Source organism: Rhipicephalus sanguineus, chromosome 7 (assembly GCF_013339695.2).
Source record: "Rhipicephalus sanguineus isolate Rsan-2018 chromosome 7, BIME_Rsan_1.4, whole genome shotgun sequence".
Classification (NCBI taxonomy): Eukaryota; Metazoa; Arthropoda; class Arachnida; order Ixodida; family Ixodidae; genus Rhipicephalus; species Rhipicephalus sanguineus.
Window position 1 is genome coordinate 99,288,245 of NC_051182.1, and position 51,387 is coordinate 99,339,631.

A 51,387-nucleotide genomic window follows, 5' to 3' on the forward strand; every position below is an offset into this window, starting at 1 on the left:
AGACAGAAACGCCCAAAGTGTCTGAGGTTCGCTAAGAAATGCTTCGCATTTAAAACATAAAGCTATTTTGTAAAGCTCTTTTATGTAAGATCACAATGCTCACACTACGCAAAAACGTAAACTTGAAAGAATGCGGGAAGTGATAGATTCTTAACGACTTTTTCCGCACCTGGTTTTTCACAATTTAGCGAAATTAAAATGGCCCTCATGTCTCCAAAATTTTGGCACCTCGACAAATTTGAGGAAAATGCTTTGAAACTAATTTTCGCATTCGTGCGTTCTTTTTTATTTTTTTGAGAGAAATTTATTTTTGTCGAAGGCCGCGATTGGGATAGTTGGTGTGCAATGACTCCCGCATTGTTGCAAAATAAAGAGCACGACGGGATGATTGACACATACTCCAATGCACATGCACAGTACAGAAAGACGGAGTTGGTCACTTTTTGCCGCCCGAACAATGACAACCCCCAGCTTTACCTTCAATAGATGTCAGCGATACAAAGTTTAATGCTTGGATAACACATCTAGCAAAACAGACTGCGTTCAAAACGCCCCAGTGACGATTCCCCGAGCATAAGAGAAATAGACCTTGAAGACCATGCTACTGTACGCTGAATGGCTTCGAAAGCACTGCATGGGGCAGAAACCGGGTCAAAGATGCGGTGTTTCGCATGCCTTTAATGCCTCTTTCTTCCAGCTCCTTGAAAGCACACGCGTTTGACGTTTCTATTGGCGGTACACGTACACGTGCCATCGCATTTACGTGCACACATATTTCATATACGCAAACATTTGCACGTGCCGAACGTATTCGTGAGGGCATTCTTTGTTTTTCAAAGCCTCTTTCCTGACCTAATCACAATGTGTAGATCTTGAGCCACGGTCCGTTCGCTGGGACTGTATTCATGGCGCAGCCACGCATTTTCATTTCTCCCTGCGAAATGAAGCGCAATAAAGAGATATTTAAGCGGTGGCATAGATGCATAGCAAGTCATTGCACATAACAGAAATCAACGTTACCTGAATCAAAGACACATACAACATGGACCCTGTTGTCCATCTATTTGCTCAGCACAAAAGTTTATGTGAAATTCAGCTGCGAGTATTTTTCTTCGGGCGTGTGTTCTTTGGCAGACATTTTATGTCTTCATTGAACATGGACAACATCGATATTTCTGCTATACTTCTTTTGTACTATGTCGAGTGCCATCTGATTGTTCTAAAATATATTATTTCCAAGGTCTTGTGATGTTCATGGGCACCGACATGGGTAAATAGAAGAAATTAAACATGATCGGGGACAAAAGAACTAGATGTTCACATATGAACGCTTTGTGCGAAGATACCTTGGCGCTTTCAGTAATGGTGTCTTTAAACCAGGCGACACAACGTAATTTTGAATGTTTTAAATAGGGTAAGAAAAAGAAGCACCATTTAATGTAAACGTAACCTTGCGCTTAGTAAGAACATTGTGTTGCGGGTAATGCAACACAATGTAAATAAGGTGTGTACCGGATCGATGGTTTGACCAGGACCTCTGCGACTTGCAATACGTGAGTGCAGCTTGCTTGTATTTTTCGTCGCGCCAAAAGCCTGTCAAGTGAACAAAAACCACTGCATATTTGTGCATTAAATACTTAGCTCATAAACGAATTGAGCCTTGGGCGAGTTTGTAAGCTTCTGTCACGGTACGCCAAGTGCAAAAAATACGACAACAACAGGAAAAATGACGCACACGACGAGTGCTATTCCGCTCTCGGTGCTCATCCGCTCTACTATACCTTCTTATGATCTTGTGTCATTATATATGCGTCATTCACGTCATTCACGCATACGTCATTCACGACAAAATTTTTTGCAATGATAAAAGATTGGCCAGAAATGACGCAGTCATTTACAAGACAGGCATCAAATTGTTTTCTGAAGTTCTTACACCATGTTTTAGAAAAATGTAAATTTGCGGGCTTGAGATAACTTTAATAGAAGTCAGCTGTTTTGACTGGCATGGTTGTTCTGTCAACATTATTCTTGTCAAGTATGAATGAATAATAGTTAAAAACGGGCAACTGCTTCATGCTTATTGTAAATGTATTGTCAGGTTTGATTCTGAAAGGTGCGATATCCCCTCAGGAAATCTGAAAAAAAAAAAATTCCAGACAATATTGTGCCTAAAGGCAGCTTTCCAAAACGAAAAAAAAATCCCTATTAGTATTCTAAGTAAATCACTGCATACAATTAAAGTAGTCTTTAACTTTCTGAGCAAGCATATATTTATTCTCATAAAAAGTAAAAAAAAATAAAAATGTCTGGTAGCACATTTAATTGCCCTGCTTCCCGAGCAGATATAGCCAATGCTATTTAAAAATTTTAAGGTGGGGGACAGGAGTTCAATATTTCATAATATGCCGAAGAACTTATTTTCGTAATTAACACATGAAAACATCAAATACCTTGAAAAACCGGCGGAAATAAATATTTGTAATCTCTAAACAATTTCACTAAAATATTGTAAGGTCTCTATAAACAAATTCATTTCTAGCCTTTTTACTTCAGGAATGCCTGAACTAGGTAGGGCAGTAGTCATGATATCGAAATTTTTGTTCATACGACTCGCCCATGGCAGCACAACAATGAGCGTGTAATATCAGCAAGATTTACTAAAATACACATTTGTGCGATCGTAGTTTATTATATACCTTTTGAGATTCTCCTAGTTCGATGCGATACCTTTGCACAAGCCTGGCGAGCGTATAGCGAATCCATAAGCGGGCCATCTGGAAACCCACGCAGTGCCGCGGCCCCACGCCGAAAGGCTGGAAAGTTAACTTGTGGATAGACGATGCATTTTCTGAGCTAAACCTGCAGCGAATGTTAAGAAATGCAAATTTATTTATTTACTCACTTACAAATTACCTACGTCGCCGTAGAGACATCACGTAGGGGGAGGGGGGAACAGAAACATAATGATTAAAAAAAAGAACACCTTGTACATATATTTACGCACGTATGCAAAGGTCATTATAACAGTATCAAAAGGAAACATAAGTATGGTTCAACAACTACATTTTCAGGACACTTAATACATACGTTTGTTAATCCAGGAGAGGTTTCAAAACATAGAAAAAATCAATCAGTATCTGTTATATTTACTAAGTGATGTGCTAAACTATTCCAATCTCTTATAGAAATAACGAGTAGAAAAAAGTGCCGATTCTGCAATAAAAAGTAGAAATGTTTTTGCTGTCATCACAGCCAGAGAATGTGTAGTGTGGCTCGACAGGGTAGTTATGACAATTTATACCTGTGTTACAATTATATATTTGGTGCCATCATCATCATCATCATCATCATCAGCCTGTCTACGCCCACTGCAGGGCAAAGGCCTCTCCCATGTTCCGCCAATCCACCCGGTCCTGTGCTTTCTGTTGCCACGTTATACCTGCAAACTTCTTAATCTCATCTACCCACCTAATTTTCTGTCTTCCCCTCACGCGTTTGCCCTCTCTTGGAATCCAGTCAGTTACCCTTAATGACCACCGGTTATCCTGCCGACGTGCTACGTGGCCGGCCCATATCCATTTCTTCCTCTTAATTTCAACTATGATATCCTTAACCCCCGTTTGTTCCCTGACCCACTCTGCTCTCTTCCTGTCTCTTAAGGTTACACCTATCATTTTCCTTTCCATCGCTCTCTGCGTCGTCCTCAATTTAAGTTGAACCCTCTTTGTAAGTCTCCAGGTTTCTGCTCCGTAGGTAAGTACCGGTAAGATGCAGCTGTTATATACCTTCCTCTTGAGAGATAGTGGTAGACTACTATTCATGATTTGATAATGCTTGCCGAATGAGCCCCATCCCATCCTTATTCTTCTAGTTATTTCACTCTCATGGTTCGGCTCCGCGGTTACTAGCTGTCCTAAGTAGACGTACTCCTTTACAACTTCCAGCGTCTCGCCACCTATCGCGAAGCGCTGTTCTCTGCCAAGATTGTTCCACATTACTTTAGTTTTATGCATATTAATTTTCAGACCTACTCTTCTACTTTCCGTATCCAGTTCAGTAATCATGAGCTGTAATTCGTCTCCCGCGTTACTCATCAATGCAATGTCATCAGCGAAGCGCAGGTTACTGAGATACTCTCCATTAACTCTTATCCCTAATTCTTCCCAAAATTTGGTGCCATAGTTAAGCCTTAGTTTCTGCCTGCGTACACGGAGCAGATCCCATCCCAATGTGGCCTCCATTTTATAAACGTTGGAATATGGGCTGTAAATATTGAAAACAAACTTTGCCGCTTGATTCTGACGTTTTTCTAGCCTATTTATAAGATATTTTTGGTGGGGATCCCACATTACGCACGCATAATCAAGTATTGATCTGACTACTAAGTGTTTCATTGCGAAATGAAACCATGATATTACAACTGCGTAGTAACTGATGGCAACAAACATTGCTGGTCTTTTCTCCTCCAACAACGCTTCTGTATTCAAGAAAGGTATACATTGATTAGGCGCTCAAGATTCATCAGCAGTATCTGGAATTATGCTGGGATAGTCAAGATTGAAGATGCCAGAGCGTAAGCATAACTCAAGACTTTAAATATAAGGAGTCGCCTGTGACATACCAATATAAAGTTAAAGGTAAACATTCGGCAGAAGTCTGCCTGGTTGGGTGAAAGACTAAAGACAAAGAGAGAAATCTCCAACCAGAAGGTTTATTTTAAGAAATGGATGGATGGAAACAACTTTATTGAAAGTCCGGCGATGTTTAATAACCCGGGCTCAGGTCTCCCATGAGGGGACTTCGAGGCCTTGCCTGAACGCCGCCTCGCGGGCCCGCTGGACTGCCCATTCTTGTGTCTTGAAGTTGGAGCTGCGCAGTGCGGCTGCCCACTTCGACGCGAGAGCATCCGGAGCTACTGCCATCTGAGCTGCTGTGACAGGGCACTCCCATAACATGTGTGAGAGCGTCGCTCTGGTTGTCTGGCATAATTTACAAGTAGCATTCGGGTACTGGGCAGGGAAAATGTGCCGCAATCGCACCGGACTGGGGAAGGTGTGTGTTTGCAGTTGTCGCCAGACGACTGCCTGGCGTCGTTTTAGCTTGGGGTGAGGTGGGGGCAATATCCGCCTGCCTAACTGGTAGTGCTTGGTGATGTCGTTGTACCTGACCAAGCGTTCTCGCGTGTTTTGAAGCAGGAGGTCCGAACTCGACGGGGCGGTATCCGACTCTGCGCGGCGGGTCATTTCTCGCGCATAGCGGTGTGCCACCTCGTTCGAATTAGGGGGGCCCTCGTCGGTGGGGATGGTGACGTGTGCTGGGAACCATAGGATAGCGGTGCTGTTGAACTGCTGTCGACCAGCCTTCCTTAGGATCTGGAGAGCTTCTGGGGAAATGCGCCCTCGCGCGTAGTTACGGACTGCGGTTTGTGAGTCGCTAAGAACAGCTTCGCAGATGGGGTCGGTAAGCGCAAGCGCAATCGCAACCTCTTCCGCTGTGTCTGGGTATTTCGTGCTGACACTACACGCGTGCGTAAGCCGGGAATTAACGTCTACGACTACCGCCGTGAACCGGTGTTTGTTTGCGTATTCTGCCGCATCCACGAATCGCGCAGTCCTCTCCCCACCGAAGGAGCGCAGCAGTGTCTTTGCACGAGCCTGGCGTCGGCCCCCGTTATGTTCGGGGTGCATATTTCGAGGAAGAGGGGCAACTATTAGCGTATCGCCGATGTCGTGTGGAATGGCTTGTTTCTGACCGTGTTGGACGTGGTAATTCAGGCCGAGCTTCTGCAGGATGTACCGACCCGTTAGAAATCCGACGTTTCAAAGCCTGACCGGCTTCTTCTTCAGGGGTGAGATGGCCCGAGGTGGACGGCGCTTATATGCGCTTTCTTGCCGTCAGTTGCCGCAAGCCTTGACAATAGAGGGGGGGGGGGGCAAGGTCCCCGTGGTGCGGTTGATGTTTTCCGCAGTATTCTGTATGTGCCACGACTCGAGGAGAAGGCGCCGGCGCCAACAGCTTTCCTGTTCCAGGATCACCGCATCGTCAGGACTAATGCGGTGGTCACATTTTTCGCAGTGTTCCGCTACTGCACTCCTTTCGCTGTTCAGCTGACGCAGATCGTTCTTATGCTGCCGCATCCTTTCGCGGAAGTTCTTTGTTTCCCCGACGTACGCGGCGGGGCAGTCTGAACACGAGATCCTGTACACGACGCCCTGCGCTTTTTCCGCAGGCGCGCGATATTTGGGAAGGGGGAAAGAACGGCCGATGGTGGTGGTTGGCTTGTGTGCCACGCCGACCCCCGCCTTTCCCAGAATGCACGCTTTGAAACATGAGTGCCACAGAAATTCGGCAAATCACGCTACTCGCCACTGATTAACTAAAAATGAAGATGTGAACACACGGGCGGCAAACGTCCATTAAGATCGTGCAAGAAACGCCAAGAGATGCTGCAAGGCGGACAAGACGACGCATGTCGCTACAAAAAGACGCATGCTACTCAACTGAAAAGCTTTGAAGGACCATGCGCTAAATTCAACAGGGGCTTTCCGGACAAATATTCTGGATTCAGTCGCGGGGAGTGTGATCAGTTATGGTTCGAAATTGTGGCACAGTCTATGCCCTGTTCTTAACAGCTTCGCTGTTCACAGATTAGAATGGCTCCTCAATTATGTTTTTTTCTCGCTTTCTTCCCGGAAAGCACAAATGATGCTGCCATGCAGAAAATTATAAACATTGGTGTTTCTCAACGTCCTTCTTGCGCAGCATTTCTCACGAGCGCTTACCTTTCAGGGTCGAACACTTCAGGATTAGTCCAGTAGCGAGGGTTTCTATGCATATGATACGTTGGGTACATAATGCAAGTGCCCGCCTTGAATTTCACGCCATTCCACTCGAAGTCTGCCTCCGCTTGCCGCGAGGTGGCGCTGGATGGAACGATGTACCATAGAGTTACCATGAGCGAATGCATTACCTCTATGCCAAGTACACTAAAAAATGGGAAAGCGCAATGCGATTATAATGAACATGGATAAAACGTGCAGTTCTTTGGTGCTACGTTCAATATGATGACATAATACGAAAAATTGAGGAATATATAACGGTGGCAATGCTAAATTTTGGAAATATTCTGTGTCTATTATAACCTATTTTAGTGCGGTTGAAAATGCAGCAGTGGTCACTGTGTTGACGTTGACAGGGAATGGGGGCCCATGAACCAAACAGCGCTTGTTGAGATGTGTTGAGCATTCCTTGGGGTCAAAGAAATGCATAGGTAATGGTTCTCAAGAAACACTTCGGTAAATCTCTAGGGACGAAAGGAAACTGGTCGCTAATGTACAGAAGCATCTCTACCTCAGAAACGTGGACATGGCACATGGAGAACGGGTCGAGGAATTCAGCAATTAAGTACACGTTAAGTACAATTAAGTACAGAGTGCTCGTAAACAATTTTAAGGCGGACAAGCAGGAGCCCCAAGAACTAAAGGAGGTGAGAGCAATGGGGCAGGTAAATCTGATGGGAGAAGACATAAAAACAAATCACAGACATTTACGAATTAAATCGGAAAGAATGATTTTATAACACACAGCAGGACCATGCCTTCATTTCTGAGGCCCGTCCTAGACGCCTGAGGAGAAAAACATAATAGAGGAAATACTCGCTATCGGATGATGAAGCGAAAGTTAGAAAAAGAACTTTCGGTAGCACTAAGGTTCAAAAAGGATGGAGCAATGGCCTGTTCAGCGGTCTATACAAGAAGGAGACAGTTGGACTATTAGTGGCCCCAGAAAAATACGGAATAGATAAAAGCGAATTAGGACAAAGGTTGAAAAATGAAGATGAAGTGCTAGATTGCTTTGCATTAACTAATAAATAATTCGCTCATGCAAAGTCAATGTCAGTCTGTTATGAGCACGTACAAAAGTGTGTATTAGTACAAATATTCATCACTGTCATAATTAAAATTATGGTTTTGAGCTGTGCTAACCCCTTCCATTGCTAGCACTATAAAAATAAGTAGTAAAGCTTACATTATACGAAATTAAAGAAAGATTAACTAGAACAATTCCCTACTCTATGTAATCAACAAGGATGTCAGGTAATCTGACAAGATTGGCACATAAGTAAAACGTCAGGTTATTTTTCAGGTTATTAACATTTCAGGTCAGGTTATTAATATTTATTTCGATGTTTTTTTATTATTGTGGTTTATTGAATTTGTACACATCACATCTTGCATGAGCATGCTGGTACGTATGAAGGGATTATTGGCGTTCTGTTATAGACTTCTTTACGTTGTGTGTGTAATTATCAAAGAAAAAAATCCCGTAATGCAGAACTAAACCTTAACGTCAGCTTGCACAACAGTAGGACAACAGCTCGTGCATTACACTCACACCACTGCTGGAGGGTGCAGCCTGAGCCCTTCTTCGACGACTTGCACGAGATATTTCAGCGTCTTCGTAAGCATCTTGTAGCTCAGTTTGCCCTTTAAAAGCATAAAAGAGCAGATTGTCATCGAGCCTCCCGATACCGTAACAAAACAGAATAACGAAAGCCCTAGACATAAGACAATACGCCTTTATTCCAGCTCCTTTAAGTTACCTTTAGGCATATTTATACTACAATCAATTAGAAGTGTTTGATTTTGATAATACGAAATGCTTACTGGTGATATAAACATCAAAGAAAACTCAAAGCGTGACATGGGATAGCAAGTTTAGGCAGAAATATGGGCAGGAAAGCAATTCAAATGATGTTCAGAAGCCACGCCGGCAGGATCTGCATTGTGCGATACCTAACCGATAAGAAGTTAGTTTTCTGAGGATATGGCATGAACTTAGGTGTATGTAGTAGTTCACTCAATCCCCTCTCCCCCCCCCCCCCCCCGCCTTGTCATTTATTGTGCCTTCTTTCTTGTACGTACATAAGGCTGTGCGTTATCGAAATAAAGTAGTTCTGAGTTTGCGCATCAACTTGTGTTGTTTTTCCTTGTTTCTTGGTCCGTGTCCACCGGAAGCGCACTACAAGTATGAATTAGGTGTATGTGTCGTCAGGGAGATGACGACAGCGCTCGTAGATCATAAAGGACACAACGTTGTCGATTTCGTATTGTAATGTGCGCTGAATAGCATCAGAAACGGAGTCCTTCACCGGAGCTAAAGGTCGAGATTTCAGCAAAAAATGACAGACTGCACATTTAGTTGATACCGCATATCCAGAGATTTACCTTTTAAAAAAAGCAGAAGAGGAGATAAGAAACGCAGTGTCATGTGGTTTTCGTTTTTAGCGCCAAACCTCGCGAAATGATATTGTAACGGTAATGCAAGAAGGAAAGAACAATGAGGTATTTGCAATGGGCGAACTTGTACCCGCAAACTAGGTGTCGGAGCAATCCACTAGAACGTCCCACACCAAGACACCGTCTATTCGCCTAAAAGGCTTTCTTCGAAGCCTTGAAGGTCGGCACCCCTATCTCGCGCACGTGCAGTAGTGGCAAGCGTCGAGCTACCGTAGGAAGCGCATCCGTTATTGCCGAGGTTCTTACACGGCCGCTCGCTGACTACCGCAGTACAAATAATTATTGAAAGCAGCCTCTGCGTCAACGAAAAGCACTGCTTACCACGATTTCACAGACATAACCCAGAAAATAAAAGCAGCTGAGTGCGAATATTTATGCATTTCTATCTCGTGGAGGTTGTAAGATAGGCGTCTATACAAACAGTGACATCGCTATGATTAGCAAATAGTAAAGGTCAAAGCATAAAAAACTGAGGCAGCCTTTCACTAGTGGTGCTAATCTTGAAGAAACAGCCGCTCTGGGCGGTCTTCCTTGTTTCTCTTTACTTGTTTCTTTCTTGCTTCCTCTCTTTCTTTCTCTTTCTCTCTGTTTTTTCAATCTCTTTATTGTCTGTTTCTCTCTCTTTCTTTCTATCTCTTTCTCACTTTTTTGTCTTTTTTTCACTTTTTTTCCTTTTTCTTCTCGCTCTCCCTCTCTCTATCGCTTTCTTTCTCTATCTTGCTCTCTGCTTTTCTCCATCTCTTTTTTGCGTCTGTTTCTTTCTATCTCTTTCTCCCTGTGTATTTCAACAGTTGTCTTCCTATCTTTCTTTCTCTCTTTCTTCTATCTCCTTCTCTCTACTACTATCTTTCTTTTTATCTCTTTGTTTATTTCTCTCTCTTTCTTTCTCTATGTATTCGTTCTCTCGCCCATCCTATATATTGCATCTCACGCCGAACAAATCGGCGCAGCGGGAAAGCGCGCGCCGGACGCACACGTTCTGGGAGCGAAGGAGAATATGAAGAAGAGGATGAAGAGAGAGCGCACCGGCCGAGTTATTGCATTGCACGCGCTAGAAGAGTAGAGGCCGTTCATGATGACGATAGCTTTTATGAACGTGTAACGTCCCGCCGAAAAACATATATCCACTGTAAAATTAGCAAGAAATCTTAGCATAGAAAGGAGCGCGATTTCTGAAGTCCGAGATTCAGTTCTCTTGTCAAAGATTGAATGCTAAGGAAGATGGAAAGCAAATATGAAATTCCCAGGGCAGGCTCTATGCATCGACTGGTTTTATTGCAAAAGTGAGTGCAAGGTGGAAAAAAAATCACACCATCTCCCGCTAAAAGGGACCATGAGGCGTTGCGAAGCAGCGTTTCGGCATGTCGAGCCCGTGTTTCAGAGGGGGGAGGTCAGAGGGAAAGGGGAGAGGGAAAGGGGAGAGAGGGAGTGGAGAAAGAATGTCGAGCATGTCGAGCCCGTGTTTCAGAGGGGGGAGGTGAGAGGGAAAGGGGAGAGGGAAATGGGAGAGAGGGAGTGGAGAAAGAATGTCGAGAGGGGAGGGGAGAGGGAAAGTGGAGATGGGGAAAGAGGGAGTGGTGAGGGCAAGTGGAGAGGGGAGGGGAGAAGGGGAGTGGAGAGGGTACGGGAGATGAGGAGTGGAGAGAGAGAAGAAGAAGGGGGAGTGCAGAGGGGAAGGGGAGGAGGAGGTGTGGGGAGAGGGTTTGTGCATGCGCAGTAAGGGTGGTCACGCCGCACACCACCACCACCAACTGGATTGAACTCCGCCATAAGATGCTTCGCATCTAATTGTGCAAAACTTGATTTGGAATCCCAATCCCATTTGTGCTGACGCCGTTGCTGATTTATTGCGTGCAACACTCAGTGTACAGTACAGGCGTGCACATTTTCGGCTTATGTGTACCCATTGCATATATACAGTAGAAACTCCCGAGATTGTCTCCATCAGATTTTCATGTGGAGATCTCAAAACCCCAGTGCTTGGGTTTTGAGCGTATACATGGTGGAATATCTGCCATAACTGATGAACATAAATGAATAACGCAAACGGTTAGACTGATGAAGGCGATTTTCTTGCGCTGCTTGTGATGTACAGATACCACGTACGAGTTCGTACATATCAAGCCCATATCAAGTGCTTCCCGCCCTGTGAATTAGAAACGCGTTACGGTCACGAAGAAGCGATAGCATAACGATTAGGAGTGAGAATATGTAAAACAATTAGTACAAAAGCTGCTGGAGAACAGTGCTCTTCGTAAATGCAGGGTGCAGTAGTTCCGTTCTGAATAAAGTATGCATACTTATAAAGAAAAATATATTCGCAGGCGATTTTTCAGCGACAAAATGTTGTATTGTGCACTATAGATTTAATGCAGTGAGGTAGATGTATATTAGTAACGATGAATCATTTCATTACATTATTACATGGGTGGATGGCCAACAGTTAGCCAACCGAAGAGTTGCATAGTAGGGAGGCCTTGGTGGTATCATGCTAACAATAGGAGTAAGCTTCACTCATTTCTATATATGTATGATCAATCAATTCCTATGCTTAATAAATTTGCTTTGTCTGACTCGGAAAGGAAGCTCTGTCACAGTTCCTACATTTGGGCCTCCTCCTGAAAATGTTGCACCTTCGTATATGCATTGTATTCTGCGATTCTGATAATAAACTTGGAGCTTCAAACTTGAAACCTCTTTACAGATCAGATAATGTCCTAGGACACGTTTGTTCTTGATTATAAGTTTGTCCGATAATTTGTGTGCCCTACTTGCACGATCACTGGATAGTATTTCCCAATTTTAGCCTCAAAACGTTTTCTTTTTATTCTGACTTAGTAACGTTTCCTGAAACGGCATTTTACTTCATGAATTGTCCGCTTTAAAGGGGCGCTAAAGAGAAACAATGAATCGGCTTAGATCAATAAATTGTGCTCTGAGAGCTCCAATGTCGTTAATTTCGCCATCATAGGTTTATTAATAGTGGATAAAATCAAGTTCAAAGTTTCATTTTTAAATTTCGCGCTAAAATCTCCCCGCGTGACGTCACAGGTTTCAAAGTGTATTTATCGTATTCTGGCGCCATTGTCTCAACAAGATTACCCCAAACTTGGTATGTTAAGTCTAAGGTCCCCTCAGAGGACAATGTACTTCATTTTTACCGATAAAGGGACACTAAAGAGGAAAACGATTTTTCTCATATTCGTAAAGTGCTCTTTCACGATACGACAAACACCACGCTTGCTGCGAGAAGACGCTTAGTAAGCGAGAGAACGCGCAAAAAAAAATGTGGGTGGTGACACCATCATGAAGTTCCCGCACCATTAGCCGTGACGTCACATGTTTTGACGGCGCCTACTAGGGACTACTTATTTCTTAAAAACGAGTGCAGCATCGTGTAATTTGATGACGTACTGTTTCGGTGACACCTTTCTTCACTTCTTCTCTGAGCCTGTCTTGGACGTCCTGGTGTTTGGCGAGCAGGAAAGTAAGGTAGCACAAGGCAGTCGACGTCGTCTCGAACCTGCTGATAAGAGTGACGTCACTGTTTATACAGGGTGCCCCAGCTATCTCTAACCAGAGTTTAAAAATATGCCGACGCACTCTATAACGACGCGGCCAATTGGATGTTGCTGACTATTGCACAGAGTGAGTCGCACTTTTTCATGTTCTTAATTACTCACTCAGGCAACATTAAGTTATTAAGTTTTGAAGCAGCAAAGCTAGGCGAAAATTCCAATGAGAAAGTTGCGGATAAGTTTGCAAAACATCCTATCAGACAGTTTCTAAGTTCCCATCTGTTAAGTATTACTGTTTTTTTCGCTTCAGAGGTAACATGTGAAACTGCAATACTTCACTAACAACTTTAAGAAAGCTAAATTTTGCATGGGTGGAAATATGGTTACTAGACAAAAACGTGTGACAATAAAAAGCGCAGTGAACATTTCCTGTTCTGGAACAGCTCAAATAACATTTAAAATCCTCATAAACGTATTTTAAGGATGAGTGATAACTCCACTGGGATGATTTGATGCTACGTCGTGAATTTTTCTTGCTTGAACTGGTATAGCGCATTACGGGGAAGAAGAAACGGCCGAGCAGACCGACACAAGAGGACAGAGCGCTATGTAATGCGCTATACCAGTTCAAGTACGACGAACCAACTCGCCCAATCTTCAACACTTCTGGAATTTTTCTTGCGTTTTTCGAGTGTTACCTTACTGTTGTTTCACTTCGTGTACCAAACAAGTAAATGTAAAGTATTGAAATTAACTACTTTAAGGAAAAAAAATTCTGGATTGTTGTGTCGCATGAAATCAAACAATTCAATGGGGCGTTCATGCGATCTCAAATCGCATTTTGTTACCCTAAATGCATAATTTGTTGTAAAATACATGTTGTGCTCTATAATACAGCATTGCAAGTCCAAATTTTTTGGCCACGACGAATTCATTGTAACGGAGCAATTACAGCTTGAGTTATATGCTGGCATAGAGCGTCTATACATAACCAATTAGTTTCACACGCGTGGGCCAGGCATTATGATAACTCCGCAAACCCCTCTGGTGTTCTTATTGTGCAAAAGGAAAAAATGAGTTCAGGAGTCCTTCATGCAGAAAAAAAACGTATGTTTACGTGCAAATTCAGAAGAAAAAACAAAAGCACGTATTCTAACATGGCGGACGAGAACAATCAAGGTGAGGAGTGCAGTTGTACATCCACCTGGTGGAGCCAATGACGATGCGCGCATCCTGCAAGAAATTTAGTCTCACGAAGGACATTGAGAAGGCATTAAGGTCGAAGCCATTTTGTGTCCTGCGATTAATATTGAGTAATTTTCGGTGTTATGCCGCAAGTAAAAAGTGGTAAAATGTAACTTCAGCGGAAAATTGCACCAAGAGAAAAATATATTGTTTGCGAAAAGAAGTAACAGTGGAACAGTGCCACGTGTGGTTTTCAGTAAAAGCATTTTTCTACTGATAGTGCGAAGTTTGTTTTTCTCAAAAGCACGGTGTATTCCAACACTACAGTACATCCAATCCTTTTGTGGACAATAAGGTGGCATTCCTGACCCCGTCTCTTAAAGCGCCTCTGCATCTCACGCCCTTATGAACAAGGCGGAATTCACTTGTAAAAAAAAAAGACAGTGCGTCTCACCCCCGGCTAACAGCAACTGGCCGGCCGAGGGGTGAGATTTATAAAATTTATGATCACGTATCTCAAAACACCAGTGTACCTCACTTTCCCATGAGCAACAAAATGAAATACATAACTTCTTCCAAGGCACCACGTTCCCATGAACAGAAATCGGCATCCATGATCACTTATCTTAACCCCTTAACTGCTTATGACAAGCTGAGCTCGTCATGAGAAGTCGTCGCTTTTTTTGCTTATGACGAGCTGTGCTCGTCATGGCACTTTGCAAAGTTTCAAGAAGCTTTTGACGAGCCCAGCTCGTCAAATGGTGTTTTCCTATTTAAAACACAGACGGCAGCACGGGTACTGTGATTAGCGCTTTTATTGAATGAGAGTCTGCACTCTAAACGGCGAAATAAGCTCCTTGGGTTGGCACAGTGCCGTGCTTTGCACGCTACTACAAGGATGGTAGCCTCATCTTAAAACAGCCGTACATGTCACCTTCCCATGAGCAGCAAGACGGCATTTGCGATCCGTCCTTCAGACACGTATGCGTATTGCTCTCTCATGAACAATAATCGGGGTTCACGATCATTTATCACAAAATAGTGCACCTCACCTTCCCTGAACATCAAGGTATAAATATTTCAATATGAACATTTGACAGTAATTTGTCTGTTTGGAAAGGAACTAATGGTAGAAAACAAAACTTTTCGACTTGAGAAAAACCAGACGCACGTTCCGGGACCAAATCAGAGCTATTGTCAGTCAACTCCGGACCCCAGTCACCATTGAGGCACCCTGCTTCCTTCAGTAACACCTGCCACCCCTCCCCCTTCTTCACCCCTGCGGAAAGGTTCGAGTTGGCCACGAAACGTCGGCTGCTTTTTTTTTTTTTTTCAGTACAGCAGCTTTTACTAGACCCTTTTCATAATCCACAAGTGCGCTTCCCTGCACTGCATATTTGCCCAACTAATGGCGGCACCTGTCTTTCTTAGAGTGGAGACGAGGTCCTAGTTGAGCTTGCTGAACTTGTTTATTATGCGTGTTTATGTCAAGAGAGCCGAGTCTATATTTTCCACATCATAGCGTAAGCAAAATTCCCTTGAACACGCTGTTTGCAGTGAGTGACTAGCCGCCATTAGTTGGGCAAACTGCATAGCAAGAAAGCTAGCTTACCAATTGTGAAAAGGGTCCCTTACAACCTTGTTTGGCGTCAGATTATTTCAACCACAACATAGTTGCATTCATGATCACTGCTCTTCGAACACCAGCACATCTCACCTGAAAAAAGCGGTATTCATGAAAATTATCTGAAAGCAGCAGAGCATCTCACCCTCCCATGAAGAGCAAGGTAGCATTCATGATAACTTCTTTCGGCGAAAGGGCTCGGACCTTCTTCTTCAGGCCGTTAGCTGTGAGAGCGAAGAAAATTAAAATTGACAACCATCTATCGTCTTTCAACTAAACTGAGCTCTCCTTGCTCTAAACTAACTTTCAAGGGTCGCTCGTCACAGTAAGTGAGCAGATGTACATTTCATACCAGTTTGTCGCGTTCCACCCTTGGTAACCGCTTCACTCAGCGTTTCTTCCTCTAGCTCCGCGTCCAACAAGCTTTGAAGGATGTCCGGCTTCCTAAGCTGCCAAATATAACAACGACGGAACTTTCTGTGCACTTTTTACTTAGGACTGTCCAAAATGAACAAAAGCCTTCCTGTTTACGGGGACAGATGTAAAAGGTATTTTTATAGCGGCATTATGAACAGCACGTACAACGCCTTTCATATACATACTTTTGCTCGCACATTTTAAAATCTGTAATTAAATTTTATAGCCGCACGTACCTACCTTTGTCACCTTTACAGTGCTGTCAATCGCCTCAAACCGCTTTTGTGATATTCGAAAGTTATATGGAAGGTTTTGGACGATTTCACTTCAGAAAATCGCAAACTGCTGTGAAATTATATTCGTCGTTCGAGAGCATGTTCATGATTATCGTGAAAAGGTGCTATTATACGGCTTATCTTCAGTCGCACATGATGCTTCACATGTTGAGCATTCATCATTGGTGGGTACTTCAACACGAATTCATTCTTGTTTACTTTTCTGCTATAGCTGTAGCACAACACGCCTCATCTCGACGTCAGATGCGCTATGTGTGTATGTGTGTGTGTGAGTGTTCGTACGAGTGTGTGTGTGTGAGTGTGTGTGTGTGTGTGTGCCTGCGCGCGCCCGTGCGTGGATGTGTGTGTGAGTGAGTGTGCGTATGCCTTCGCCCGCGCGCATACGTGTGTGTGTGTGTGTGCGTGTGAATGCGTGCGTGAGTGTGTGCGTGAGTGTATGCGTGTGTGTGAGTGCATGAGCTTGTGTGCCTGTGTGTGTGCTTTCGGAAGCCAAAGTCCATCAGAGCAAGAAGACAGCTTTAGATGGTCCTATTCTGCCCTATTCTTATTTCGTTTAGTTTGTTGGTTTGTTGGCTGGTTTTGGGACGTTAAACCCCAGATATTATTATTATTGGTTTGTTGGCTTTGTCGGCACACAAGCAACTAATACTATCATGCGCCAAACACAAGTCTTTCGCTTTAATATTTTTAAATCCTCATCCTCAGCTCAAAGAAATAAACCAGGCACGCATTTGCTTTGGTTTCTTTGTTTTTCCTTTCCTATGGTTGTTGTGCGTTGGTTCTGCAGCTGTTTCTATCGAGTCAATTCAGGCGCAAGAAACGCACCTCTGGGTGAGCCTTGCGCAGTTCGATCATCTTGGTGGTCTCCTTCGAAAATAGTTCGAAGGTGTGCAAGCCGAAATGACCGAGGAACCAATAGAATGGCTTCATAGCTTTTCCCAGTGTAGTCGTGCTCTCTGCAAGAACGCCAATGGAAATATTTCACAAAAAACAAGAAAGATATTACCTTCATCTTGCTGGAACCTTATCAATAATTAATATTATAGTGCGTGTAAAGTTCCGCACTCCTTTTTCAAATGTACAATAATTTTTTTCTACGCGTTCTTGACTGCAAGATTCCATGGGCTGCATAAAGATATTCGTTTTATTCACCGCATTGCTGCCGGAGAAAATATTCCAGGATTTATGAAAACGATATAAAATGATACAAACGTTATAGGTAAAGCTGTTCGCTATGTGGCTGCCTTACTTTAACCATTACAGCATTTCATAACTAGAATATCAGCCGCATTAGTAGCCAGGTGATTACTTTCTGAAATGTCTAAGAAATGTTCCGGGATTATTTTTTGTACAAGGAAAAATCCTTCAATAAGTCGAAACTACGTGCTCATACATGCATGGACGTTCTCAAAATAGACTCCAGGAAAACCATGCTGAAGCGGGTCATAATTGTTGTGACAAGCCTGCGGTGACCGTAACCTCCCGCCACGTTCTTTGTACGCTGGTGTTTTGTCTTGGGGACAGTGAGCGGGCCGAACCGGCCATTTTTTCAGCCTTGTGCAATGCTCGCTCTCAATTGGCATACGCGTGACAGGAAAACGTTCAATTCAATTCAGTAGCCTTACTTTCAATTACATCAGAGGAAATCTTGTTATTTTAGTGTCTCCATAACGGCAGCATAATGATGACTACGCTGGGAGTTAATGTGATTGAACAGGTACGAAAAAGATTTAACAGGCACGTTTTCAGGTGTCTAATGTGACCCGCCCTTGTAGCTTGGCACGTAAAGTGTCGTCGCAATAAGTTCTAGGGTGCGGGTTCTATTCCTGGCCACGGTGGCCGTCATTTCGACGGGGGCGAAATGCAAGGAACACCCATGTGCTGAGATTTAGGTGCACGTTACAGAACCACAGCTGGTCGAAATGAATCTGGAGTCGCCCACGATGGCGTACCTCATAATCATATTGCGGTTTTAATTGGCACGTAAAACTGCATCAAAAGGACGAGGTGCAAAAAAAAAAGAACGCTCGTGTAGTTATATTTAGGTGTACAGTATGGAAGCCAGGGTGGCCGAAATCAACCAGAAGCACTCCACAACGCCGTTTCTCAGAATTTCAGTATTGTATCTAACGTTAAGCGCCTCGAATCAAGCAACTACTGAGAGCTATGTTTTGTGGAAGAGAAACGGAACACGCAGTCCAACTACGTTGGTCAAGAAGTACGGTACTGGTTTGGACGAGATGGTGAGATTTCTTATTTGTAACGCTTTGTAGGTAAGTTGGAGAGCGTAAAATAGTTTGTCTATCATCTGCGCTTAGTTGTGCTGCTTTTGAGCGAAAAAAGTTTAGTTATTGTTTAGGAAATCTAAAGCCTCGCGAAGGTCACCTGCCATGTGCGCGTTGCGCTTTGAGCACCGGTGCCCCGGATGTTAATATCTGCATGGTTAACCTCCCGGCATTCTTCTTCATCTCTTTCTTTCAAAGCACGGTGTTATACAAGTGAACGCAGTTGTACTGACGACAAGGGAGGGAGTTTCACCTTCACTGGTACGCTTTGCTGCTTTGATGCTACTACATCACTGTACTGTAACAGACTTATCGACAACTGAGGCCGGACGACGCCTTTAGTTTTGATAAGCATCCGCGTGAAATGAGTGTTCTGAAAGGAGTAACAGCAAGCCCTGTCCACTCGTTTCCAACGTCCGTTGATGTGGCTAAGCGGGAACGTGATCGTACTGCTGCGTAAACTGTGTATATGACCTAAGAATGTACGCACGTGCAATCATGTGGGCAGGTCCCGTCATCACTCCTGGCAGCACTCGGCGAGCCGTGGCGAAAAAGATGTCGTCTACATCATGCTGAAAACACTTCTCAATGCCGAAGGCACCCCGAGCGATGTAGTCCATGGAAAGTGCTTGAAATTTAGGACGAAGGTTGACCTCTTGGTCCGTGTTGGCGAGTGGCTTGAGTATGTCCATGAACACCTCGGCTGACTCGGCGACGTGTGGGACCATCTACGCGTGCCGCAAGGAAGACGAACAAGGGCACGATGGACTTCAAAAATTGATAGATAAGTCAGTTACTGTATTAAGATCGAATGAAGAAAATGTGGCGATTATAACCGCCTCCATAGCCAACATTACCCTAAACAGTATAGCCAGCACTCGAAAACATTAGCTTTCCTGTAGCTAACACTACCCAACAGTGGCAATAGTGTGTCAAGATTTGGCAGTGCTTGAAGTGCGCGAGTAAATACGGTAGGCAAATTTCGTCAGATACGATCATCATCATCATCATTTTCCTTTATAAACAAATGTGGAAGTGGTCCAGGAATGCGGTCATCACTACGAGTGAAAGACCAGGTTACCTCGTTTTGATTCTGAGTGCAGAAAAATTCAATCAGCTCCGGATAAGAGCCATCTTCAAAAGGAGGCCGACAATTTGCTGCAGATTCACCTTGTGCTACTACAGTGCAACAGGTATCAAGCAAGAAGGTGGGAATGGGGACAACACTGTATCCATTTTCCTGCCTGGATATGTCATAGTGCTGAGGTGCTGAGGTGCCTATAGCCGTGTGACAAAACACAATTAAGTCACATCGTTTCCGCAATGGGTGCGTTATGCGCACCTTCGTTCGCGTTGTTGACGCCTGTTTTCGATGTTTTTATGCATAATTTCACGTAATGGGCAAATCGTCCATAAACAAAGCAAGAAAAGGTATTTCGGCACTTGCATATCATTTCATCATTTGCTTTTTAATAAAATGAATATGATGCGAAGCTAGGCAAGTTGATGTTCGTTCATTAGAAATAACATCAAATCCAAACAGAAGATCAAATGAATGGGCAGGCGCAATGCAAATATTTTCAACTGAGAAGTTCATTGTGAAAATAAGTTCGATATACTTGAATACGTGAAGCATTCGTGAACTTGCAGGGGTTCGGAGGACCATGACGAGAGATCGCGGTTGAATTAGTTGACGCAGGAAGGCAAGATCAAACAGATGATTTTACCAATATTGCTTGTTACGTTCTCCAAAAGAAAAAGAAGCATTTGTGTATATTAACTAGTTTTCGCAATAAACGTCCCAGCTATGAAGCTTGTGTTCTACCTGCGCCTTCCTTCGCCTTCCTTTCGAGTGTGCTGTTGGTATTCATCGTGAACCAGAAATTGGGGACAAAAAAAAAAGCACTGCATCATGTGCGCAAAGCTTGGGAAGTTAGGTGCGCCGCATCAACACGTCTCAGAACTCCCAATCGCTACCAAGAAGCGTAATCTAAAACGAAATACGGAGGGCCTTTTGGTGAGCTTCTCATAGTCTGATTTACCTTCTTCAATTTGCTGCTCGTGATGCAGGACGTGACGCAGCAGCGCACTCTTCTCCATTTGTCACCTCGCAGGTGAATCACCATCTGGCCAAGAACCGGATGCATTTGGTCCGTTCGCATAGTTATCTGCCATATCGAATAAAGAAAGGAGAGCCCCATTTGAATGGTCGCCGTGTGGCTGCAGTGCAACCGTTCGCTTAACGGGCAATGTACAACACACAGGTTCACACACACAAACACACACAGACACAACGGACCTTGGCGGACGGATGATTTTTAAGTTGCTGTCCTCGAAAGGAGATAGAAGTGCAACCCTTTTGTATGTTGCCACATTAGAACATATTAGGCGCACATTATCCGTAAGGGTCTGCGACGTAGCACCGAATACGTCGTTTTTGCAAGGAAGGAATATTGATGCGCACACACATAAAAACACGGACTCAGGAGACAAGGACGAGTCCGTGTTTTACAGCGAAAGCTGTTATGAGATCATTTCACCGGCCGTTTTTGGCGCCGTAGTTGTCCGCCGCCGCCGCCGGTGTCCGTAACCACTATCGCTCGAAATAAGAAAAAAAACGAAATAAGAAAAAAATTCCAGGATGGAACGAGGTTCGAACCTGGGCCCTCTGCGTGGGAGCCCAGTATTCAACCTCTGAGCCATGCCGGTGCTTGAAACTGCTTTGCAAAAAGGTCCTATACAGGCTTCATGTCGGGAAGGAACCACATTAACATATGCAATATAGCGTGGTAGAAGAGTAAAATAAGTACCAAGAGTCACACAACGCGAATTCTGTAACCAGGCGTCACACAATGCGAATTGCGCAACGAGAAGGTTGTTGAACGCTTCCAACCCATTACAAAGGGCTCCGCCATAATTCTTCATCGTCATCAGGCACAGCATCAACAAAGTGCGCATAATGCCTTACATGCGTTTAGCAGGTACCACGGCTCTCCGTAGAATGACGAAAAATGGCATAATGCCTGCTTTCCTACTTCTCAAAAATTACAATGATTTATAGCATAGTGGGTTCCTCGCAAGTGCACTTGTACTGGTTGCCAAAGAAGCCCATAAGCGCATGATCCATTTCCTCGGGGTCTCAGTAAAGTTCTTTGCGCCCCCCCCCCCCCCCATCTCTTTCTCCCACGTCACACCGTATGTTATACAGCATGGCGCGAGAAGGACATAGCGACCAGGTGTCACCTATTGCAAATTACATAACTGGTGGGCCGTTTAAAGCTTCCAACCCATTACAAAGGGTTGAGCCATAATTCTTCATCGTCATCAGTCGTCGCGTCAGCAAAGTGCACATAATGGTTACAGACGTGTAGCTGGTGCCTCGCTTCTACGCAGAATGACGGATAATGGCTTAGTAGGTGCTTCCCAACTTCTCAAAAATTGTGATTTATGGCGTAGTGGGTACCTTGCTAGTGTTAGTATTAGTAGCCCCAAGAGAGCTTACAACGGTGCTTTAGAAACGCCGCTCTTCCAGCTTTCGCTGTGACTGTGCTGCGGTTTCACCGCAGGCCTGGCGTTTTTTACTCAGGACTCGGACGAGTCCGAGTCCTGAGTCCGTGTTTTTATGTGTGTGCGCATCAATATTCTTTCCTTGCAAGTATGAACCAACTGGCCACAGGAGCGTTTTCAACGCTGTCTCTAATTTTTTACGAGAATCCAAAAGAATTGAATGTTGAGTGTAGCCTCAGTTGTCTTATATGCAACTGTATATATTTTTTTATTGTTCTTGTTGTTGTTTCCATATAGGCGTTTTTTTTTCTTTCTTTTTTTCTCTTCTTTAAATCTTGCGAGTTTATATGTAAAGGCTAAACATTTCATTTCAGCTTTTTCCTTCACTAAGTGAATTAGTTTCCTAAGCAAAGCACCGTCCGCTTCATGGCCTATCCCCCGCAGTGGGTTGAGCCAAAGTACTGAGGAACCAACCAACCAACCAACCAACTGGCCCAGCAGTTAGTTTTATTGAATACGTCGTCTCTCTGTCTAACAGTAAAAGAGCGCGAATGTAACACCACTGTACGAAGAAGCAATACCCACGACGACACGACCGCTGACTATCGGCTATTTATTTCATGCTTTTGTAACGTATAATTGTGTGCACGAAACATCAGCAAGAAAAAGGAAACACGACTGAGATTAGGCGATATTCATTGATACAACTCAGCCTTTTTGCTCGCAGAGGCTACATGCTAGAGGCCCGTGTGCTTAAATTTAGGTGCACGTTAAAGAACTCCCGTGGTCGAAATTTCCGGAGCCCTCCACTCTCTAATAATCATATCGTGGTTTTGGTAGGTAAAACACCAGCAATTATTATGTTAGACTTTTGCTGATTGCCAACGATCTAAAACGCAAGAGAGAGAACAAAACCTTTTTAATGAAAACCAATGGTTTCCTCGATTGTGGGAGGCTGTTTTTACCGTCATGAATCACCAACTTGCCCAACAAGCTGCATAGCTGTTTATCTACCATAGCAATGTGTTCAACAAACTTGGCCTCACTTACACTATGTAAAAAAATACAAATTGCGTCTAATACGTCGACTGACGTCAAATGTTTACGGTATAACTGCATCTGGAATGTATTATCCGGATGCATTTATCTTCAGCAAGAAATTCGTCCAGCGGAACGGGCACTGGCCTCTATTGGCCTCTTTTTCGTCGTATTTGGCCACTTCGATCTGTCATGACTTTTGCAGTTAACCTTGTTACACTTGCCCAAATTCTCTACCTGGCAAGATACTAGCCAACAAATACTTAGTGGTCCACGAAGTTGTCTATATATACGTCTACAAATAAAACTGGTCAACAATGCTTGTAACTACGTGCAACAGTCGGACAGTAAGCCGACAGTCTGTAACAGATGAATATGCAGCAGCAAAGGTGCCATTCAATAGCTTGCGATAAGAACAACTTTTTGGCTGTCAGCCTCAAAAATCTCTGCAAGAGAAGGTGTATCAGGCTCAATGCGATCCTGACGCATAGGAAGACATTTGTGGAATGCAATGGGCCTTAACCATCCTGAACATGAAATTCTCATGTGGAGTTGATGCTCACGTGTCGTGTTCCTTTTTTTTTTGCGAAGTACAATGGTGCAACTTTTGCCTGAACCCCAGCACATTCATGACTAAGCGCAATGTCCCTACCCCTTGTACAATGTCGACGCCAACAAAAGCCGTATACCGCGTGGATACCTCTCCCTCCTTCTTTTCTTTATTTTTTATTTCTTGTCCCACTTACTGCAAGTTTCGCATAGATGAAGGCACGTGTTGCACCCACATGCAAATTTGTAATATTTGTTGCGCGGAGCTAAATGGTTGACCGGAAGGTCAGATAAACGTCACTTGTCTTTTTTTTTTTTTTGCATAGAACCTCCGCAGTTGACACAAGGTGCGCGTCTTGTATATGTACGAAATAATACAAATGAGCACTTAGTTGTCCACAAAATATTATGAAAACTGCTTCAGTTTTCATTTTAGCACCTGATAATTTTGGCCTTGCGTTCAGTATCCGAAAATTGTTTTTCTCAAGATATTCCTGTTTTACTCAGTGTGAATATCTTGTTATTCTAGCACCTCCAACTATTGCAAAATAACTATGTTTTAATATATCATTCCAGCATTTTACTTAGGAGAGCTGTAAACCTTGTCTAAGCGAACTTTCAGACGTGCTAAAGCATTCCAAAAAAGCAAGCACTTCTTCTGAAACCACGCTAAGCTATGTTTTTTTCTTTCGATACTATATTTGAGAGGAATATTCACGTTTTTGTTCCTGTACCTTGTACGATTAATCGAGGGTCTTAGGAAAGGTCCCACAGCTACCCAAGTTAAGACAGATGTTTTAATGTAAAATAACACCGCGGACACTGATATTCGTTTTACGACTAACTCGTTAACGGAAACAATTTACAAATCTCACGCGCACTTACTCCACGTGCCGTGAAATTCTTGAAGTTCTTGATGTAAGCGTACTCCAGAAAATCCAAGTCCTTGACGAGGAGAAATGGGACGTCACCATTGTAGTACCTGTTGAGATCACAACTGATGGTAGCGCAGGCTAAGGACAAGGACAAAAGAAAGACACATTCGACAATACACAGCATGTTGGCATGCTATACCAACACGCCCAAATTGCCACCCTCAATGTTCAGGTCAAGCACAAGAAAAAGAATTACCACATGCATCGAGCACATGCTGATCAGCATTTCAAAATGCAAATTATATATGTTGTGTTATATTGTATTTTATTTATTTATTTATTTATTTATTTATTTATTTATTTATTTATTTATTTACACTCAGGGTTTGCACATTACAGAGGGGAGGGGCATGTTACATATCGAAAATGGAAAACAACACTTGATACAAAAATAAGGGAGCGAAACTTGAACAACTCACAGAATTATACAAAATAGATTACATATGAAATGTGTAAAAAAATGAATGCAAAAAAAAGAGAATGTAGCGGTAGCGATAATACAGGTAGTACATATTCAAGAACCAAAACGAAGAACAACAACAAGAAGAAGCCAAACTACAAAAAAAGGAAGAAGAAAACATGACATATATAACTCGAAGCAGAATCAAACAGCGCCAAACATATTTTGCAAAAAAACCTTAAAACGTGATGTATCGGTAATAGCGGTAGCTGATTGTGGTAGTAGATTCCATTGGGATGTGGTCTTGGGATGAAGGCATGCGAATAGGTTACGGTTCTGCAGCGAGGAACATGAACTTTTTGTAGGTGGTCAATTCTGGGTGATATGAATGAGGGGTGTTAACAAACTGTTCGCGAAGGTTATTGTTATGATAATAAAGTTTGTGAAAGAGACTGAGCCGGGCTGTTTTACGCCGAATGGCGAGTTCTGGAAGGTTGAGCTGGGACTTCATTAGGGTAACACTGGCCGTACGGTTATAATTGGATAAAATGAAGCGAAGGGAACGATTCTGGACTGCTTCCAATTCATGTGTTAGTGTAGTGCTACCAGGATCCCAGATGGAAGATGCGTATTCAAGTGATGGACGGATATAAGTAGTGAAAAAAAGCTTCTTAAGGGACGAGGGTGCCATGTAGAAGTTCCTGCGAAAATACCCGAGTGAACGGTTAGCTTTGGCGATGATGTACTCCACATGATGGTTCCATGACAGGTTACTGGAAATATGAACACCTAGATATTTCTAGGATGAAACAGACTCGAGATGGGTATCGTTAAGATGATATTCTGGGCATACAAGTGAGGTGCGGCACACACGCATTGCTTTGCATTTTGAAATGTTTAGTTCCATGTTCCATGATTGACACCAGGTAAATATTTTATTTAAATCCGTCTGGAGCTAGGTAGCCTCGTCTTGGTTAGTTATTTTCCGATAAATTACACAGTCATCTGCGAATAGGCATACCTTTGATGAGACGTTAGTTGGCAGGTCGTTCATGAAAATTAAGAACAGTAAGGGTCCCAACACAGAGCCTTGGGGAACACCCGAGAGCACCGGCTGGACGGGGGAATCAACATTGTTAGCAGAAACAAACTGTGTTCGGTTAGAAAGAAAGGCTCGGATCCAGTTAAACACGTTAGGATCTAGATTTAAACGTTTCATCTTAAGAAGTAGTAACTGATGACTGACCTTATCGAGTGCCTTAGAATAATCTAAAAAAATACAGTCAATGGTGAATCCACAATCGAGGAGGACATGCAAGTCGTTAGTAAAAACTAAGAGCTGCGTTTCGCAAGAAAAATTCTTGCGGAAACCATGTTGTGAGGGTGTGAAAAACTGGTTAGACTCGAGAAAGTTAACAAGGTGAGTGAAAATGATATGCTCAAGTATTTTGCACGAGACAGATGTTAGTGAAATCGGACGGAAGTTTGATGGATTGTGTGTTACCCCTGACTTGTGAACTGGCACTATCTTACCGACCAGCCAGTCTTCCGGAAGGCTAGAATGCTGCAGAGACTGTGAAAAAATGCATGACAGGATAATAGAGGAGTATTCAACAGTGTTTTTTAAGAATTTAGTATTGATACCGTCAACTCCACATGATGATGAGTTTTTAAGTTTTTTAATGACCGCACGAGCACCTTCCGAGGTAACGAAAATAGCGTCCATAGGTAGGTAGTGGTGTGACGGCAAGGTGATTTGGTTATTAATGGTCACCTGGTGAGAGAAAGCTTTTATGAATGTGTCACTTAGTACAGATGCGCATTCTACGTCAGCACGGGATGCCCTTCAGCCGTCAGCAAGGCAGTAGTGCGGTGCTCGCTGCCACGCACGAAATTCCAAAACTGTCTAGGGTAATTTTTAGCATAACCGGTAGAGTGTGACTAAAAAAGGAAAACTTAGCTCGTTTCATTTCAGATAAATAGGTTGCCGCAGCACATTTGTAAGTTGACCAGCGTTTATCAGACGGGGATTTGACAGCCGCACGATAAAACCTTTCCTTGCGGTTTGAAAGACGGTTTACGTATCTGTTGCACCATGGAGCACTTGTATTGGAAAAAACTTTTTTTATCGGGATATGTTTAACGGTTAGCTCTGAAACTTTAGCTTTAAATAAGTCCCAGTTGCTCTGCACCGATCTTTCAAGGTAGTTGGGTAAGAACTCATCTAAAAAGGTGCCCAAATCATTGTTAATTGAGTCAAAGTCAGCAATTTTGTAATCGCGTATTGTTTTAAGGTGCTTACGCATGCACGAGAATGGCAGTAATATATTTGCTTGGATAATATCGTGATCGCTGATACCAGCTACATTGGACACAGAAGATATAATATCTGGTTCTGATGTCAATATAAGGTCAAGAATGGATGATGTAGTATCGGTAACACGTGTAGGAAAATTAACAAGCTGCGTCAGACCAAAATCAGAACAGATGCGAATAAAATGCTCCGCTTCAGCTGAATTAGGCAAAGAATATGGATAGGAATTTGACCACACAATGTTAGGGAAATTGAAATCGCCTAGTAGAATCACAGCTGCGCGAGGAAACAAAAGTCTTACATGACTCAGACAATCATGTAGGTCATCGCAAAAGTTTGCACATATTATATTATATTATATTATATTATATTATATTATATATATTATATTATATTATATTATATTATATTATATTATATTATATTATATATATTATATTATATTATATTATATTATATTATATAATAATATATTATATCATGCTATATTCCGCATGAGTTCTATCTGCTCATGCGTTTTGGGCAAACTGCAAATACACGCTCCCTGTTTTTTTGTTTTTTTTTCGTTCATAATGAGCACCCACTTTTCCTGCGACAATAAATGATTGAAATAAACTTCGCAGCGTGAGTTGGGGCTTCTAATTCATGTCACCAACACGGAATTAAACGTTATCCAGAGAAGGGATACCGACTGCACTCACGTTAGGCGGTAATGAAATTAGAAACACACTTACCCGTCTAGCAGCCACACCAGAAGTTACTTATATCTTTCTACTGCCTTTGCACTTGGCTACAGACCTAGTTATCGGCTTTCAAACGAATTCAGCTGTAAAAAGCACGCCAGAAAAACGTCCTTATGCTGCGATATCGAATTCCCGGTTGTTTCACCCAGGTTCACTTGTTCATGTCCTGAAAAATTTTCTGATTAGCTATCACAGCACAAACGTCACACCAGAGCAAATGCGACGTCACTATGGCAAGGTGCACGTGCTTCTTTAATGCGCAGGATAGTCAGAAGAATGTTCTCGAATTCTGGAAAAAAGGGCAATACAAAATATTTACGTGATTACTTCGGGACTTTTCACTGCCCTTTTTTATCGGCCATTAATTTCAACATGAGTCTAAGCAGCGCTTCACTATTAGCTGTTGCAGAGATTACACTGAGTAATAACGCAATGGCAACACCGGCTTTAGAAAGATGTCTGTCGCGTTCGCCAAAAACCTGCTGCCTTTGATTTCCCTTTTTCTTTATTTCCACTAGAGGCGTTAGCCAGCGATCTTACGGTGGTCGCTTGCAACGCACACGGACGCGCCGCGGTGGCCTAGTGCTTATTGTGTTCGACAAGTGACCCGCAGGTCGCGGGATCGAATCCCGGCCGCGGCGGCCGCATTTTCGATGGAGGCGAAAACGATTGAGGCCCGTGTGCTTAGATTTAGGCGCGTGTTAAAGAACCCCCGGTAGTCGACATTTCCGGAGCTCTCCCCTACGGCGTCTCGCATAATCATATCGTGGTTTTCGGACGTTAAACCCCAACAATTATTATTGGAACGCACACGCGCCCATGCGCGCACTATCGCCGCGACACCGCACCACGCAAACAGCCTTAGCGGCGATAAGGTAGCGGCTGGCGCCATCTCTTGACAACCGACCACAACTCTAGGCACTACGCATGGCCCTTCGATATTGCGCGCGCAATCTCGGAGGCCATGCACTGCGGCTACAATGGGTGCGAGAGTGAGGCCGCAGGGATCATTCTAGAGTAGGTGTTGGCAGTGGTCACGAAACTCCAAAATTCATCTTAAGACTTCAAAACCGCTTCCATGTTTGCAGGTCTACAAAAGGCGGGCATTGCTTCCGTTTTGTAAAACAAAAACTCTGGGCTTATTCGACATCGTGTGGAAACTCTAATGCCAACGAGCGCGAATTCTAATCCCGATGCGGTCGCCCACGAGTTACGTGACTGCTTCCTCCTCATTTTTGAGAGAGCGTGAACGACAACCTCTACAGAGCCATGATCCTAGAGGTCAAAAATGAATTTCTGCTTCTTCTGCAGCTTCTAACAAGGAAGAAATTCAGTGGAATTTAATGGCTTCAACTGATGAGATGTTGTCGAACAAGAAATGGAACTCTCGTAGTGCGAATCATTCGTTGAAAGAAAACCAGACGATTTCAGAATGAATGTGTGGGGATGATATAAGACGTCAAGTTAAACAAGCGATAAAGAAAATTGATGTAGTGTCATAAATCCAGAAGCACGGTGTTGTTTTTTATAGCAGTAAAATTGACCTTGATGTTGTCCGTTCGGCAAACGCTTTTACACACCTCCTTTTCGCTCTTTCGAGTTCATAGACTCCACCAAATGCTCTTTACATTTTATACCTAACCTTTCACTCATATTCTCTGTAGCATGTACCCAAATGCATATTATTACGCCGCTTATGTGCCAAACAATATTCACCCCCCTATCTTGTCACACACTCTGCCTTAATCTGGGGCACCTGCTGTTACCTGCTGTTGCCTGCTCCACGTATTATATTAAGCGAAGCAAGGTGAAGTCTTACCCGCATATGTCACCGTATTCCTTGCACCATTTATCGTGTGCCTTGTGCAGCCCCTGTTAGAGAGAAATACCGGCGTAAATAAATTTTTTGACGTCTAAACTCTGACCATTATAAATAAATGTTCTGACCTGCAGAATCTTCAGTTCCACATATTCGACGTGTATTTTTTTAAGCCTTAAGTTTCGAGCCTCATAATTTTAGCTCACATAAAAAAAAACGATTTCCCGAGAATTACCATAGTAGCGTGCTCAACACGCTGAAGCCAGTTTTCAGTTGGGAAAACACAGTTCAGTAAATAATCACTCAATTTAGCAATTTACCTTTAATATTCTGCTCTGTTCATTAAATAATAGATATCAAGACATCAGTAGTATGAATTGCGTCTTCCTAGCCTATCCGCACTCTGCCACCGTCACCCTACCTCGCACTCACTTTACGAGGTTCGAGCTGTCTCATGCTCGTCTTCACCAATTTCAAGACTTCGATTCGCACCTGACCACGTCAAGGTGAGAGTATATGTGTTTGACGACACCGCCGCGAGGATGCCCATCTGTAGTCGCATCAGGGAGCTTTGCAGTTCTATTGATCATGGAAAGTTCTGTGACATGAAGCCGTATAGCACGGTATACGAGCGTCTTTTCCTTGCCTGAAATTGGCAATGTCAGCCAGCAATGGCAGCCGTTGACGTACTGCCTAGGAGCAGAATGCCACGTGATCTTATCTTGCGCTATGATGGCCGCAATGTATTTCATGTGGTTAGCAAAGAATGAAATCATCCTGTGGCGGCCACGACGATTGGAGAAACGAGAACACTTGTGTAGCGGGTAATGGCGATCTGCTGATTGTAGCCAACGCCCCATTAAAGATATTCTCAGCACACGGTTACCAATTTAAAGATTGAAACATCCATTGTTTTCCACATTTCCATCACTCAGCTATGCAGACAAAGAACGTGAAGCATAGACATCCCACATAGCACTCCGTGCCAGAAGCCAACAAGAGAATCAACCGTTAATGTGGTTTTAATAAGCCTATCTTAGTGAGTACTGACAACGTACGCATACTTGTATAGGGCTTACCAAGGAATGATACTCCCAAAGATTACCCCACAGCAGATTGGGCTCCGGCCCGGGAATGCCTAGCTCCTTGAAGTAAGAGAACGTCTTCTTCCGCCACCTGTTCCAGCAACAAATCTCGATTGAAACGTATTTAAAGAAGCACAGCTAATTCAACTCAACCGCCCGGAGATCATGCTTCATCTGTTACTAATGAGATTACTAAATATAGAGTGGAAACACGAAAACATAACGCACAGTTTTTTTTTAGTTTCAACGAATTTCATTGAGAATCATGTGGATCATATATATCAATTCAGCCAATTAGATGGACCATATGAAGAGGTGAACTTACCTTACAACACTAATTACGACCGTAAAGAAGTCAATTAAAAGATAACTATAATTCACATTGGCAATTCATCTATGTCTCGTAAAATTCGAACAAGTCTGCTGCCCCTATGGGTACAGTTTATGCGAGTATTTTCAGAAACTTGGCTTTACAGGGACTTTTTTCTTTTGAAAGGGTATCTGAACCAATGGGCATTTTGTTAAAGCGACTGCCATGAAGTTTAACAGAATATTTTTGTCCAAGTTACCCACATGTTCCATCTGAAAGTGACGCAGATTGTATACATTCAACTCACAGTGCAGGTAATTTATGATCTGTTATGCCCCGAATGTACTACAACCACAGTAGCCACCCAGCTCGATTTGGGATGCTTTTATTGTTGAAAGTATGCAAGCACAATCTCATATATGTTTATTGTGAGCAATTTAGGCAACGTGGCCCCTTCGGCGAGCACTTGAATAGAACATTTGAGCTAATATTACAGTCATTGATTTATTGACGCGTATCTTTAGAGAACATGGAAAAAGAGATGAAAAAGAAAGCTGATCAAACAAGGCATTTTTAACTTCATGTGGCAGCTTACCGAATGAGAAGTGTTACCGCGAACGCGAGGCCTGCAATGGTGAACCACAGAAGCATGGTCCCAGTCTCCGAGCTGACTTAGCTAGGATATTCACCGCTTCTGAAACTACACTGCAGAGAATAGGCCCGAAAGTAGCACCTAGGTGTTTGCATTGAGGCTATCTTCTTTTTACTCGTTTTCTCTGCCCGGGGAACTGTGACCCGCATGCCGTGCTGCGTGTCAACACCGCGAAGTTATCGACAGCACTTTCCGCGTCAACAACCTTGAGTAGCTCCGCACAGGACGAAAACAAATGCTGCCACTTGAATGTGCCATGTCTCGCATACTAAAACAGCGTGATGGTCTCGCGGCTTTGCAACCATGTTTCGGTGCATAGCATTAGGTTTAGGATGCTCGAGAAAGCATTCACGGTTGCTTCCCGAAAGGGGTACGAAAGAAAGTTCACGACATCCGACGCGCCAAAAAATGGGGTCTCTCTGACGAATAAAAGAGAACGCATTAATACGATTTGAACTTAGCATTCTTAGAATAACTGCAATGGAACTTTGTCGACAATATGAGCTTCCCGTATATAAAGCGGTGCACATCGAATGAGCATGTGAACATTGTGTATGGGCATGGCTGAAGTCAGAAGTTGTTATTGTCACACCAAGGTTCTCTTATCTAATGCCACAGTTTAACATTGAAGCGAGCTACAGAAAGAGGAAAGGACTTTGTACATGGCAGAGCTGCACGTACAAGTGCGCAAATCTTCAGTCTCTGCGGTGGGAGAGAAAAAAAAGCAAGCATAACTAAGGAGACACAGCGGCACAACGCATGCGTCTCCTTATTAGGGAAACATTGTTCACGCAACTAGAAAAGAAATACAGACTGCATGCCTCAGCGATTGATCCCACTCTGAGTTCATACACTGCGACCACAGCCATTTCGCACAATGATGACAAGATTACAACAGCTCTATGAGTGTTTCAGGATACTCCTACGTTGACTTTTTTCCGAACCTCAGTGATGTCGCCATGTTGTGCCTGCCATTTTAAGTGCAGCCGCAGAGTTCCAACACCTGCTCCGTTGAGCCGTTCCCGCTTTTGAGTCTTTGTGAATCTATGTGAAGGTCCGTCTTGTTTGTTTTCTTTTTTTTTTCATCTCGCTCTTCTACCACGTATGTGAATCTATGTGAAGGTCCGTCTTGTTTGTTTTCTTTTTTTTTTTCATCTCGCTCTTCTACCACGTGAATGGAGCCTCACTCTCCTCTTGGCATGTGCGATGCGTCTACAATCCGTTAAGAGTAGCTTCATCTTTGAGTACCTGTTTTTCAACCTCGGTCAGTCATTCTGAAGACCCTTGTTTGGCGATTATCCGCCTCAGTGTCCTAATCTTCACCTTTAGCACAAGTCTCACTTGACAATGATGTAGTGCCATCTATCAGATTTGGCCAAAGAAAACAAAATGGCTTTCCTATGCACATGCAATGTATTTATATTGTACATACGCGTCTATTAAAAATCATGCAATATTAGATACATATGCAAAGAGACTCCGTCGTGTTCTTCAGACGCCACCCATCGTAGTAGCTTAACAATTAAGGCGTCGCGCAGCTATGTTCTAGGGCACAGGTTTGGTTCTCGGTTACGCCTGCCGCATTTCGACGGTGGCCAAATGCCAGAACGCTCGGGTACTTAAATTTAAATGTAACGTAAAAAATTGCGGAAGTTTCTGCTACTTCAGTAAATGCACTCAAGTCAATGATTAAAGGTATGTTATGTTGTGGAATTGAAAGAAATCAGGTCCCATTTTTCGAAGGTGTTTTGCAGTCAGCTCTCTGTCAACGATTGGCTTTAAATGGTATCGTCTGTGGTGTAGATGACGTATAATGCAAGCTTAGGCACGCGTTTCGATCTCCTTGTTGATGAAGGGGCCACACAATGTGGCGGGTGTTTTTCTTTTATTGTGGCAGAGCACCGTGCCTTCGTGCATTGAATGAAGTCCGCCGAGTGCATCTTGCTGCCACGCAGTTGGAACAATGAGTCGGATTCTGCGACAAATAAGTCATTTCAGAGATGGCATTCATCTGTACTGTATAAGTATGACTTTCCCACTGGTTTGGTGTGGCAATATTCCCGCCATTCAGCGTTCACGTGGGGTATGGCTTTATGATGAATGAAATCTCCCCCTATTGCCATCCGCCGTTCGTCAAGATTCCACGATCTTTTTCAACAGTGCTGCAGCATTTCACGCCATCATCAACTTTCGAAGCAGCGCATATGAAGTGGTACCATGATTTTCTTTTACTGCTTTGTTTATTATGCGGAATTAGATTAGGCTAGAATTTTATTAAAAGCAGGTATCGTAATCCAGTAAAGCGCCTTTTACAGTGCAACACAAAGCCCAGGAAAAGCTTTGAAGTGGCGGAAAGCTAATGCATTTATCTGCGCTATATTCTTGTTCAAATCTGTTTCGAGATAACATAATCCGCACGGAACCGTCAGATTATAAAGGAAGCGGAATTACAAAACATACAGAAGACAGAGGTGGCTACGCGAGGTCTTTATTTTGTTTTAATTTATTTTGAACAGGGCTGTCTAATGGCATGCCACAAAAAGTAAAAAATACAAACATGAATGCATCCCTGAAGGACGTAATAAAAAGAGGAATGTCATGCTTTCTCCTTTTGCGTTTGCTGCTGTCGGAAGTTTGGGGAGAACATTGTGTTATGTCACTTGTAATCTATTAATATACAAACAATTGTGTTTGTTTTATTCTACGTTAAAAAGGCTTAGAGCGGTTGAAGGTAGATAGACGGAAAATGGCTTATGTGACAAGAAAATAACTTAAATAAATCGCACAAGAAAGGTAGTCCATAATTGTTTAACTGAACAAAATTTTGCTAGCTTGAAGCTTGCGCAATGTTTACCGATGATCGCGGTACAGTTTATATCGATATTTAAGTATTTTACTCCTTACATAAATTATCAGATTGTCTTTTGACACCCGCCCCTCTCCCCCCTCCCCCGACAAACCATTACTAACTGTTCGCATCTTGGCCATCCTCCCTGAGTATTCTAAGGAAAAAAGCACACACGGTATTTCATTGTCATGCTTGTAGTATCGTAACACATGCACTCTGTGTCGTCTTCAATTATCCTGCTTGCAGCCTGTGATGTGCTTGAAGGTAGTGTCTTTCTCGACCACTTCGAACCATATTCTGTAACGGGGTTTAACGATATGTGATTCCCGTACTCTGACCAAAATGAACACCAAGAAAAGCAAAATATGTAAGCTCAAATAATACAAAAAAACAAACCATTACAAAGATAGCAGATAAAAGCAAAAATTAAAAGACTACTATAAAACAGATATGCAATAAAATTAAATAAAAAATTAAGGACGAATTAAGGTAAAGTATGACATGGCACTCATTACATCGAAAAGACCAATCTTCTCGTGTGCGCATAGCGACAGAAGAAAGGTCACAGAGGCCGTAGAAAACAAACGCAGTAATCTCCCTGGTTATGGCCTTGACCACCCAGTAATCTTATCCACTATACATGGCTGAAAACGAAACGAAGGAGCAGCGCCACATATCAAGTTGCTCCGCTACAAGTGGCTGGTCACTGAGACAGTAGGTCACTAGACATACTCCGGCCAACTATTTGGTAGGTCTCTCGAATGCAAACCGGATGAATGACATGGCTTGTCTAAATAAAGCTGGAACTAAGCGAAAAATTTCAACGTTTCTGCTTCTGCATTGAACTGACTAGTGTTCCTAACAGTATAGCACGCATTACATTTTAGTATGCAGAAAAACCGGCTTAATTGTTCGGCAAGTTCTAGAAAAAAGTGTGACGGGTGAATCGCCGTTCTTAACTCAGCAAAGCTGCATTTAAGCCGTGCAGTGTCATCCGTGACATCTTACTCTTACTCGTTTTAGTTATTTTTTGCTTGCTTAATTTAGTTATTCTTTTTTAAGGATACCCGGCCACCGCATTGGAATGAATGATGTCGTAATGCAGCAACGATAATACTGACATCTCTACAGTGAGAACAAATGAATGAATGAATGGTGCTGCTTTAACCGGTACTCCGTAATTTTAAGCAATGCCGGGAAAAAAGACGACTAAAAGCGTGTGCGTATCGTATCTTGAACCCTCTCAGAGCACCATCCACAAGAATGACCACTTTCGCGTCGTCGCGAAAGAAGAAGCTCGGTAGCTCCTCCTCTTCGCCCTTTTTCTCTTAGCCACTTCGATCGTTTCGAAGTTACACCTAGCCATCTACTTCGTCAATCCCCCTGACGGATGTGAAGCACGTCCTTTCCGAGACGTGGGGAAAATAAACCAATTTCCTTGGAGGGAGAAATTAAAAAGTTTTGTTATTTAAGCCAGACACATAGCCAGTTCTGTTGAACTGTATAGCTTCGTGCAATGCCTATTAGCCGCTTTTTTATATAATGAAGAGTTCTGTGAAAACATTATATGCAGGACCTACAGTGATCAACACCCACGCAAAGCAAACAAACGATAAAAAACGCGCCTAAATTGAGGTGCATGGCTTCCTAGTGTTGCTAAAATGAACATACTTTCATAACTTCAACATAATTTTCGAAACATGAAACCAAATTATATGACGCCACTGTACGTTGGAAGCACTACGTTACACACGATACTAGCCTTTCAAAAGCACCTCACTTCGGTGGTGTCCAGATATTCCCGGTTATTCTGCGCAGGTCAACTAGAACATATATTCGGATCCGCTCTAGCGAACGGCTTCACCCTCTATACAGTAGGAGTAAGTCTCATGGGCAACCCACTAAAACGCTGTTCTCGAGGAGGCAGAGGCACTTCATGGCCATCGACGCGATACGAGGATGCTAGCCGCTCAGAGAAACTTTTAACTGGCGCTGGAATAGACCATGACCTGAAAAATCCATGAATAAACCTAAACAATGACAAAGAACTCGAAACGTTTCACTGTGTCCAATCTGCTCTGGGATATATTCGCTGTTATGTCAGACAACGTCCAAGCAGGCACCATCGAACACTAAGCGCCTTCACCTACCAAGCGCTCTTCTGCAGTTTACTTGATTTTTTGTAGCGTTAGCTACATTGGCCTAGCCGAGCCAGTTTCGCGTGGCTCCTTAACAGCCGTGCTGCGCATGCGCGAGGATCAGCGATGTCACACATGCTGGCGCATCGGAGCCGGCACCTCCCGCGCACTCCGCCGCTGCCGCGCGCGACTCGCTGCCGCCGGTCTGCGCTTTCCAGAGAAACGACGTCGTAGCCGAGTTAGACGTACAAGCGCCGGCGCGAACGCAGCTATTCGCCTTCGCTGTGCAGTCGCCGTCTATCGCTGCGCTGGAGCCGCTTGATAGCGCCTCTGACTGACGTTTGCCAGTCTGCTTTAGCCATGGAGAAGGAGAGTGCAAGTGCTGCTCAAGGGCGCAGAAGAGCAGAGAAGCTTAGCTCATCGGATCCCGAAGTTGCCTGGCAAAATAAATATATATGTGCCCCATAATATATATACCATGTGTGTGTCATTGGAGCAGCAGTAAGCATGATAATCAAGCTAATCCTAGAGAATCAAGAAAGATAAGAGCAATCAACGAAACCTTTGCTAACGCTACGCTATCCTGGCATAGCCGAGCTAAGCCAGTGCAACATATTTTTTTAATGGGGGAGGGGGAGGGTGTGTTTCATTTCCAGGTGAGGAAGGCTCCTTTCAACTAGGGAACATTTATTTATTTATTTATTTATTTATTTATTTATTTATTTATTTATTTATTTATTTATTTAATATACCTCAAAGGCCCCCAACAGAGGGCTTTACATGAGGGTGTGGGCAAACAATGTAGGGCTAATAAAACAATGATTCTATGGCATTTTCTAATGCCATAGAATCATTGGCCATGATTCAGATGGAATTACAAAATGGCTCTAAACAAATGATCAGAATTATCATGATGATGATCTTATTGTAGTGAAGAGAGGACGACGACGAAGTGAACGAGCAGTCGAGCCTCAGTGTCAATGGTAGCCACGGGACACGAGCTAGTGCTTGCCCGGATTTTTGCTGCTTGACGCCCGCCGCTCTTTGACGCTCTATCCTTGACGTTCCTTCATGCGTTCCTTGACGGTCCATGAAGTCCACGCGTCAATAAATCACGTCACATTATCAATACTGGCACCTACCAATTCGAGGGCACGGGCCAAAACTTGGATGGACAAAAGTATGACCTTAGGAATCTCAAGCTATCGAGAACGAAATGAGTGAAAAAAACATCCCGCTTTATTCACACTCGCATCATCGTCTTCTCATTCTTCAAGAAACCAAGGACCACGACTTTCAAATACTTAGGGCATTGAAACATCATCACTGCCACCAAAGCCATGACGAAGAGCACAAATTGCCTGTCATCGGCTTGGGAGGTGGCTGTGGGAGCACAGCCACCGGTGGTATGTGTTGCCAGGTTGTCACCATCTCTCCAGGTGGAGTGCTCGCCTCACATCATTTGGAGAGAGTAGGTCAGGGCAGAACAAACCTCGCCTGCGGAGCTGTGATTGCTCGGTTGATGGCGATTTCTACCTTCAACCAATGTGAGATGCCGGTGGGAATGGTTCAAAAATGCTACCACCCTTTTTCGCCGCTTTATTATTTTTTCTTTCTTTGGTGTTTTCCTATAAGGCTAATGCCCCCAGACTCCAAGTGAAATAGGGAAGGAATAGCATTACCCTGCAGCTCGATTCATAGTACATTTCGCGTAGAGGGTCTCTGCAGAACCATGTGTGAATGGTGGATACCAGTCTGAACTGCAGCCAGACAGGGCCAAAGAGGCCACATAGCCTGCGTTTCTACAAATTCTGACGTGAGCGGTGACTGCACGTGGTTGTTTTTGGGCTTTAAAGGGACACTAAAGGGAAAAACGATTTTTTTTATATTAGCTACAAAAAAAACAAAGTACAAAAAAACAGATACAAGAAACAGAGAGAAAGAGAAAGAAAGAGAAGAAACAAAGAACAAAATAAAGAGAAACAAGGAAGGCCACCCACCTCCACTCTTCCTTCAGGTTTGGGGGTCAAACTCCCCCCACCCCCGTAATTTTTCAGTATTGCATGGGTATATATACACGCACACATACAAACACACGCACAAACTTACACAAAGGGTGGTTAAAGTCCACCCCTCTCCGAAAAAGATTTCTGGCTACGCCTCTGCTCCATCCTTTTTTGAGTGCAGCTTCATATTGTGCATCACGAAAGACTACACAGTCGATGGATTCTGCCCACAGTTCATTTTGCCTGTTCTTGCCTTGCGTTAGGTTCTGAACCGCCTATGCAGCGCGAAGTTTTCCGAACTATCATTCAAGATGCACCAACTAGCGTTTAGCTACCAACTAGGAGTGTTTAGCTCAATGAATAATACAAATGACATTATGGAAACCTCGTGAAGCCGTCGCGTTTGTTTTACTAGCACGGTCCATACCACAATGTGCATGCATGAATGAAAAACATGCTACAGTGAATGACATCTCATGGCATGAATGCTTTGATTTGTCTCCATAATTAGTTGAACTTACCATATTTAGTTCTAATTTTAGGTAACAAGAAGTTGTTCCCTGTTAAAAATTACTAAGGCAATGTTTCTGTCAAGGGTGAAAATATTGTCATGGTAAAATTAAATATTTTACCAATGGTAGGAACTCGATTCTCCTGCAAAAGAGCAGAATCACTGCATCGCGGCGACTGAAGAGTAATACTGAGGACGGCTTGGGTTTGAATATACTAAAGATAAGAAAGTTTAGGGCTGTATGTGTAACCAGGACGCAGTGCAATAGTTGAAGTGTCCGTGAATGGAAGCATAAGACAGAGAAAGCAAGGTCATAGTTTCGTCGTCGACCAGAAAGCCTCAAGGGGAGAAAAGCATTAATCGATACACTAATATTCGATATCTTACATAGTGAAAATATTAGATCTCAAGGAGCGTGCAAGGCATTGCCGCTTGGAAACTATGTTCTGACCACCACGACGTTGTGCGAGCTGACTCGTTGATGTAGACGCTGCCACTTATCGAGGCGACCCACTTAGTTTTTCCTTTCACTTTAGTGCCCTCGACACGTACCTGTTCTGGAGATTTGTGAGGCAGAAAAGATAAAAAGCTCTTCCTGACAATGGCTACCGCTGCCTACTGTAGAAGCCACTGACCAGTGCCGAACTTTCAGAAAGAGAAAGCTATGAGAAGAATGTAGACCGAAAACAACGACGTGCACTCATCGCCGACCTCGGAATTTGTATAAAGGTAGGCCATGTCACCCTCTTTGATCTTGTCTGGCTGCAGGTCACATTGGCAGCCACCATCAACACAGCATTCTGCAATAGACGCACTACGAGAAATGTGCTATAAATCGAGATGCAAGCAAATGCTGTTCTTTCCCTATCTCACTTTTAATCTACGCGCATTTACCTTACGGTCAGACACCAAAGAAACGAAAAATAATGCGGCTAAAAAAGGGTGGTAGCATTTTTGAACCATTCCCACCGGCATCTCACATTGGTTGAAGGTAGATATCATCGTCACATATAACCGAGCAATCACAGCTCCGCAGGCGAGGTTGGTTCTGCCCTGACCTACTCTCTCCAAATGAGTGAGGCGAGCACTACACTTGAAAAGATGGTTACAACCTGGCAACACATACCACCGGTGGCTGTGCTCCCACAGCCGCCTCCCAAGCCGATGACAGGCAATTAGTGCTCTTGATCATGGCTTTGGTGGTAGTGATGGTGTTTCAGGGCCCTAAATATTTGCTGGTTCTGGACTTTGGTTCCCTGCAGCATGATACGACGACAAAGCGATTGTGAAATGAACAGACATTCTTTTCCACGCATTTATTTCGTTCACGATAGCTTGAAATCTCTTTAGGCATATTATTGTCCGTCGACGTTTTGGCCAGTGCCCTTGAATGAGTATGTGCTAATATTGATAGGATGATCATCGTAATCATTCTGATAATTTTATTCGAGCCATTTGGTAATTCCATCCGACCCTTGGCCCATGTTCCGTAGTTGAAATGTGCCATATTGACTGGAACATTAAGTACAACGAAACGTTCATACACACGCACATACACACACACGCACACGCACGTCCACATGCCCTGCAGTGGTCCCGCCCGTCTTGTGCGACACTTTTCTCGCCCGACAATAGCATCGCACCGGCCGGACATCCCCGACAGAACCACGACCCACACCATCAGGCGAGAGCATGAACATATCATGTTTCTAACACCACTAGTCCCGTCTACCAATCCTGCCAATTAAATTACAAAGATTACACGAAGTTACAAAGTCAAACATTGACCCCATCAAGGAAGACATTGGCGGAGTGACAATGAGAAGGACTCGCCACGGAGTAACGATTTCATCAAACGACCACGACTCCATTACGAGATTAGAAACTGCCCTTGAGAAGAAGGCTATCACAAATACGACATTGCCAGTTCGGTTGCCACATAAGTGAAAACCTCGCGTAAAGCTCACCGGCGTAGGCTCTGATGTCCCAGCTGTTAACGTCATTCACCCCCTAAATATGCATTATCCGAACCAGCATTTGGGCCCTTCCGCATGTCGAGGGCCACCTTAGAATTCGTTAAACCAAATGACCCAGCCGCATTTCGTACAGGCCACCCGACGATAGACCACACTCACATTATCCATCTGGGGATAGAGAGAGGGTCAACGGCAATCGGCAACAGATGTGACACCTTCCGCTTCGTCCTGCGTCCTGGGGGTGAGTGTTGCTTGATTTTCTGGGCACACGTTAGCCCTGTAAGTTTCATCTTTAACAGTATAACTGCCACCTTCGTTACAGTCACAACCACGAGAAACGTGATCTGTCATTATGTTCGTCATACACTGATGTCCTGTCACGGCGATTTTGGTATATACATGTATGAGGCTTTTGAAACGGACGCGAGAGTACCATGGCCGTGTCATATAAATCATGACGTACATGAAGTGATTTTCATGTTACTTGTCATGTATGGTTAAATGAAAGAAGTGGTTAATTGGGAGGCCTCGTTTCTTTCTTTGACACACAGAAATACCCGATATAGCGGATGAGAGGACGACCGCCGCCGTAGCTGAATTGCTGGAGCATCGCGCGGGTTATCCGAAAGTCGCAGGTGCAGTCGCTGCCGTCGGCAAGACAATTTTGGGGGCTTCATTTTCTGCTGGCTTTCAATAATGTTGTGTCAGAGAAACAAGCCCTCAAAATTCTCTCCCGTCATTAATTCATAGCGAGGGTCTCCTTCTGGCAGACATGATGCCTTCAAGTAGCATGCGAGGACTTATTGGTCAGCCGTCTGCTCGGTAAAAGATCACGTGCTACGTGACCCCTGCCGGCAAAAACAGTGTTCCACACTCGCCGTCAGGCTGCGAGCTGCGCTCACTAACACTCCCAGGGTTTGCTTGCACATAAATACCCCACAAAGTGGACGAGGGGACGACCGCCGCAGTAGCGCAATTTGTAAGAACATCGGGCGCGTAATTCGAAGGTTGCAGGTTCCGTCCTGCCGGTGGCAAGTTGTCTTTTCGTCCACTTTACTTCCCATCTGGATCACAATTACTACAATACACTTAAAACAGTGCAATTAACGTTACCTATACTTTCATTGGCTTCATTATGTGTCGGTTTTCATTAACGTTGTGTCAAAAAAAGAAACGAGCCCTCAACATTTTCTTCCTTCATGTATAGAGTTGCCACTTAGCAAGGCAAACCGTTTTGTGTTTTTTTTTTCTTTCACTTCAGTGTTCACGGCACGTACCAGGTCCCGAGACTGGGAGGTGGGAAAGATAAAAAGCTCTTCCTGAGAATGGCTACCGCTGCCTGCTGTCGAAGGCACCGCCCAGTGCCGTCCTTTCATAAAGCGGAAGTGTAGATGTAGATGTTGATGTAGACCCTGTACTGCTGGCTCACACCCACTCATGGGGATTGGCCAAGAATCGGGTAGCTTAGAAAAAATATATAAAAATTAGAAATGAGAATAATTTCTTATTTTGTATAACAAAAAAAATTTTTACAAGTTAATTTTGGAGAAAAATAATTTTAAAAAAAGAAAAAGGTGGGTACTGAAAAACCAAAAAGACGCGTACCATCAAGGAAAAAAGTAAGGACAGGACAGAAAGGGCGTCACTCGCAACTAACTTTATTCCCAGAACATCAGCATCATATCCACAGCGACCCTGCGCGCGCACATCGCCTCACACGCTCGTCAAAAACCCGCGATAACAAGATTAACTAATCGAAAAATGAGTCGATGAAACTAAATTCACCCCCACGCAGAGCAACAGATGTGTCACTAACACAGCATTCTTTTTTCTTTCTAATATAGTATGCTTCCATAATTTCACGCGCTAAGACATCGTTACTCTTTCCAAGAACGGAAACACTGGCAAACCCAGGCTCACACTTGCAGGAACCACAATGCACAGGCAAATGTGCTGAAAGTTTATTCTTCACCGAAAGTTCGTGCTCCCTCATCCTGTCGTTTATGCACCGGCCTGTTTGGCCGATATATACCCTACCGCAACCGGTAGGGTATATATCGGCCAAACAGGCCGGTGCATAAACGACAGGATGAGGGAGCACGAACTTTCGGTGAAAAATAAACTTTCAGCACATTTGCCTGTGCATTGTGGTTCCTGCAAGTGTGAGCCTGGGTTTGCCAGTGTTTCCGTTCTTGGAAAGAGTAACGATGTCTTAGCGCGTGAAATTATGGAAGCATACTATATTAGAAAGAAAAAAGAATGCTGTGTTAGTGACACATCTGTTGCTCTGCGTGGGGGTGAATTTAGTTTCATCGACTCATTTTTCGATTAGTTAATCTTGTTATCGCGGGTTTTTGACGAGCTTGTGAGGCGATGTGCGCGCGCAGGGTCACTGTGGTTATATATGATGCTGATGTTCTGGGAATAAAGTTAGTTGCGAGTGACGCCCTTTCTGTCCTGTCTTTACTTTTTTCCTTGATGGTACGCGTCTTTTTGGTTTTTCAGTAAGCATGTACCAACTAGCCCAACAAAAAGTTCTATTAAAAATGTGGGTGGAGTTAATTCTCATCAAATAAGAAACAAATTAATATAGAAAAGAATCTTGCTGTATTTTGCTTTTGGTTAACTATGGAACCTTGGAACTGTGTAGCTAGAGAAGAATGTGGACCGAAAACAACGACGTGCAGTAACCGCTCACCCCGGAATTTAGAGAAATGCAGGCCATGCTCTCTCTTTAATCCTGTCTGGCTTTGGTTCACACTGCCAGCCACCATTAACACAACATTCTGCAATAGACGCACTATGAGAAATGTGCTATAAATCTAGATGCGAGCAAATGCTGTTCTTTCCCTACCTCTTAACATCAAATCAACACGCATTTGCCTTATACTCGTAGTAAATCGCCAAATAAACAAAAAATAAAGTGGCTATGAAAGGGTGGCAGCATTTTTGAACCATTCCCACCGGCATCTCACATTGGTTGGAGGTAGATATCACCGTCGACCGAGCAGTCACAGCTCCGCAGGCGAGGTTGGTTCTGCCCTGACCTACTCTCTCCAAATGGAGTGAGGCGAGCACTCCACCTGGAAAGATGGTGACAACCTGGCAACACATACCACCGGTGGCTGTGCTCCCACAGCCACCTCCCAAGCCGATGACAGGCGATTAGTGCTCTTGATCATGGCTTTGGTGGTAGTGATGGTGTTCGAGGGCCCTAAATATTTGTTGAAGCCAGCCCAAGCAGTTGAGAAAGAATAGGGCAGAATCCATGCCATGGTTACTGAGGTGAAGGTGAAGAGAATAAAGAAGAAGTTAAAAATGGCGACATGAAGAGTACTGTCTGTTTATGATGGGTGGTCATGTTACATAATTTGGAACAGCCGGCGACAAGAGCCATTCTGTGCGTGACATTCTTAATGGACAACCGCAGCGACTCTGCGGTATTCAAGAAATATCAAGTGGAGCATGGCGCCGCCGCGGAACTTCCTGAATATGTGACTACAGGTGAGCTTCTGTACCTCATTCTGAATGAAGCCTGCGTGTCTTCAGATGAATTTTTGAAGTGAGATTTCGTGAAAGTCCACATTCCTTTAAGTAGGTTCAAGCAGCTGGTGCTGACAATGCTGAAAAGGAATTTCACGATCTGTCCGGCGTCGCCTGACGTGATACCGACAGTGCTGCGAGCCATTACACAATGGTTGTACGGAAGAAACCATACAACCTCACCAAAGAAAAGGAACCAGGCTGAAGGAAGCGCTTGGGAAGATGTTGGATGGAGGTATTATCCGTCCGTCCGTATCGCCATATGCATCGCCGATAACCATAGCGCCCAAGAAGGATGGGAGCCTTCGACTTCTTATGGACTACGGAGCCATTAACACTCAGATGCATCTTATTACATTTCTTATGTACAGAATAGATGGAATTATTGACGACACAGGTGGAGTTTCCTGGTTTTCTAGGATATACCTCTGTAAAGACTTCTGGGAAGTACCTCTTCAAGAGGATACAAAGCATTACATCGCTTTTATAACTCCATTTCACATATATGAGTACAACCGGCTGCCTTTCGAATGGAAGAACTCGCCCAGCTGGTTCCAGAAAATGATGAATGCGGTTCTACACCCTTTCATTAGAACCTTTTGCAATGTCTACGTGAATAATATCATCGTTTATTCTAAACGAATAGTCTACATTAACAGCACGTTGTACAGGTCCTCGCAGATTTGTCAGAAGCCCACCTGAAAGTCAACTTTAAGAAGAGCGAATTCTTTCAGAGCAAGGTGACTTTTTATGGGGTAGAGTACTAGACGGCACTACCAAAAACACCAAGTAGGAATCAGTGGCACGCATCGCAAAACTCGCGAACCTTTCGATGTCCACTCACTGCGTGTGTTTTTGGGGCTGGCCAGTCACTTTAGAGGATTTATCAAAGATTATGATCTTAAGACGAGGTGTTTGACAAAACTGGTGCAAAAAGATGTGCCATTCTGCTACACAGATGACTGCGAAACAGCCTACAAAAAGCTGGTACGAGTTATATCGTCTGATCCAGTCCTTACACTACCAGACTTCGATCTACCATTCGAGCTGAACACGGATGCATCACATTACGGAACGAGAGCAATACTTTACCACCGAGATAAAAGCCAGCCAAGCAATAGTCAACATCGCGTAATTGGTTAACACAGTTACACTTTTAACAAAGCTGAAGTGAAGTATACGACAACGGAGAAAGAAGCACTGGCCGTTCTAAAGGCTGTTCGGTACTTCCGCTCTAACCTCGAAAGTAGAAAATTTAAGCTCACACTGACCACGAGGCACTGACCCACTTTTTGAAAATGGCAGAGCCAAAAAGGCAAATCTCACGGTGGGTAAGCGAGCTACAACAGTTTGACATTGAAGCGACTCTGGAGCTTCAATGAAAGACGACGACGCAATGTCCAGATTGGGGGTCATACTTGTTGATGTACAATCGAAAATAACAAGTTCAGACAAACTTTGGGAAGGAATTGAAGCTTTCCTACTCGCACAAACCGGAAGGATCACACTGCCTCCTATACTGATTCCAAGAATTCTGGATCTTTATCGCACAAGTTGTCATTCGGGTGGTCATTACGGTTTCTGGCGCACCTACATGAAGCTGACCAAACGAAATCGACAAGTACTGCAGATTGGGCAAGTTGGTGCATTACAATATCGTACTGGTGTAGCGCAGCTCAGTTTGAGCATGAAGGAAAGAGTCAACAGCGGAGGTGGAAACACAGGCAACAGGATGAGCGCTAACTTTTTATTTATTGCATGACCCTACAGCCCATTATATGGCTCACCTCACAGCCCACGTGACGCCGCAACCTGACCAAAAAAACAGCTAAACATGTGGCGCAGCACACGTGACCAGAAAATGCCGTTTATGCAAAAAACCACGTTAACAATTCTACATCGGCACTTCACTGCACACGCTCAAGAAAAAGAAATCTGAAAAAGAGATTGATTTTCTTGAGCGTGTGCAGTGAAATGCAGATGTAGAATTGTTACATATTGGAACTTTAGCGCACACACACGAGGACACACAAGAAAGAACACACGGACCAGCGCAGACTATCAACTGATTTTTTATTCACCAGGAAACCATCATATATACTCAATTTCCGCCCTCATGAACACTGCGCATGAGCAAATTGGCATCGTACAATTTTTCACAAAAATAAAACCTTTACAAAGGATGACGTAATCTTACATCTTGTTCAACAATTCTATTTCTTTATCATGCAGCAATACTGAAGGGTGACTAACGCACATGTCCTTAAATGTAGAAATGTGCCACGCCTCCACTATTTCTCTTGTCTTCTGATTGGGGTTTACATACATAACTTCAGTTCTATCAAACAACGGGTTACACGACCTAGAAGAACACCGCGCGCAATGCATAGCCAGATGTGTTTCTGGCCTTCCCTTCAAATTGTTCAAATGCTCTTTTAATCTCACATTCAAGCATCGGCCCGTTTGACCTACATAACAGTGGCCACAATTGAACGGAATTTTATACACTACATTTCTTTTGCATTCTACTACCCGGTGATCTTCACGTTTGGAACATTTAGTACCGATATCATTAGGCCTTTCTTCGTACAAATTATTCACAGCCGAACACACTCCTCCAACTTTGTTTTTTGCCGAGAATACTACCTTGACGCCATATTCAGCTGCCACCTTCTTAATTTTATGAGAGAGACCATGCACGTAAGGGATTACTGATATCTTTTTTGATTCTTGGCTCCTTTCCTCCTTCTTCCCAGACTTCATTTTCTTCAATAACCTTTCGCTTGCCGTTAGGAGAACCGAGTTAGGGTATCCAGCCTTTTCCAGCCTTAACTTCTGCTCTAGGAAAGATTCCCTTAATCTGTGCTTGCATGATTTCGTCAGAGCTGAATGAAAACACCCCATTGCGATCCCGTTTTTTATTAGCCTTGAATGGGCGGAGCCATATTGTAACAAGGGCTTTTCTGTCCTCGGGGAATACTCCCAGCACAAATGGTCTTTTTCAAAAATAAGCTTTAAGTCTAGGAACTGTAAGCAGTTATTACTGGGCTGTTCAACTGTGAAATTTAGGCCTTTGCCTCTTCTTCTGAATGTATAAAACACACTTGAGGTAACCTCATCCCATTCCTTGTTTAAGCCCAAAATCAAATAATCATCAACATACCTGATTATTTTTATTTTCAAACCCTTGCCTTCCAGTTCCGAATTCACCAACCTGTCTACTTTACTCAAAAAAATTGTGCTTAGCGCAGGGGCTACTTTCGACCCGATACACACCCCCTTTTTTTTGACGGAACAATTTATCTTTGAACTTAACAATCGTGCTATCAAGGTACATGCATAGTATTTCCAGAAACTTTTCTAGCGACATCCCACTTCTATTGTGTGCGAATGCAAAGCGCGCATCTTAGGCTGGCATATCAGGCATAGGACGTCACCGGAGGAGCTAATGTTTGCGACTGGATGGCTACCAATGTCGGTTGGCCATTGCCGGAGAATCTCCAAGATCCTCAGGTCAGAGAGCTGGAGACAAAGCCGTTTCCTAAAGGAGTGTCTGCGTACTGCGTGTTCCTCGTATGGGGATAGCAAGGTTGACTGGAAGTCGCATCGGATGTGGTACGATAGTGCTATGAACTTAACAGAGGTACTTTGGCGTCAAGTATGGGCGTTCCTGCCCAAAAAACAGAAAAGAGTGGCTGAACCAGGGAAGGTGCTCGTTCTAGGAGGCACACCTGTGGATGAAGAGCAGAGAACGGTGCTCAAGTTAGGACCCAAGTTCTGCGTGGAACCATCGCTACGGATACCCGACAGACTTGCTTTGGCGCGGGACATTTCAAGGAATGTGAGTGAAGAAGAAATTGATTCTTGCGTTAGAAAATGTGTAGAAGCCGTAGCGAGTGCTAGGAGCAATTGTAGACAACGTCCTATTGTGGGAAAGCTTGCTCGCTATTTGTACTCTAAGGGATTGAGGGTAGTAAAGTCGGACAAAGAAGGTTATCTTGTGGTAATGCCGGACGACATGTATTCCAGTAAGGCTTGGAATGTGATGCATAAATGCTTCGAGGAAGTAAAAGTTAAACCACAAGAACTTAAGAAACGTGCCGTCGAATTGTTAAAAAACTATGGATTAGAAAAAATGGTGTCACTAATGAAAAAAGAAAAAGGTCTTACTTTGGAAGTGTTCTTTGCGGCGAAAACGCATAAGTTTGAAGTTCCGTTCAGAGCAATTGTGTCAGAACACAATTCGTGGCAGTTTATTGTGTCTGGCTTTCTGCAAAGGATACTCGCGTCCGTGTCACATAATGACCCATTTTTCATCAAGAATTCTGAGGAGGTAGTGTGTTACCTATCTGATGTTGAACAGGGAGGATACAGAGGCTTTAGTATTGATATTCAAGATCTGTACTATTCCTTGCCGCATGATGCTCTGTTAGATTCTGTAAAAGAGTGCATTGAACAGGACAATGACGAAGTGTCTTTTCGCAATAGAAGTGGGATGTCGCTAGAAAAGTTTCTGGAAATACTATGCATGTACCTTGATAGCACGATTGTTAAGTTCAAAGATAAATTGTTCCGTCAAAAAAAAGGGGGTGTGTATCGGGTCGAAAGTAGCCCCTGCGCTAAGCACAATTTTTTTGAGTAAAGTAGACAGGTTGGTGAATTCGGAACTGGAAGGCAAGGGTTTGAAAATAAAAATAATCAGGTATGTTGATGATTATTTGATTTTGGGCTTAAACAAGGAATGGGATGAGGTTACCTCAAGTGTGTTTTATACATTCAGAAGAAGAGGCAAAGGCCTAAATTTCACAGTTGAACAGCCCAGTAATAACTGCTTACAGTTCCTAGACTTAAAGCTTATTTTTGAAAAAGACCATTTGTGCTGGGAGTATTCCCCGAGGACAGAAAAGCCCTTGTTACAATATGGCTCCGCCCATTCAAGGCTAATAAAAAACGGGATCGCAATGGGGTGTTTTCATTCAGCTCTGACGAAATCATGCAAGCACAGATTAAGGGAATCTTTCCTAGAGCAGAAGTTAAGGCTGGAAAAGGCTGGATACCCTAACTCGGTTCTCCTAACGGCAAGCGAAAGGTTATTGAAGAAAATGAAGTCTGGGAAGAAGGAGGAAAGGAGCCAAGAATCAAAAAAGATATCAGTAATCCCTTACGTGCATGGTCTCTCTCATAAAATTAAGAAGGTGGCAGCTGAATATGGCGTCAAGGTAGTATTCTCGGCAAAAAACAAAGTTGGAGGAGTGTGTTCGGCTGTGAATAATTTGTACGAAGAAAGGCCTAATGATATCGGTACTAAATGTTCCAAACGTGAAGATCACCGGGTAGTAGAATGCAAAAGAAATGTAGTGTATAAAATTCCGTTCAATTGTGGCCACTGTTATGTAGGTCAAACGGGCCGATGCTTGAATGTGAGATTAAAAGAGCATTTGAACAATTTGAAGGGAAGGCCAGAAACACATCTGGCTATGCATTGCGCGCGGTGTTCTTCTAGGTCGTGTAACCCGTTGTTTGATAGAACTGAAGTTATGTATGTAAACCCCAATCAGAAGACAAGAGAAATAGTGGAGGCGTGGCACATTTCTACATTTAAGGACATGTGCGTTAGTCACCCTTCAGTATTGCTGCATGATAAAGAAATAGAATTGTTGAACAAGATGTAAGATTACGTCATCCTTTGTAAAGGTTTTATTTTTGTGAAAAATTGTACGATGCCAATTTGCTCATGCGCAGTGTTCATGAGGGCGGAAATTGAGTATATATGATGGTTTCCTGGTGAATAAAAAATCAGTTGATAGTCTGCGCTGGTCCGTGTGTTCTTTCTTGTGTGTCCTCGTGTGTGTGCGCTAAAGTTCCAATATGCAGCAAAACCAACTAGCCCGCTTTTCCGTATTATAGAATTGTTAATATGGTTTTCTGCGTAAACGGCGGTTTCTGGTCACGTCTGCTGCGCCACATGTTTAGTTGTTTTTTTGGCCAGGTTGCGGCGTCACGTGGGCTGTGAGGTGAGCCATATAATGGGCTGTAGGGTCATGCAGTAAACAAAAGTTGGAAGTTTAGCCTCATCCTGTTGCCTGTGTTTCCTTCTCCGCTGTTGCCTCTTTCCTTCATGCTCAAACTGAGCTGCGCTACATCAGTACGATACTGACCAAACGGTTCACATGGCCCGGCATGAAAAAAGACACAAAAAGATACGTGCAATCGTGTCATGAATGCCGGATCAACAAAGTAAAGTTTAAACAACTAACCCAACAAATGGGATTACCAAAGAACTCTACTACATCATTTGAGGTGACTGACATGGACTTCGCTGAACTTCGAAAAAACTCCGAGAGCGTGAAAAAATTGAGCTTTCCTGTTGTGCGTCCGTGAGTGCACAA

General features: G+C 43.5%; 1 protein-coding gene across 1 annotated transcript; it reads right to left on the reverse strand.

Annotated features, from left to right (window-relative positions):
• Positions 1-856: 856 nt before the first annotated feature.
• LOC119398870 (cytochrome P450 3A14) lies at positions 857-31,975 on the reverse strand. The gene is made up of 14 exons (XM_037665688.1): positions 31,920-31,975; positions 31,009-31,105; positions 29,930-29,982; positions 24,604-24,700; positions 20,667-20,792; positions 19,115-19,352; positions 17,165-17,295; positions 15,979-16,075; positions 15,772-15,850; positions 12,714-12,822; positions 8,395-8,486; positions 6,783-6,923; positions 2,697-2,859; positions 857-934 (listed from the first exon to the last, which is right to left on the reverse strand). Exons 1-14 carry the CDS (start codon positions 31,973-31,975, stop codon positions 857-859), a joined length of 1,557 nt encoding a protein of 518 aa, XP_037521616.1.
• Positions 31,976-51,387: the final 19,412 nt, after the last annotated feature.

Excerpts from the sequence above, each read along its gene's own strand:
- LOC119398870 (XM_037665688.1), bottom strand. The coding sequence starts at position 31,975 with ATGCTTCTGTGGTTCACCATTGCAGGCCTCGCGTTCGCGGTAACACTT. Across the intron at positions 31,106-31,919 it reads GCGGTAACACTTCTCATTCG|GTGGCGGAAGAAGACGTTCT; the intron begins GTAAGCTGCCAC and ends TTGCTGGAACAG. Across the intron at positions 8,487-12,713 it reads AGAAAGGTGTCACCGAAACA|GGCAAACTGAGCTACAAGAT; the intron begins GTACGTCATCAA and ends ATGCTTTTAAAG.